Raw genomic sequence first — 60,948 nt, forward strand, 5'->3', positions numbered from 1 at the left:
ATTAATAAGAGCAGTAAATTCTTCATGCATGGCTTTTCCCCAAAGAGGGATTTGGAGAGCAAATTCTATATTAGTGGATTTGGTTGGAACAGAGGATGGTACATGACAAGATGGAAGTGGGTATTTACTATAGGAACAATATAACTCAGAAAATTTACAAAAATGTTTTGGAGGTGTTGAGGTAGGCGATGTTGCTTGACTTTAGGGTTAAGGTATGACTTCTTCTGATGGAGTAATATTGGGAGGTAAAGGCATTGTAGTGGGCGATTCAACTTCTAAAGGTTGAGGCTGATGGTTGCTTTAGTAGGATGGTTCTTCGACGGTGACTATTACGTTAACTGTTGGCGGATGCTGGACGATAGTGGTGGGATCTGGTTAACTATTGGAGAGTGGTGCTATAGAGGTGTTGGTAGAATAGAAGGGATATACATTTTCATCGAAGAAAATTTCTCTGGAAATGATAATATGATTTGTACGAAGGTTCAGACATCTGTACCCTTGATGATGAGAGCTTCAGCCAAGAAACACACTTTGTTCAGATGATAAGCTCAACTTGGAGGCAGCATATGACCTGAGATTAGGGACACACAAACATACAAAACATTTAAGGAAGGAGTAGTCTGGAGATCAAGAATGTAGTAGCTCAGAGGAGATTTGAAGTGTAGTTGTGCCATGGGAAGTCAATTGATGAGATATGCTATAGTTTCTGTGGCTTCATCCTAGTATCGCTGTGGAACTACTGCATGATGCATCATTGAGAGAGCTATTTCAATGATATGTTGATGCTTGCACTTAGAAACTCTATTTTGTTGATGAGTTTTTGGACATGATGTGATTCTAGATGCCTTCTGTTCACAAAACTTGATGAAGAGACCTGTATTCTCTGCCCCAATCCGATTGAAAGGATGTAATTTTGCAGTTGAGTTTTCTTTTAACTGACTTTTGAAATAACAAAGTGTTAACAATATCACTTTTCCTCTTTAAAGGAAACAACCAAGTATATTTGCTAAATGCATCAATAAATGTAACATAGTAGGAAAATCCCATATCAGAATAGATAAGTTCTAAAGGTTTTGTAAAGACACAATTAGAATGACCATATGGCAATTTTTTGACTTTCGGCATAGCACATGGTTCACACACTTGTGGTCAAGCCACACTATTTAGTGGAAATACAAAATGTACTCTAATGTTTTTCAAAATTTTAAAAGCAGGATGACCAAGCTGCTGGTGCCATAGCCCCGAGGATGCTTGTCTGACAAAAGATGATGGGTGAGCTGACGATATCTGATGGTACAGTCCATCACAAACATCACCCTTTAGTAGTATTGGTTCCTGTCCATCGATCATTGATAAAACAATGATATGGATAAAATTAAACACAAATTTCATTATCGAGTGTAACTTGGTGAACTGATAAGAGATTCTCGGTGATTTGAGGAACAATGAAGTATATTTCGTAGTGAGATATCACATGTTTTGGAGAATAATGCTGAACTACCAATAGTGGAGATAGAAAAACCTGAGCCATCACCGATAAAGATTCGTTTCGATCCCTAATAGGGAGTTGATTTACTGATCATTACAGGATCTGTCATGATGAGTTGCTCCATTGTCCAGTTACCCGTGTGTTTGAACTGGATTTGATGGAGTTGAAATAGCTCCCAAGGATAGAAAATATGCTTGAATGGGTAAATAGTTGTGCTTAGTAATGGGTGATGGAGATGCATTATGTGGTGGTCTTGGTCCGAATCTTGCATACATCAGCCAGATGGCCAATCTTTGAGCAGACTTGGCACTTGGGACCTATTCTAGTTTGTTGATTGAAGTTTTGTGAACCTTGACGCCCATGCCCTAGCACCTGTCCTCCACAACCTATGCTCAAACATGCTTGCTGATGCTGCTCAGATTGAGCTTTTTTTGCTTCCAGAGGTAGTTTTTCTCCCCCCTCTTCTGTATCACCAAAAGGTTAGCGTACTCTCTTCGGACCTCAACATAGCTACTGTGGTATCAAATGAATGGGTACTAGTATGTGCGTTCATACTGATACAAAATACCTGATACTTTGGACTGAGCCCCCGAAGAAGAAAAAATTTCAATGTACATTCATGAATGGAGCATCCGACATCACCAACAGCAGTGGTGATGTTTCGTAATTCTTGAACAAATTCGTCAATGGTTCACGTACCTCATCGAACTACAGTGATACCATGTTTAAAGTTGAACAAACAAATGACAGAGGTAGAAACCAAACTAAGAGAATGTTCTTCTGTGTGTTTATAAGTTAAACTATACATGCATTTATAAGTTAAACTGTATGGACTCGTCCAAACTAATGCGGTGATTTGAAGAAGTTTAAATGAAGTCCATGGCAGTCTTCAAGACAATCATAGTCACGCGATCAACACTTGATGTCAGGTTAAGGCCAGTGACGCTTGATGTCAGGCGCCGACTGGTCAGACAATGCCCTTATGGTCAGAGAAACATGTGTCTTTAACAAAAACACTCTCTCTATAGTTCTCTCTCTCTCTCTCTCTTTCACTCTCTCTCCTCTCTCTATATGGCTACCTCTCTTTTTCTTTTTCTCCCTCTTTCGCTCCCCTTCTGTTCCTCTCATTCTCTCCCTCTCTTTCTGTATTGGGCTTTCCCCCTCTCTTTCCCTATCTCTCACTCTCTCTCTCTCTCTTGCTCATTCTCTCTCATTCCTTCTTACTCTCTCTTTCTGTCTCTTTCTCTCTATAGCTAGTCATAAACATGCGATATATCCTAAGGAAATTTCACCCAAGGCAACTTTCCAAATTAATTCTCGGTATCTATAATGAATATATTAATTTAATTAAAAAAATAAAATCACAAAATTTTAATATATGTGATAAGGAATCTACTATTCAGCAAACAAATATCCACTCATTGTAAATATGATCAATATAGTGATAGGATCTAGAGGTCAGGATCAAAGCTAACGAGTGTGGAAGCAGTATCAAGAAGACTTTGGGCTCAACACTCAAATATAGGGCAATTAAATGAAGAGAGAAGAATAAATAAGTGGAGAGAGAAAAAAGACAAATAGATTCTACAGGGATCATTGTATATTTCCTCAAACCTGTAGATTGCATCTTGACGATATTTATAGGATAATTCTAGATCTAGTGTCATTGATATAGTAATGTTTACGTTTGATCATTAATAAATCTTAAATATTGATGCTATATTGAGCCTAAGTCCATGTTTAATCCTGAATACTAGATTTGATCATGTTACTACCTTTCATCATATTGCCTACATGTACGAATACATGCCAAATGTTTATTATCAAACTTCTATAAGAAGACTAGCTATCTTATATCTCATTGGCTGACGACACTGATGACTCTCAGTGGCTATATAATTAAAAGCCGTGATTTATCCTATTTATGAATAAATTTATTACCCATGTCAGGAAAATTTGATAGATAAGGAAAAGCTCACTCACCAACCATTCTAGAGCAAAAATCATAAACATCTGCTCCAAGTACCAATATATACTTCATGTAATTGTGAAGAATCAATATATGTAGAATAAGGAGATGACATACTGAGGAATGAAAAGGGCATATGGGTGAAGAATAATGAGAGAATGAATTATATTTAAGAATTTTCATTATTGTGATTACAGGTGTGTCTCTTATTATTTTGGGTGTACCATTCATTTTATGTTTTTATTTTTGTATTTACATGATTCCCTTTGTTTCATATTTGTAATCTTAGTAAAATTAATTTTAATTTTGTATTTTTTATTTAAAATTTAAAATAATTTATTTTGGGTTTAATGAGAAAGCACAAAAATTACCTATTTCATTTACGTTGAAGTTTCCCCTTCCCATTCTGGAGTTTAACATGGCCCTTTAAGCTGATGTTAGGCAAGAGATTGGGCATGAATGAGTCATAACCAATTAAACTTAATTTGATCATGATCTTGGTAAATGCATCTGAAGTTTGTCTCTCCTGGAGAAAACTGTAAATGATAAAATATTGTATAAGTGACTAACGTTGCACGAAGTTGTAGTGGAGTGTAGGGAATGCTGTGCTACTGATGTTCAGTTATTTGGGCAAGGAATGTATCAAAATAATTTCTGCAATAATTTTATGAGGGAGATGAAATTCTTAATGATATTTGCTATTGGTTGGCATCTTAAAATATCAGAGAACCTCAAACTGGACTCATGGCTGGGCATCAATAGGTGAGGATTATAGTTACAACCAAAGAGTCATGTCACGTAAAGTGAAAAAGTGCATAATTATATTAAGAGAGCATTAACTTATCCCATTAATTGGCATAATCAATACCAAGAAGTAAAACTGAATCCCACTCTATGGTTTATTTTAGTAATGAATTAAAATTTTCACTCAATGGTTTATTTTAGTAATGAATTAAAATTTTCATTCAATGGTTTATTTTAGTAATGAATTAAAATTTTCCCTCAATGGTTTATTTTCTCATGAAATTAAGATTGGCATTTGAAGCTTTAACGTCATCAATGGAGAATTCAGTTGGACTTGACAAAATACGCGTGTAGTCTCTAGTTGGATCATATATATCTCATTTGAATAGTCATTTTGTTCTAGGGCCTTGACTGAGACCAAGGATTAATGATTCATTTAATGGAAGCATCTGAATGGAATCATAATTACACTCTAAAATCATTCATCAAATTTCTTGTGCACAAATCAGATCCATGATTTGTTGGTACCTCAAGTATACGGGTTGAGCTTTTCATGTGTCTAGCGTCAACATGTTTCCGTGTGATCCCGGAAAGTCAAATATCCTCCATCTAGATGATCCCTCTTATTGCTCCACTGCTGTCATCATGTCATTTCTATCACATTAAGAATGGGGAGGATCTAGGGTGGGTCACCTGAATAATTTAGACCTGATGAATGTATCCCAGGATCTTTCTGTATTTATAATTAGCGCAAACTTATATAATATTCTATCAAGTATAATAAGAACCCCTTAACTTTAAGTATATCTTCATACATCAATAAGCCACTTACGTGCGACCCTCGATGCCCATACATCAGTCTAGTTAATGATTCCAATGTTCCCATAACCTTTATTGGACATCTAAGTTAATTATTTATATCATCAATAGGTTAATTAATTTTAGATTAATTTAACCCATTTGATAGGTTGAGTTTCCAGCTTGTGGGATGCCAAGCTGCACCTTGTGCTCTAGAAGATACAAATGAGTGTATAAACTCTTTCATGGAACCTTTCTGTCATTGGTTATCATATACAAATAGTCCTTCATCCACTTGATGATCCTAGGATGACTTAGAGTGTGGTTCACTATTAAACCTTAGTTCATCATCGGAGTTAGTATTTATGTGTTCAGAAATTATTGGAGAACTATTATCTGATATTCGTTTGCATTGGTCGAGGACTGGATCACATTTTTTCCATGAGCTGTTTCCTCTTTTATCAAGGATGGATGATCCCATCTTCATGAACTTCTTGATGTACCTAAGTAAAAATAATTTGGGATTCCATGAATAATAAATAGTAGGTTATATTCTTTGGTGTATGAGGCAAAGTAATACGTACACAACTGTGATGCAAGTCAACATTAATAACAACATGGTTTAATAGCATTAAGGGATTCATATAAATCAATTAGTAAACTCTTTACACTAAAGAGTACCTACTATCTATCCTTAGTGTTTCCACATTAGGGCTTCTAGATTGGCCATACTCATTAAATGAGTGGGGCTAAATTATAATATTCTATCAAGATACTCTGATGTCTTTCTTGAGTATCCAAAAAATATGACAATCTAGAACACATGCTTAAGGAAATTAATATCTCCATACTATGCTCTCATTATAAGTCACAAAGTGGGATCATGTATTCATGGACTTCATCATAAGCATCACACGTGCCTCATAATGAAGATATGGTATTAATAAACTTGGAATGAGATATGGAATAAGAGATTGGTAGGCTTGTTGTATGGATGTTGAACCATCATCTAATCTGTTGAAATTTGTTGTCCCTCATCGTTTGGAGCGATGAACGAGTGACTAAATGGTTTGTCTTCAGATTTCCATCACATATGACAAATGATTGATGATTAAAATAAAGGAATGGACGACGAGGATAACTGTGACACTCATGATGATAAAAGGTGAAGGAATATATAACAAATAAAAACATAATAAAAAGTATCACAGTAGATGGAAAAGATGGGGATGATCATCATCTATAATGATTTTGTACGAAGGGGATAGTGCCCATAAATGACGTGGATGGCGAAAAATTATGAAATGGAGGAGGATTGTTGATGACCAATAATCCCTGATAAAGATGGTAAGATAAGTGCTGATAGTGGGGATGATGATTGCTGACAACATGGATGACGACCGTAGTTGATGTGGACAAAGACTATCGATGATGCATAAAATGACAACCACAATGGGGGTGCCTAGCGTGGACAATGGGGATGAAGTGATGTCGGACATCGTCGAGGATGTCATCTGGTCGGTACTGAGGAAGATGGCTTGGTACCTCAATAGGGGTGTCGGGCGTTGACGGTGTCTTCGTCTGGCGGATTAATAAACCCTAATGGGTAGAGGTAACTACGATGCAATGTTAGGGCGTCCTATGTGTCGTACTTGCAGACTATAACTCGAGGGAGACACTGAGCTCCATGCTCCGAAGGGGTCATCGGGTGGCGGCGATGGTGGCATCGTGGACCTCGTTGGAGCATACGACAACATCTACGGGCCGAACAAAATCTATCCGTAGGGCTCGCACGCAACGGACGGACTCGTCCGTACCAGTAAGACGCTCACTTGCGTTTGTAGTTTTCTCTCAATTATTTCCTTTCTCACCTACCTAGCCTGAGCACGGTGAAGTCAAGACAAAAGTACACTGCAAAAGGTAAAATAACAAGCAGCGGAGAGAGGATGTACCTCGTCGTCGAGTGGCGTGCGGTGCAGATTATTTGTTGATACGGCGACCGGAGCGGGTGCAGTGGAGAGGAGCCGGAGATCATCGACAACTTGACTGGCGTACGACATAGGAGAAATTAGGAGGTCCGGAGTAGAGGGAGGATGAGCTAAGGAGGGCGTTAGCAGGGTGGCACAAGTTACGACGGCTACTCGGGGATGCGTCCAAATCGGGGAGATAGGACGCGGGTTGAGTGCGGTGGTAGTGCTGCCGACGCGTGCGAGCCAACAGGCAGCAGCGAAGGCCAGCCACGGGGTAGATTGGGGTGAACAACCCACACGCCTGCGCCAATCAAACTCGATGCGGCGGCGGCCGGGACGTCAGCCAGTGCAACCACGAACTGAGCTCGTGCACATTGGGGGTCCGTGAGCGGTAGTGACAACGCCCCTTGAGATGCGGGTGCCCGGTGATTCAGCAGCACGCGGGCAGGAGTCTGGTCATCCAACGACCTGGGCCCTGACTTGAGATGGTCGGTGCAGCAGGGCGTCCCACACTGTGATCACCCGGGGAACACCGAATTGACGCACCAACCCACGGGCAGGTTTCCCCCTTCACGCCGCGTTAGGGATGACAAATGTTTTCCCAATGGCTGAGGGGCCTGCTAGATTTACGTCGAACACTCAGAAACCAAAGGGGGGGTTTCGATTTCCCAATTCCACTTTTTAGGCGCACGTGTTGACCGAAATAGAACAATAGGATGACCGACGGATTGGAGATGCCGATGAAGTCATGGCGTCTGACCGTTGGGAAGATAGAATTCCCTGCAATGGCCATAACTGAGTAAACAGTCGACTCAGGGGCAAGACAATTCAAGGCGTGGACTAACCGGACTCCAACCAGAACGTGGCAGATCGTCCGGACAGCGTAGGCGCACTTCCACTACCGTAGATGGCAGGAATGTCAAATCTGTTGGGCCGAATTAGGATGATCTGGGATCGGCAGATCGGAACCGACGGGAATTTGGGGGAATGGAGGAAGGGTGGTCCTAGCGGGGAAGAGTCAACCAGCCATGCGTGCTCCCTTCCTCTGATCTCCGATCCCCCTCCTTTCCTTCCCGAAATTCCTCTTCTCAGCTTCTTTCTCCCTCGACCCCCTCTCCTTTATTTCTATCGAAGGGGTGAGACCTTCTCTCTTAACAAAATTTAATATGATTTCAATAAAACAAGTCTGAACTTCTCCTAGGGCGCCCCTCTTCCTTTATAAGGGGGAGATGCTAATTGGGCCCTAGGAGGACACAAGGGGGGTATTGGTCCAATAAGGGGAGGGGGGGGGGCCTTATATAATGGGCCCCCATCACAAAATAAAGGGGAAAAAAGGAACAAAAGATAAAACATAAAAAAGGAAAAAGGGGGAACAAGGGAGGGGAGACCAAATGACTAAGGACCCCCTCCCACATGACGACGACATGACAACAAACACATATGGACAGACGACGAACACATTGTGATGCGACGAAAACAAATTGACGAGTACGAAAAACACAAATTACAACTAACGAAGACAAGTGAAACCAAAATAAGATTAGACGAGCATGATTCACCGGGGCTATTGACGATGGTGGCGGCGGCTTGGATGACTTCTTCGACGGGTTACGATGGCGTGCACCATCATGAAGGCTGTTGACAATGTAGTCAATGACCACCACCAACGAGAGCATTTAGCATGGATGAGGAGAAAAATTACTGTCGATGATGTAGTCGATGACCTTTGAGGATGCCAATGACAACCATATATTATAGGGAAGATGATTGTGGATGATAAGGGAGACTATTGATGGCAGTCACAAAGTTTTGACGATGACATGATGACGACCAATGACAACGGGGACAACAACCATTGATGACAAGGAATACTACCAATGTTGACATGAATAATGACTAATGAACACACAGATGATGATGATGATGATGGGGATGACAATCGATGATGGAAAATGTGACTGAGGATGATAGGATGATGACCACCTATGATGTGGAGGATGATGACAATGATGTCAGAATGATTGAAGATGACACGATGATGAATGACTATGATGTGGAGGATAACGACAATGATGGGAAAGATGACAGGGTGATGACTGACTATGTCCTGGAGGATGATGAAAATAATTTGGGCTATGACTGAAGATGACACGCCCATGATCGATAACGACATGACAACCACTACCAATGATGTGATGGGGATGACAAGGACAATGGGGGACGATGACTATCAACAATGGGGATGACATCAAGTAACGATGGGCTAATGACCATTGATGAGGTGGATGATGACCCTCAAGGACATAGACGAAAACCATAGAGGCTTCGGTCGATGATTGTTAGACAAAACCTAGGATGGGAAAGACAATCAGTAATCATTAGGATGGCAACTACTACGATCACATTGGATGAGGATGACTACTACTGATAACCACGGAGGATGGGAATGGTGACTGCTGATGATGATTATTGATAACGATGGGGATAGCGAGAACAAAACAAAATGAGAACAATTGTGGGTGTGGTATTTGAATGTGTTTAATGGGGGATAAAATTTTCCCAAGAAAAATATTTTTCCCAATGTTCAACTTGTTATGGAAATCTTTAGGGCTCTCAACTGACACCTCAATCTATAATTTCATGATCAAACAAAGCACTTCAATATCAAAATTTTCACCTTGTTAGTGAATCGGTTTTCTGACAATGACAGATTACATGCCTTGAATGAGCCGATAAGAAAAGTCAGACCTGACAAGGTGTAGTCCTTGTTGTGACTAAGTTTTTAGAGGTATGTCAAATATGGAGCCTCAACTATTAAGAGGAGAAACATGTGATGGTCATCAAATAAACAATAAGAAACACCATAATGTACATACGATATGACAAGTTATCCATATGGCTCTTATTCTAATAAACTAAGATACAACCACATTAACACATGCAACATCATCCCATTATAGTAAGCAAGACACCCAACAACATTAATATACATAACCTTAGATTAATAATGTTCAGATTGAGATCCAACGACACAATTTTCTTGATGAAATATATTTGAATAATATCTTAATGCAAAGAAAAAACACATTTGGAATGCCATTAAAACAACATTGGACCGCTATGTCTCAATTTTCATCATTCTCTTCTTGATGTAATATTTCCTCCATCTCTTTACAAACATAATAAGAGATATAGTGAAAAGAGAAGAAAAGAGAGACTGAGAGAAAATAAGAGAATAATAGAGAAATAGAGGAGAGACTGAAGGTGACCACAACAATGACATAAAAAAGTTGAAATATATCAGGAAAAAAATTGGGGACAACGACAGGCATGTCCAAGGTGGTAAGCATGACAGGGAATGTCAATGGTAGGTGGCAAGCAGGGGCAGTAGAGGAGAGGCATAACGAGGCCCACATTTAAAGAAAAAAGTTGATTTCACTCTACTATGTTTATCTAGTATTTAAATTATTTATCATTCATCCGTCCATCATCCATTCCATTTTCCATCACATATGGACCATGATTGATGACATATTTGTGACTGAACAGATGGTCATTAAATCCCATTCCATCTGTCTGAAAATGTCATTCATCATTTTTCCAAGATGCAATGTGACTAGCTTGGTAACAACATATTCATGTGTTGGGTTCGGTGCTTTGGTTCGTCCATGGAAAATACGATTCCATGGATGCATAAGCGTGTTGATTGATTCATAATAAATCTATAAAATCATGCATTGAGTGTACCTTTTTGGGAACTCGTTCCACCCTTGACTTTATCGCTCTGAGATTGTTCTGAAGCCGTTCATGCGTCCAACCTCTAGAAGTATCCACACGATCACTCGTCACTTGGATCTCCACGTCTTCTTCTTCAACTCTTCTTGAAAATCTAGAAGATCTTCTCACCATGAAGACACTCTCCTTGGATGAGTTGAAATGAAGAAATGAAATGAAGGGGCTCTCAAATCTAGATTGCATGGGTGCTTGAAATGAGAGCCCTTTTCCTCTTTATATTTCACTTAAAATTTTTCTCAAAACCTCTAAAAGTAAAGTATATCCACCAATGCCATTATGACCTTATGCGTGTGACCCTCTAGGCCCATGTATCATTCTAGTTAACAAAGTTAGTGGCCCAATAACAAATATTGGCCAACCATATAAATTAACTATATTGACATATAGATTAATTAACTAAGGATTGATTTAACCCAATCGATAGGTTAAGTTTCCAGCCCGTGGGGTGCCAAGCTAAACCTCATGCTCCAGAAGATATCGAGTAGTGTTGAACTCTCTCATGGAACCTTTACCATCATCGATTACCTTTATATGTATAATCTAGTACCTGCGTGAGACACTCAAACAACTTAGGGTATAATTTATCATTAAAGCCTAATTTGTCATTCAATTAGTACTAATGCATAACGGGGATCATTGGAGAGCACCTTCTCCAATATCCTCACTACCCTAACCAAGGATTTTTTGCATCATTTTCCTTGAGTCAATCTCCTCTTATACCGAGGGCAGATGATCCCTTCTTTACCATTCAATCATCTATGTAGGCTTCTTACTACATCTGAGCTGTGACTTATTTGAATCCCATGATTAGAGTCTCATAAGTCATAGTCAAAATGTAGTCGTCCATTCACGAGATGGCCTCAGTGTCTCAAGTTAGTGGATCACTTATACAATCATGACTTGAATCAACTTGATTGACATTTAGGTATAATACCATTCAGGGATTCGTAGAGATCGATAACTAGGTTCATCTATAATTATTATAATTCGATGTCTGTCTCGACTATCCATCGAATAGGAATATTTAGAATACATGTTTAAAGACTAGTGATCACTGTATTGTGATCTCATCATAATTCACTATGTCATTGCATGTATTCATGAACTTCATTATAAACATCACATCGGAATAATAATGAACATAAATATTGTATTCAATGAACTAAAATAAACATGGTGACGTGATTGGCTTGATGACCACATAATATCCATTAGCATGTACATCCACCACTAATCACCATAGAGAAACCTATGCGTCCAAGTCACCAAGAGAAAAAAACATTAGATATATCAAGCTGGTAAAGGTACATATGTTGATTGAACAATAATGATAGAATTTGTATAAAATTCATCCTAACTAGGATAGGTCTTAATGTGGTCAAGGCTATTAGCACACATAAAGCTGCGAGAGACCAACTAGGCCTTATGTTTTGGTATTGAGCCATCCATGGTTTCCTTTAGCTCAAGATCATTTGTATGTCCCAAATTTTGGCATCTAGTTGATGCAATGCTAGTCCATAGGCACATGCTGGACTCAAAATAGGTCTTAGGAATAATCTTGAGGGACATTGAAAAATAAAAATATCCAATAGTAGGGTAATAGCATTATATCAAATAAATCTATGAAGGAGATGAATGGTATAGGCTTTAGATGGCTGTGTGATGTGGTGTGAAAATTTCCACCAAATGTACCGTACTTCAATTGGACCCAACCCCCTATGAGATGTGCAATACAGTTTTTGGGCAAACATTTGTGCTGCACACACAAAAAATCCACATTTATAAAATGAAAAGATAGGCAAAAAGCAGATAAGAGGGGAATAAAATATGAGGAAAAGAAGGAAAAAAGGGAAAAAGAAAATAAAAAAATAAAAAATCCATGGAATAAAAAAGGAACGAATGAACTAAAATTTTAAAGAATAAATGATTTAAAATACTAAAATAATAATAATAGTGGGAAAAGGGAGGAGAAGAGTAATAAAAGAATGAAACTGAAAATAAGAAAATATGAACATGTTGAAGAAAAATTCTAAGAAGAGAATACTAATAATACTAATACAAAAAATGGAATAGACGAACAAGAAAAAACAATAAAATGAAAAAAAGAGGGTAAAAAGGGGATAACAGAAGAAGAACATAGAGAGAAAAAGGGGGCTAGAAGAATATGAAATTTCAATAATTACAAAGAATAAAAGAGGAAGATATTGAAGAAAAAGGCGATGAAGAAAGAGGATATAAGAGGGAAGAGAAGAAAAAAAGAGGATAGAAGAGGGGGATAGAAGGAAGAAAAAAGGGATAAAAAGCAGAAAAAATAAAATAAAAGGGGGAAGAAAACAATAAATAAGGGGGAAAAAGGGGAAGAAAAGAAGACGAAAGAAGATAGGATGAGGGGAAGTGAAGGAGAACATAATTTGGAGATTAGGAAGAAAATGCCAAGAAGAAAAGAATATGAAATAAGAAGAAAACATGAAGAAAGAGGAACAAAAGAAGATTTTAAAAATAACAAAAAAGGAGAAAAGAATAAGGAAACAAGAAGGGAAGAGGGACAAAATGGGGAAGAAAAACAGAACAAAACAATAACAAAATATGAAAAGGAAGGATAAAATGGGTAAGAAAATAAGGAAAAATATTGCACCAATCGCCAGAGGTTCTGTCACCAGAATTGTAGTTTTTTAGAGGCGCTTTTGTTTAGTTTTTAAATATTGCACCAAACTACACAACCTTACTACACATAGTGATTCTGAATTTTAAATATGTTGTGATTGATGGCGGTTAAAGGTACCAGACTTGTGCCATGAGAGCATCTTGGAGAGAGGTAGGAGTTTTGGTATGTAATGGTTGAGATAAAACATGTTTACAAGGAGTAAGAAACTATCTGATATCCTCAAAGAAGATATCATTAATAGAGGTAATATAAGATACAAAGTGGGATAAATGTGATACACCTTTTAACTTTTAGAATAGAAGGTAGCCCTCCTGTAGTGACCTCTATTGGTCTGATGATAGTTATCAGTTACCTCAATAAAAAACATACAATATGTAGTATCTCATGGTTATTTTGGCTGATTCATTCTCAAATTTTCTTATTTCAACATACCGTACTCTTTACACTAGTTCCTAGCTTCTTGGCCTGTAATAGGTATTTTGGTTACTTCTTTAGGTGTTGGGTTCTAGAGGCCTTAATATGGATGAACTCAAAACAAGCCACAATGAAATATTTTAACGAACCATAACAACATTAATAAAATATGAAACGAAGAACCTATACATGGATTACATTCATGATTTCTTAGATCCTAGAGTGAGACGAGTCGAGTCATGTGTGCAGCATTAAGACATATCCATGCAACCCTCAGCACGCAAAATGTCCTTCTTCACCTTAATGAGCTCCATTCACCCTCTATCATCATTGCTGTGCCATCCTGATTGTGTCGAGAGTGGAGAGGAGCCATGATGAGCAGGGAGAAGAAGGGGACGGCCTCTTAACAATTATGGAGTAGGTGAATTTTCTTCAGGGCCCCTCTATTTGTGTTAAGTGTGTATTTTAATAAAGAACCCTAAACTTTTTTAATCTTTTTTTTTCTTATTGTTGGCAAAATATATGGTGTTGGGTACGCATAACCTTGGGGTTGTGCCGGTAGACCAATCCAGTCGTACTGTGGACGCCACCCAAGGGGGATTTTATATATGAAATGGATTGTTTATCAGCGTTTATAGGCGTGGAACGAGCATAAATATCCCAATTACACTCGGATCCTACTCGTCCACGCCCATAGTGTAGGAAAAGAAAAAATACATGAGTGTACCTAGGACATGCTCGGAGAAGGTTGCTCGTATCGGTGTTATGCAGGGTCCCCTGCAACGGTGATGATGCATGGAGTGTTCGCAGCTCTTCCCACCTTTAATAAGTGTCGTCCTTGAGGTGTGTAGCAGGTACATCGGTCAGGCAAGAGGGCAAGCACTCTTGCCTCTATTGCTCCATGCAATACGCCAATTGCGGGGGCCATCCTTCGATAGGGTGTGACACGTGTGAAGAGCTGGCAAGACAATGCACTCAAAATGGTGGCAACTTCAAACTTTCCAACGGAGTTCATGCCAAGGGCTCGAGTGCAAACCGCATGGTTGGCAAGGGCATCCGCAATCTGGTTTCCCTCGTGCAACTAATGAAGGATGCTAATCAAGCGGGGGTGACACCGCATGATGTCTTGCCATATTTGTTACAATCGTCACTAGGAGTAGGTACCTACACGGATCATGTTTACTAACACCTGTGAGTCCAATGCTAAGATGACATTGTGGAGGTTTCACGCCTTGTAGAGGAGCAAACCATCACAAATCACCATAGCCTCGGATGTTGTGTTAGTTTGGATACCATAACAAGACAAAAGGCAAAGAGAATACTCCATGTGTGATCGGGATCGATACCGCCCCTTCTAAATGGTCCGGGTTCCCTTTGGCTGCACCGTCCACATTCAACTTGAGGATGCCAATTGGCGGTGGGTGCAAGTGGACAATTTGTAGACAAATGGTGATGGGGGCGAGGGTCACCAAAATGCCCCAAGTGCGAAGGAGATTGCATGTGAGAGCTGAGTTGCGAGCGAGAGGCGGTATGAGATGGGGGGTATGTCACATCCACTACTGGACTCGTTGCGTGATATCCAATGCTCGCATGGGGGTCCCTGCAAAACGAGAAGAATTTTTCCCTTTCTGAATCTCCCGTAGTAAGTAAGTTATGGTGACGTGAAGGAATGGGCTCCGATTAAAGCGTGCTGGCAAGAGGAAAATTTTGCCAAAACACTCAAACAGTGTTAGAGTAGAAGGGGTACATAGTAGCGAACACCAATGATGTGTTATTTGGTGCCAAAAGGCTAGGGCTGTCTCACTATGGAAGAAAAAGTGCTCTATAGTCTTAGCCTGGGAAGATGGGGGACAACAATGACAATGCTAACTGAGGGAGTGACTGATACAAGTCACCCAATCATCTGTCAAGAGGCCACGATGTATGAGTCTCCAGAGGAAGAAGGAGGCGCGAGTGATGATCACCAGATGCCAGATGCAGTGATCTGGTGGTGGCATTCTCGCAGAAATGTTCCCAAGAAGATCGGTAGGAGAAGGACCCATCGAGGGTAAGCGTCCAAATAGGACGGTCATGAATGGTCCCGATGAGAGTACTCTAGTTTTGGGGTAACGTGTCTAAGGGAAGTCCATGCTGCTCCCAAAGGTGGTGCGTATTGCCCGTGAGTAGCTGTACCATGGTCAATCGAAGGTGATGAGGCTCGAAGAGGGGATGACAGGCTAAGAGGGTGTCAGCACGCCATGTATCATACCACGTGCTAATCTTGCCGCAGTTGACATGCAAACATGTGACCTTGGCTATCGCTAGCCAATGTCGTTGCCAATCGGGATTGTCCAACCAATATCTATATGATATTTGGTATCAAACAACTGATATTTGATATCCACAAAAAAATCGAGACGGTGTCTGATATCGGATATCGGTAGATATCCATCCTTTAGGTCTAGATGGATATTGAAGACGAATATCGGAGGGTAAGCACGAAATGGGTATCAAATATCAGATATCAGATTTTGATATCTGGATATCAAAACCGGTATCTGGATATCAATATCTGGTATCAATCGAAAAAAATAATTTTTATCATCACATTCAATGATTTATGTACATCAACGCCATATGCTTTTGATATATTTTCAACCTCGGTTAATATATTAACTGAGGTATAATATATATTAAATCATATAATAATATTTTAATAAATAGTCACTATATTTTAAGCCCGTTATATATGTAATATATTTAATATATTAATACTTCATCGAATAAATACAGCTGAAAATTTCTATTTTCTTTCATATGGGATAAATGGATTCGGAGTTTGATATTAAACTCTGAATTCTGTTATCCCATATGGAAGGAAAAAAAGATTCAGTTGTATATATTAAATGAGCCACTTAATAAATATATAAGCACTCCAATTACCCTCTTGCCCACCTTGATCCTTTGTAACAGCTGCACAATGATGGTTGAATTATATTTTTAAACAATATTTCTAAGTTGGATATAAAAATCTGATATCCACGTTTGATATCTGATATCGTCATCCTCCCTGAGATACAGAGGCGGATGACACCATCGACACGAATATCAATATTGAATATTAGTACTATAGCAATCGATATCCGATATCCATATCCGACATTTGGATATCAGAAAAAAATGGATACCAAAAACTTGATTTTTGGTATCCAGTACGACATCCATCTCGATACCGTAATCTGATACTGGTATCGGGACAAGCAATCCCTAGCTCTCAAGTCCGCCATCTGTGATGGCCCCGAATATCCATCTATTTACGAGCCCATGCACCGTACTTGACTGAGATGAAACTCCCCAATGGGAAGTGTGATGGAGCGTGCCAACCCATTCCACCAGAGACATCTTCAAAATCCCCATCTTCGTCATCGACGGCTCTGCCAAATCATGTCCAGCGCGACCGACACGCCAAGGCGCACGTGAAGACAGAAGGGTTCAAATACCCCACGTAGAGCACGTCTGCACATGTCCATTATGATCGTCGTTTTATCAAATTTGTATTCGTCGTGCTTGATTTATCGTGTTCGTGTGTTTTATTCTCATCGTGTGTGTCTCCATCCTATCGAGTGTTGTGTCATTTTCTTACCATATGGATTGCATATTGAGTCATTTTATTTTATTTTTTGTGTTTTAAAAAGGGGTCACTTTGTATAAGGGTCCCTTGTTGGACCCCTTGTTGGACCCTTTGTAAGGGCCCATCATGGCCCTTTGTAAGGGGCCATCATAGCCCTATATAAGGCCATGATGGGCACCAAACAGTTCCAGATCTGGTTTTCTTATTGTGTAAGTTATCATTCAAAACCTGGTCTCACGATAGTAGAGAGAAGAGGAGGGGAAGAAGAGGGAGAAGGAGAAGAAAATAGAGAAGGAAGAAGGACTAGGGAGAAAGGAGAGAAAGGAAACACCTTTGGGCCGACACTGATCTCGCTTACGAGGACGCCCTTTTCTCCTCCGACCCTGATCAGATCTGATCCGTGTGTTGTTTCTCCATCGCATCGGGTTTGCAGTCGCCTAGTCACCATCACCGCAGGGGCGCTCAACGACCCATTTGATCACCTGGCCGCCTTCACCGCAGGGTTTGCGACCCACGCGGCGTGAATATTCTACAGGTTGCTTGAGTGTCCGAGAGAGTTGCACCAGCCTGCTGGTGCACTGCCGCCAAGCAGACTGCCATTCAACGTGTATTCAATGGCGCCTAGCAAACGGCGAGTTGCACCAGTCTTGTTGTCCGACTGATTCCATCCTATCAACCAACGGACATTCCAGCCCAGAACTGTCGTGACGACGGTTCTCACGCTAGAGCGTTCCTCAGGAACGCTGCCATGGACTTCCCCCTACACCTGCGCTCGTGTCGCCCCCTGTGTCACCTACAGCAACTGTTGTTGCTGCCCATAGAGATTTTGACAACCACCTGGGGCTACATCCATGCAGCACCTATACCGTCCACGGCTGTTGTCGCCCCTATCCGCAGCCACTGACACTATCTCCGGCCTCACCACAGCTGGTGCTACCCACTATAGTTGGGCGCTGCTTTCATTGCTACTGCTACCCGTGCATGAGTTCTACGCTGCTCCGGCCATGCCAATTCGTCAGTTCGACCACGTCATCGACCCCCAACTGTTCGGGCCCTACACGTACATCTGCCTAGGTCACATTATCACGTAGTTACATTTATCCTTAGGGATTTACCTGTCAAATTACGTCACCGATGACGTCCGACATCAAAGTGCCTCGTACGCATACACCACACGAGCTTCTTCTAAAGCATGTTTTGGAAATCATGAAGGCGTCTGATCCCTAGACCCCCCTCGCCCGTCGACTGATAAGCTTTCTCCCAAGAAACCCAGTGGTGGCGACTCTCTCCCTCTCTTAGACTGCTATTAAAAACACTGTCGGATTTGAAAGTAGCACGATCAAATTCAAAATTTTCTCCCAATTGGGCGCGTCTAGCACAGTTTTTCACAATAGCAAGATCACTATAACTAACTTTATTAAGTTCACCACCATAGAATTCAATAGTTACACCTACTTGTTCAACACTATACTTGGATTTTGCCCTTCTAAAAGGAACATCAGCTCTTACAATTTCATCCCCATCTACTTAAACTACCGGAAAATTTTCAAAAAAATTAGGATACGACCAAACAATAAGAAATATCCGCACAATCGCTCCACCAAGCAGAGGACTGTGAGCAATAGTGAGTGGACCGCGAGGGTATACAATGGGATGCTCATGAGGACATGTCGAATAAGCTGGATGCACCCTCAAGGGGATAGAAAATGAAGTTTCCATCCATCTAGTTTCTTTCTCAACTTTACCAACAAACCATCAAAATAATGATGCCTCCCACGTTCGAGAAAGATAGGGCATTCAAGAATCAAAGGGAGGTATCCTCGTGAGTACCCAATATAGTATTGGATAATCTAATAGCACTTAACAGTGGTGGACGGACCCACCATAAAGCTGCTCTTTGAGGCATTGACAAGTTGGCCAGAAGCCCGCTCATACTTAGTGAGGACACTCATAAGTTCCTTGACGGATTTTTTAGATCCATTAAGGAAACGGATGACATCATCTACAAATAGAGAGTGTGAGAGCATCGAGCATCCCCTTTTCATAAAATATGGTTGGATGAGGCAGCGGACGATCGCTCGTGTGAGCGATCGGCTAAAGACCTCCTCCATCAATATAAAAAGGGTGGGTGAGATGAGATCACCTTGCCGTAGACCTCTTGCGGCCATGAAAAAGCCTGTGAAGTTTCCGTTTGCCAAAAAAGAGAAATGATTCGCTCTAATACAGACATCCAGACGAGCGATGAATGCATTGGTAAATCCAAATTGATGATGACATTCGAGCCCCAAATATTAGTGTCTCTAGTGACTAGGCTAACTCGTGAACGAGCATGATATTGTCTTGGATCTGTCGATCTTGACAGAACTGCGCTGTTCAGGTGATATAAGTCTATCAAGGAAGGTCTCGAGTTGATTTGTAATGATTTTGGATGCAACTTTATAGCATACATTACAAAGACTAATAGGGCAAAAATCTCTAAAAGAAGCTGGAGTGTCCAATTTTGGAATAAGCGCCAAAAAAGTGAATTTCCAACTTCTAGGTAGGACTTTATGCTTAAAATCTCCTTGATAGCAAGCACTAAGTCCGTGCCAACTATATCCCAACATCCTATCTAGAACTCCGCAAAAAACCCATTCGGTCTTGGGGCCTTGTTTTGAGAAAAGGAGAAGACCACCTCCTTGATCTCTGCTCGCTTAGGAAAGACCGTAAGTAGAGCAAGTGGGGGATGGAATCTAGTAAATTCTCACTCACAATGGCCGGCTGTGAAGCAAGGAGTGTACTATAGTATGCCATACCGGCTGTCGCTAGATGGGCGGAGTCCTGATTATGCATACCTAATGGGGTGGCATAATTAGGACGTGCTCTGTGATGAATCAAAGCATGAAAGAAACATGTGTTTTTGTTGCCTTCTCACAGTCATTGGATACAAAACTTTTGGAGGTACAAAATCTCCCATTGTTGCATGGCATCCTCAAGCTGTTCACTAGGCATAAGCTTGCCCTCCCCCGCTTCATTTGTCCAAGCATCTTGTAGTTGTTGCTCGATAGCAGCCAGCTCTGCCTTGAGCTCCTTGACCGGCGCATGCACATCCCCAAATACATGTCCATTCCGCCATTTCAGGTGGAGCTTGAGGTTCCTCAGTTTGAAACTGAGGTTCTCCATGGGTGATGTAGAGATCACGCCATGCCAGTGGTGACACACAAAGCTTTGAAAAGCTTCATGTTCTAGCCACATAGCTTGGAATGGGAAAGGTAGCCTGAGGACATGAACACACGCATCCGGGAGAAGAAGACTTGTGACTGATCACAGTGATATTGCGATAAAAGATTGATAATAATATTGCGCTGTAGTATTGCAATACTATTTGTGAAGCAACGATCAAGTCGTTCATACATACACGCGTCTGCTAGGCGTTCATTGCACCACATCCATATATCAAACTTAAATATATCTTATGATGTCCAAAGGCCATTTTGGTGTGACCCTCCAGGCCCATGTATCAGTTTTAATAACTTTAGCGGCCCAATAACATTTAATTCCCTTCTAATTTAATTAACTATATCACCTTATAGATTAATTAAAGTCAAATAGATTTAACCCAATCAAAGTACCAGTTGGTACCCACCCATCTAGAGGAACTGAGAAACTAACTTATCTTCAAGATTTACATTATTTTGGTCATTTAGAAGGCGACTGTGGAGTCACTAAATGAAGTCATCCATTTGTTTTGGAGGTGAAGCATTTGAATTGCAACTTCAATAGTATGTTATAGAAGGAGATGGTTGGTGGAGCCAATGACCCGCTAAGTCTTAAGTATCTACAACTACATCCCTCAGTGGTAGTAAAATAATGGGCGTGTGTGTGAAATGTTGGCACATTGGTGATAACTTCCAAGTTATCATACAAAATTGATGCATATTACATAAATATATGGGTTGGCCATATTTTCATGTTATCATAATTAAAAGACCTAAATAGCTTGCACTATGGTTTCATGATGATTAATTTTGTATTTTTTGAGTATTTTTACGTGACATCTTGACCTTAGTGCATTGAAAGATTAAATTTTTTTTTGGGGAAAAATTCTTGGCTAGAGGCTGTTAAAAAATTTTCTAACTTTTCTAAAAATTTTCCATATTTTTTTATAATTTTCTGACCAGTATTGAGCCAAGCAATATTTTTTGGAATTAATAGAATATATTTCATGAATTATTTGGCATCTAAAAATGCATTTTAGTGAATTTAAGTAATTTTCTACGTCAGCTCTCACGGGCTAATGATTGGCTGCACCAATCAATTGCCACAGGACAAATGTGGCATTGTGATTCATGATGCCATAATTACCCAATCATTGTCCTACATGACGCGGGTGGCTTAAGGTCTTTTTGTTTTTTTGTCTTTATACAATAAATGCAAGCGACTCTTCGTGACATGTACGCATTGAAATAAAAATGAAGCAGCTCTGACGCAGTTGGGTGACGTGGCACACTCCCAGCCGTGCAAAATTCTCTCTCTCCCTCCCTCTCTCTCTATGAGAACTGATTTAATTTTTTTTAGCTCACAATGATGTGGAGACACGTGATCTGATGGCATTGAAAAAAATAAGAAAAGTGCCTGGCAAATCAGAAAGCATGATTTTTACCTAGCTGGCGTTCTGCGGAAAAGAGATAAAATCAATCTGAGGGACGAGATTAAACGATACTAAAATGACGATATCTTGACATCTAACCGTCTGATTGCGTCCAAATTTTGAGGGTAGGTTGATCTTTTCACCCTCTATGATCTAGATGATTGGATTGTTCAATACAGGTCGGGAGAAAGGGGGAAATCAACGAGAAGCACTCCCCAATTAGTTTCGGCCGGGAAGGACACAAGAGCTGCTTCTGAAATTGACCTTTCTTGATTCAGCGATTGAAATTGTAAAGTTCCTCTCACTCTTTGAACACCTTCTAGAATTTTTTCAAAATGGCAAGCCATCGGCAAAATTTACATGCCCTCGGAGGTGAATTCAAATGAGATTAGAATTGCATTTTGGTTCTGATTCAATATCTGAGTTTAAATCTTCATTTATAAACTGTTTCTCATTTCATTTAATACCTTAGATCCATAGATCAAACTTGAATTTCACCTACAACTCTTTTTCCCCAAAATTTTCCACTTCTCTCTCTGGGTTATCTTGTCTACTTTCTCTCTATATATTTGGAATTTGACGGTTGAAAATTTCAATTCCATATCTAACATACCTAAATCTAAAAATTTCACGAAAAAATTCATCTATCTTAAAGTTCAATTTCTAAATCAATTTCTTTACTTAATAATTCCCAATCAAATACATAAAAAAATTTCTTGATAAATCACATTTCATTGCATTATAGTGTTTCAATTTTTTTGACCATAGATACAAAAATAATCATCTCTGCAGTCATCTCACGGAAAATATAAATACCAATGTAAAGAATCTAAATACCTTTTTAGTAATTACAAAACAAAATTAAATATAAAAGGGCTCACTAAGCACATAATTAATTCATTCTAGAATTTAATTCATAAAAAATAGAATGAAAAATTCTTAATATAGTGCCTTTGTGTGGTTCAACCCCTTTCCCATCCTATACATTCCAATTGTGATTAAGGGTAAATAGTAAAAATTATTGCATAAGCCTAATTCTAACAACATTATTAATTGAATTTGGTTACCCAATTTAGGCTTATCAATTGGCCAGCTAGATAGAGACTAGATTTTCTTCCCATCATGTTCTTCACTGTGTGTTAGAGATACAAAGCGAGTTCATTGGAAAATAACAAAAATTGTGTTGCCCATAGCAAAGCCTCCGACACATAACTGCACAATCACACCATCTTTTAAAGATACATGAGAATTTGGTAAAACCAGTGAACTACACTTTCTTCTGAACAGATGCTACCCGTCCTTCCTTTGTTTCCCCCACTTGCTTGTGAATGACACTTGCTTGTGATACCTTGCGCATGAACTACACTTACTTGAGGTACCTTGCTCGTGAACTACAATTGTTCCTAGATAGAACTACAGGTGAACTACACATGCTAGTGGTACCTGCTTCCTACCCTTCCTATGTATAAATAGATAAATGGAGAGTGAGTAGAGCAGAAGAGGAGGAGGTCCTCATATGGAGTCGCACACTTGGGCTGCGTGGGAGACTAGAGAATTGGTCAAATAAACTCCCATTGGGACGAAAATAACATGAGTTTAAGAGCAGGAGCAGAGAGAAGAAGGGACGAGCAAACGAGGCACTACTTTATGAGAAGAAGGGGTGAAGCTTAAAAAAAACCGTATGATCCATTCATACCTGAAAGCATGTAGGGGAAAACAAAGGTTCCTTATGAACGGCTCTTTCATTTTTGAAGAGGTTCCAAAACATTTATGAGCAGGTTTGACTTTAGGCATGAGGCATAAATTTATCAGATGCAGATGTTTTGATCGGGCAAACATTTTTATTTGTATGTATAAAAATATCCCACTCCTTTTTGGTCTTGGGTTTTAGACTCATTCATTAAGATTGTGTGAAACGTCTACCTTGGGTTTTAGAGTAATTTGTATTTTTAGATCCAGATGTCTCTTTTCATCATAACACAACACAGATTTATCAAACATTAAGAATAAATCACTTTAGGAACCAAAGTTTTTGCCATATGGATTTGAGATGACGCCACAAGTCTGACACGAAATAGGTCAATGTAAAAGGAAACCATGTTATCTAATGATAAGTCATTTGTTTGAGATGAATTCAAAGGCATAATTTATTTAGCTTATTAAATCAATCCCATAAACTCCATATTTTTTTCAAATGCCACATTTCCACGTTGTTCACAAAAAAGACTTTTTACACCCAATATACTTTTGTTTTGTTGTTTAGATCCCTATAAAAATTGTATTTGATTCTTTCTAACTAAGAGCAATCTTTAAAAAAAGAAAAGCAATTTTCAAAGCTTTAGAGGAACGATTTCATTTCACCAATGCAGAAATTACATATTTTAAGAGTGATTTTGGGTAAAAGAATTCAATCCAATTCTATACTGCATTGCAATTGAATGAATTCATTTCATGTTAATGCATGATATCTTTACATGTTATGAGATGTACTTTGCAATGTTTAGATACCAAATTCTTACATTGTTATGAGAACTATGGCATTTTTTCTTTCAGGGCATTACTTACATTCATCATAAATCTAATACTGCATGATATTTTTAACTCCTGTTCATTAAAAAATATAATGAGCATTTCAAATGAATTAAATTTTAGGCGATAATGTTGAATTTCATGAGAACAAAATTTCACAATTGAAAAAACAATAATGTGTAAATTATAGAAATATGATTATAGAAATATGATTACTATATAATTCAGATAAGATTCAGTACTTTGAAATAAAATGCCATAAACCTTACCTCTCCATCGCTTCAACAGATCCTTGTTTGGGCTTTATACGGGGCTTACTTTGGGCCTATGAGTCTTTGGTAGGCTAGTTGACGCTTCTGCTAGATGACAACACTCTTGATTGGTTGCGGGAAAGGTTTGCCATTTTTTATCGAATGTGGGTAAAACCGGACCAAACCGATACCAGCAGTTCGGGTTTCATGGTTTTACTGAAAGTTCAGTAAAGGTTTCGGTTCGCACCGCAATCCAGACCAAAAACTGACACGAAAATTAAATGAGCAAAATATTTATTTTTTTAGTTGGAACTAGGATTCGAACCCCAATCTCCTCCACCTCAGCACAAATACCCTTCAACCAACTCTGCCATAACACTTTTATAAAGATTTTAAATTAAGTTAAATATATCATCATATGAAAATAAATTTAATAAAATTACAGATCCGTGAGGAAACGGTTTCCCACCTTTCTGGCTTCTAAGTGAGAATCTTGTCGTCGCGTGCATTTTGAAGTAAAACATTCGGAAGAAGTCATCAAACTGGTTTACACCACAGGGACGGGCAAATGATATGCATGGAGAAGTGATGCCATTAGTTATAAAATTCAACGTATAGTTCTTAGAAGTTGTCAACTAGTTCAAAAGACCAAGTGTTGGACACATGAGGGACTAGGGCTGAGCAAGCTCCCAATGACCCGATGAATCGGCTATTGATAACAGCTATCACTGCCCGGACGTGTCCACAACCTCTGTTGATAACAGCTAACCCGAAACCAGACTACGATCCTACTCTCACAAGGATAGTGGCTATTCCTCTGTCATAGTAATCCGGCAATCAAGTGAAGAGATCGGTACTAATGTAGGCAATTAAGTTGAATGAACGGAGAGCTATGAGAGTGCCTAACCTGGGTAGGCAGCAGCCTAGGTGAGCGGCGACACGTAGAGTTGTTGGTGCAATAAGTGAGGTATCATAGGTTGTAAGGTTCGACCATCTGTGGAGACACCTTCGAAGTAGAACGAATGAAGCACCCGATTTCAAGAGAAGACCCAATATCACAGACCAGAGAGTCCACTAACCAACAAATAATTCCATGCAAGGTCAAAATGTTGATAATATCTCGACGATATTCGTCGTAATCAGCAGTCGAGAGAGAAGGGATTAAGCACTGTCATCGATGGTTGGCATTCATGATAGTTAGAGTGGTAACCGCCTGAGAAAATGAATCGGGAGTTTGATGATGGGAAACATTTTCTGGCGAAAGAAGAACCCGGCGACAACGATCAGTCGATCTCAACGAAGGTAGATATTTTCAGCTTGGGTGACGGCGAACGATGTTGTCATATATTTTTTGGGGGTTTTATTCGCCGTGACTGATTTTCGGGGCCAGATGTTGTTTCTGTGGAACTCGGCAGTCGGAGGCATTCACAACACTGATTTCTGCAACAATGATTCATTTTTGAGACGAGGCTATGGTGGACGTATAAGGATGAAATCACCAGTTGTTAGTGCGGTGCAATGCCCACGGTACAGACTCAAATAACAAGGAAGAGAAAATGAATAACCCGGCGTTGAGCTATACGATCGAGATGTTTCCAGTTGCAAAATCTTTGGAGAATGAGATCCGTTGGCGGCCATGACGTATTCTTCAACCAAGGCCCTAGCAATGATTCTTCCAGGTAGATCGTTTAACTATAACATACCAGAGGTAACGACTTTCACCTTCTGCTTCCACCATTGAACGATCGTGCAGAAGCTGCTCTCTCATAGCGGGAGGTAGTGGGTCCAAACACATTTCCTCTAATCTCAAAATGCAGTCTGTCCTTCCCCATTAGGGCATACCTCCTTTATATATAAGGATGGTTACCCTGATGGGCCATTAGAGGAATGATCCATAAAGAGACATTCCTCTAATGGACCAAATTATAAAAATCAAAATACAAAATAAAAACAAAGACTAGGCCCAAACAAGTGGCCCATTTACTGTTCTTAAACACAAAGAAATGCATAAATAAACATATTACCAGATCAATCATCAAGCTGCATACTTGAAGGTTGGGTCCTTTGCGTGGCTCGGGCATCACGTCGTGCATGCTATCGAGCTTGAGCAGGAGCTTCCCAATGGTCCTCCATCACATTTTGTGTTGCCGCCACCAGTTGCTGCCACTCTCAATAGTTCTGCCATCAACATCGACATCGTTATATCTCTTGTCACAGCCTATTGTTATCCATCCTTCAAAGTATAAACTTTTGTTTATGAATTTAAGTGGAGAAAAGGTATATCCCATATTTTTTATTTAATTTTATTGATATTTAATGCTGGTAGCATTTCTCATTACATAGGTCCCATCAAATGATACACAAATCGAAAGTAATTTGCCAACTGAAGATGTGAATTCTCACCGTAAGAGAGTTGCACCTGTCTTGAAATACTACATAAAAAGAGTAATGGAGATTATTGATGCAAGCTATGTAAGGCAAAGGAATTGATTGTGAAAAAAGGATAAGACATGCAGCATAATAAGGTTATGGACCCACCTGAAAATTTTCATGTTGTAGTTCAAAGGCAACTTAAGCCTTCATCTAGTCAGAAATCTGTATCAGAATATTTTTACACTACAACAGAATTTAAAGTTAGAACACCAGAGCAAAAAAAAAGCAAAACTATTAGATTTCATCATTAGTACGGATATGCCATTCTCAGTAACTGAACATCCAAATTCAAAAAAATGTGTGAATAATTTGCACAATGTAATTTTAAATTTCCATGTGCCAAGACAATACGACGTGCAGTGGATGAAAGATTTGAAGAAAAGAAATAACAGTTTAAAGAGGAGCTTAGCTGGGTTGATAAAGTCTCAATTACACTAGACACTTGGACTACCACCAACCGCCTAGCTATTTTTGGGATGACAGTTCATTGGATCGATGCGGAATGGAAGCTCCGTGAACGAGTTCTCAATGTAAAGCAATTAATTGGATCACATCAGAGCTCATACTTGGTAGAGATATTGCACTTAGTTTTGAAATACTACAATTTGAATCACAAGGTAATTGATGTTGTATTAGCTTTTTCCTCTTAATCACTAAATACTTAACAATATTTTCCTCCTTTCATAGGTATTTGCCAACACAACTGATAACGCTAGTAAAAATACTACAATGGTTGCAACCTTAGAAAGGCAATTGAAGGATACTGGCTCCAAGTTCAACAAGCAACACCATGCACCATGTATGGCCCATGATTTAAACTTACCTATGCAGCGAGGCTTGAAGGAACTAGGTATTTAATTGTAATAAAACTTTTATTTCATTGATTTTTTTAAAAGTTATTCTTTTAAAATGTGTAAAAGTAATTTTTTATTGATATGTAGGTTGCAAAAATATAATTGAAGAGGGTACTGAGAAACATAAAATTACAATTGAAGAAAACATTCCAAGATCATTCAAAGATATTCTCTATAGACTTTGAAAACTAGTCATTACAATTGGAGCTTCACCACAACGACTTCACCACTACCAAAATATATGTGAGAAATAGGCCATGGAAAACTGTAATTTTCTCATTGAAGATGTCCCTACAAGGTGGAACTCAACATATGATATGATTGAAGCAGCTTGGGAGAAAAGAAGAGTATTAGAGAAGATGGCAAGTGACTATCTCAACACGAACAAAGTGAACTTTTCCATCACTGATGAAGAGTGGGATCTTATAAAGCTTTTCTCAGGTGAACTTCAAGCTTTTCATGATATAACTAAAGTAATTTGAAAGTCCAAGTCTGTTACATCATCAAAAGATTTATGAGCTTATGAATTTCTATCAAGAAAATTGCAAGCATCAATTAAAGGTCTAGACAACCCTTTTAAAAGTGAAGTAAGGGTACCCCTAAGCTTTGAACAATCAAGGTCACTTAAAAGTGCATATGTTTCCATGAAGGATATATTATTAGAGTATGAGGTTCTCACAAAGACTAAGCCAATGTTGTATATTGCCACAATGCTCAACCAAAAATGAAGTTTGTATTTATTCCAGTAAGTTAGGAGAATTCTATCATTCAGTATGTACTTAGGTTGCTTGAAACTACTTTGTTCACTTCAAATCCACATTCAGTTATTGAAGATAGACTGGTTCCAATTGCCAAATGAACAAAGGTAATTACCGCATTGATGGAGACAGAGAAAACAAACTCTACAAATATCTATTAGACATCAAGTGTATGGTTATCTAAGTGAACCTTGCATTGGTTGTGAGGATGATTCATTTGAATGGTGGCATCATATTGGATCTAAAAAATATCCACTTCTTGCTATCCTTGTAAAACAATTCTTATCATTATGTGCATCAAATGCTCCATCAGAGCGTCTTTTGTGCAGGGCAAGAAATTGTGACATTAAAAGAGGAAGATTATCAGCAGAAATAATAACAATTCTTATGACCATGAAATGTTGGGCTCTTGATGACCATATGGATGATGAGGTAATAGAATTTGAAGCAGACGATGACGTAGAAGAACTCAGATGAGTCATATGTTTATTTGTTTAAGGCATTCTTATATTTTTTAAAAATATTATTTTGATTTGTGTCATCTTTGATAAATGGATTTATAGTAGTAAAAATATACACATTTTAGAGTCATTATATGCATCATTTTATTTATATCATCTCTATTTTAGACAAAATTGCTCTCTCTGCATTATTTCTTGAAAATCCTAAATATGGCCAATTTTATTACTAAAATAAATTATTTAGTGCATATAAGCCATTATTATAAAAAAATATTTTGACCTTCAAGATAAAAATATATATAATAGAGGGGTTTTAAGAGTGGTAGATCAGGGACAAGTCGGCAGCCCTCAAGCCGACTACCAATCCGACTACCAAGCCGGCTAGTGCAATGCGCCGAAGCCGGCCAAGCTGCCAGCAAAGCCAGTCGCACAAGGAGCCCAGAGCAGACCCACAACGAAACCACCAGACAGGCCCACGCAGACAATCAGTGAAGATGTGGATGCCCATTCAAGAGGTAGTGTATTTCAGTTCATTATGGAAACTTTAACGGGCTTTATATAGCACTTTATCTTTTTACTCATCACCATATGGTATTAAAAACCCACTAGCTTTTCCACTCGCGCATTGGGCTGGCTGATAAGTAACAAAGGGATCGCGTCCCAACGGGCCACGATCTGATGAAATTATAAAACAAACAATGATTGGGCTTCAATCCAACCTGACCCTAAGCCCATATCATTTTGGGTCATTTTAAGTAAACGCCTACGATGTGGGTATCCCGCTAGATTAGGGGATCTGTCCCACCTTCAACGTTAGCGATCTGGTCTGGTACCATCCTATGCCACCAATCATTGAGCCTCATAGCCCCTCGAGCCTTAGTAGTGGAGTGAGCAGGAAAAGCCATCTACCCCCTCCTGGCTTGTCCCTAGAGAGCCATGAGCATGTTGAGTCGGTACTAGAGGAGGTAATTAGCACTACAGGGGAGCGGATGGACTGCAAGTTCCTAGGGCATTAGCATGGTGGACCGTCTTCCGACGACACGAGGATCTTAGAGGCAGAACTTCTTTGGCTACGCCTAGAGCTCGTCCAACCCATTGAAGATATCATTGGCTCTAACTTGTCGGAGCCGAGTTGTTCCCCCCCCCGGGAGGATGATGGAGGACCAACCAATTGATCGCGTCCATATTCATCGCCAGCTCCTACGCGGAACCCAAGCCGATGTGAAGAATTGACAATTCCACTCTCAGGTTTGAAGCGGCATTCGCGTCATCTTTATGTTCTTTTCCTTTTTCTCGTTTCTTGGGATTGTCGGGAGGTCCCTCATGCTTCCCCCTCGTATGTATTTGTTATGTACCTGTTCTAAGTGTGCCTTTTAGGGGGAGAGAAGAGGAGTCCACATAAACTCTTATTTTCCCCTAAAAAACTCCTTTTAGGGGAGCCCAATAAGCTCCCTCTTAAAAAGGGGCCCATTAGCCTTCCCCTCCAACTGCCCCTACTTGATTATAAGTAGTGGGAGAAGGGTGAACGTGGAGGCAGGCCTTGTTTTTTGAACCAGTTGTGGAATTGTCAATTTTCTTTTGGAAAAAAAGTCATAAGTTATTATTTTACGGTTCTAGAAGAAGATCGTGTGATATTCTTGGGTTATCTTCCCGTAGTCCTCTGGATCCATGCTATTGTTCTCACTGAGATCTTGTTAGAAGTAGAAGTCATGGAATAAGATTGTCTTGTCATTTGATTCTCCATGTCTGAGTGCTAGCGACTCTTTCTCTAGTATGGACGACATCTCCAAAATCAGGACAAGTTCTTCGCAACTATCTAAAGGAAGCAAAAGTAATTGTCGCCAAACCAGACTAACGCCGACGTCCCCATACCTCATGCCATCTCTGACGAAGAACTGCCCGGAGTTGCTGTTTTTTTCTTTTCCTCCCAATTGTGTTCCGATATCGTCGTTCTATTGCAGTCAAACTTGCCCGGTCGACATTTGCCTGAGGAACTGTCATCCGTAGATCTGCACCAACGCTATTTTATTTAACAACCCCTGTTATATCCAAGTTTCATATGACGTCGTGCCTAGACTTATCCAAGACCGAGCCACGGGAATCTGTCAGATTTCGGCGACTCGGTACACCTATGATGTTGAAATTACGCCCTATTGCTGAAACCTGATCGTGGACTTTCCTCCGTCGCTGATTGAATCCATCGTATGTGCAATCTCGCTGAAGAAGAATAGATACTATCCTATTCAGACTCCAACGATTCGGTGCTCTCGCAGTGTTGAAATGTCACTCTATCGCTGCAACCCGATCGTGGACTTTTCTTCTCTTCTTATTATTATATCAAACTCGGAGGCCACCCATTCAAAACAATTTCAAATCTTATGCTCTTGGAGGCTCTAGACTCGACTTATTACCAGTCAGACCACGTTGACTCCGTTGATCATGTCTGATTGCTTATTTGGATTTAAGACGACTCTATATTATCTGCTTGGAGGCAGACCTTACTAGGTGATTACCAGAAGGTGGTTACTATTGGTATTCTTGTTCTATTATGATTGGGTCGCGTACAAGGATAATGGTTAAGGATTGTGCATCTCATTGCGAGCCCACTATTTGATCCGACGACGCTTGGAAGTCGTCAACAATCATTACATACTTGACACCGAGAACGTCCCCACCCTAGTCGTTTACCACAGTTCGTAGTGGTATTCTCGTCGTCATTGGATTCCAGGCCAAAATGCAGGACCACAGGGTCGAGAACCTCTCTCGACCCTTTAAAGGAGAGTTTTGGCATCTAAATTGCTATCCCTCATCGCAGGAAAGAAGGGGACGGTGGAAGACTATTGAAGGTGACCTAGGACCTTGTGGAGGTGCCGTGACATGTCTCGACAGCTTAAAGAACTCTCGAGAAGATCACCGAGGTCAAAGAATTATTGAGTCGCACCCAGACGGAGGAGGAGAGCTGGGACCAGCGCCGCCACCTTCAAATCAGGGCATTCGGTGAGATCTGAGCATCATAGATAGATCCCCCAACACATCATCTTTATTATTACCAGAAAATTCACCAAACATTTCAAAGCATAGTGCATTTTTGATAAAATTTCATTCATCGCTTTTTTTGGCATTCCGACGAACTCCTAGCGTGTTCGAGGAACACATGAATTTATATAAGTTTCTCATTATCTACCTTATAAAATCAACGTATATAAACTTACTTTGACCTCTCAGAGGCATTCGGTTGACTACCTCCCAGGTTTCAACGGAATTACCTCTATTATTTTCTATTTTCTAATTTTAAAAAATATAGATATAAACACATCTATGTAACATGATCTTTCGGGCATTCTGTCGAACACCTCATGAACAATCGTTCTTTACACTGGTTTCTACAATAAAAAATATATGTATATAATATATAAAACAGATAAAAAGTATATAAACCTAGATATCTTCCGTAATTTGACCTACTCTCAAGCATTTGGTCAAACACCTCTCGGGTGTTCGACTAAATCAACTATTACCTCTAAAAATTGACCCTAAAAATCTATAAAATATATAATGAAAATATAAATACATGTATATATATATATATATATCACTATATAGTTGCTTCTAAATCTCTCTTTTAACTCACTTAATGATAATATTCATCTTTACAATTCTTACTAGCATTAAGGCTTGCTCTTAAATTTCTTCCATTTTCTTATTACTATCCTTTCACTTAAGCTTTTCCAAACTGAACCAGAAATTCAATTATAATACCTACAGATTCTCCTAACATTTCCAAACAGTTCTTTAAATGAGTAAATAAACTTTATACTTCATTAATCTTCTTACTCTTTCTAGTCTTACAAAGAAACATATAATATCATCTGAGATTCTCTTCTATCTATTCACCTATTATTCTCTGTACTCCATCCACTTATTTCTTCCTAAACTTTCCACCCTTGTTTTTACTGCTATTGCTTATTAACTAGTAGCCCAATTATTAAATACATCTCTAAAGGCCAGACCCTTAGAGTACAACCTTTCTCTACTATACAGTTCAAGAAGCTTTATACTTTTATGAATTTTATTTGATAGTAGGTAAATTAAATTCACAACGACGTTTGAAATTTATTACCCAATTTTCCTTAGTCAATCTTACTCCTATATTATGAAGCTTTTGTATGATTTCTACAGGTTGAGAAGATAGATCATGATGCATGGTTCGAAGCGATGTAATGTCACATTGGAGTCAAAGCAAGAAAAGTTTGGAGCAAGCAAATATAAGGAGCCATGTGTTGTAGGATCTCTTAGAAAAACTTATCTTTCTATAGTACTTTTTTCCTTGTGAAGTTTTGAAATAGAAAACTATTACATGAAACTTCTTTGATCATGTGGTGAATCAATAGTGAAAATATTTTTAGTTACATTCTAAAATTGATTGATCCACTTTTAATTAATCATTTTACCTAAGTTTTGATTTTAATTTTAACTTTGATCTTGATTTTCACTTGGTATTCATGACCGAACTATAAGTTTTACCGAACCAAACCAATCTTCGACCGAACCGACACCATACCGAAGTTTAGGTTTTTGCAAAGACTGGTACTAAGACCGACACCATCATTCCCTAGCTACAGGTGTGCTTGAGCATCGTGTATTCGCTCGCCCATGGCTGACTCAGGAGCTGCTGCACTTTCACTCAGCATTACTGCCCACCTAAGTCAATTTTTTATTTATTAATTTTCTATGTGTTTCTTTATCTTTCCCCCTTTTATTTCCTTCTTCAACTTTAAGTTCTTCCCTATAAAATTTTAGACTGAGATACTAAAGGGAGACTTGATCTCATTAAAACTAAAAATGTTTTAGATATATTTTACTAAAAAAATATACATAGGCTTGTAAAATATTTAAAAAATGACATTAATAATGCATCGTTTTATCACTTGCCCTATTTAGTGCATGAAATGATTTTTTAAAAAAATTTATAGATAATAAACATAAAATTACCACAAAATGACTTTAAAATGTGTATGATTGCATGTCATATTTTGGGTTTATCATCCAGCATAGACGTGCTGCCTCTATGCCGCTGCGCTGCCCCTGCGTTGCTACACCACCTCAATGCCTCCATGTCGCCACGCTGCCTCAATGTCACTACTTTATCCTGCACCTTCCCTGTCCCACGCTGGTGTGCCACCTTTGCATCGCCATGTTGCCCCACGTTGTTGCACCACCTCTAAGCTGTCGTACTACCTCCATGTTGTCGTGTCATCCTCACGACGCTGCGCTACTTCTATGTTGCATGCACTAAAATTGTCGCACCACCTGCGCCGCTCTGCTATCAACTGCACTAGGGTGCTGCCGCTGCACACTGCCACTGCCACTGCCATGTTGTGCCACCACCTCGCCACGCCACTGCCATGTCATGCCACCATTTTTGTCACGTCGCGCCACCATTATGTCGCGCCGTGCCATCGCTATGTCCTACCTTCGCGCCTCTTCTATGCCTTGCCGCCACTACCATTGCTGCACTGCTACCACCATGCTGCATTGTGTCAACCACTCTAATACCCATGTCATCGTCTACGCCATCAACATCAGCTCTGCTTGTGCCAGGCGCGCTCTTGATGCACGCCGTCCACATCACAGACAGGTTGCCCATCGCCTCCCATTATTGCTGACACAAACGATAGGGTAGAGACTAATCTGGTATGCTCAAACCTCTCCCCATTTACGAGACATTATTTCTTTCAGTACCTCCTGATCACGTCTCCAACGCTAGGGTTATGATAGGTATAGATAGGATTAATATACTAAGGGATAGAATGTATATCGGTACGTTCCTGGTTGGATCCGTCAAGGACGTGCACTCTAGCTCTAGTAGTCATGCTCTGGCCTTCAGTCTTCAACCTGATGTCCAGGTCATTAGGAGCCTACTAGCATACCTAGGACCCTCTTACCGTGATTTATTGGTTGCCAGTGTCTTTTCGACGTCGAGCGTATACTTCTCATTGAATTTTAGCATTGCATGAGCATTTATTTCCACTTGCATTTTGTTGCCCAATTGACGTTGGAACAAATGATCAATCCCATCCTCTGGTTTTGCATCAGTAAACCCCCAAAGTATGGTTAAAATGACAAAATTGATTGAATATTAGCGCATGTTGTCATAGGGCATTGATGTAATTCCTTATGAGGACTTGAAACTATTCTATGGAATCTGAAGATCAGAATACTTTAATAAGCGATGCAATAATCCTTTCACCATTTCATGAAACAACTTCATATGTATACATGTCACATCAAACAATCATGTTATTTTCTCTTGAAGAATGCATTAACGAGACACCTTGAAAAGGTGAATAGAAGTTTCAATGTGAGAATTCATCATTGCAGGGGAGATGCAACAACTAGAACAACAAAATACAATCAAAGATGCATGTGAAACACTTCAATTGAAACTCTCCTACTACATAATGCAAGTAGTCATTAACTGATCTTTAATCGCGGGACATCTAAAACTTTATTGAAGATGTCAATAATTCACAGCAGTGCTCAAAGATCTCTTATCACATTTATGTGTGAATTCTTGGAATCGCCCAAGGTTGATGACAATGAAAAAGCTTGCATCAATAGAGATACAAGTGTTGAGCAGCCAGACCTCGTCACAGAATTTTTTGTGCCGATATCCAAGGTTGGCACTTGCTGAAAAACATGCCATTTAAGAAATTCTATATAAAAACCTATTTTCGTTTACTAGAGGGTTACACTTAATCCACATTTTTTTAATGGCAAAATACACGGCGTGGGGTACATCCAACCCTGTGATTGTGCCTATAGACTGATCCAACCGTGCCCTGGATGCCACCCAAGGTGATTTTATATATGAAGTGGATTATTTATCAGCATTTTTAGGTGTAGAACAAGCATAAATATCCCAATTACACTCGAATCCTACTCGTCCACGCCATGTGCAGAAAAAGAAAAAGGTACATGAGTGATACATGGCAAGTGCTTGAAGAAGGGGCTCTTTTTGACGTCTCGCCTGGTTCACCCGCAATAGTGATGATGCATAGTGGGACATCTGTCAAGCAGGAGGGCGAGTGCTCCACCTCTAGTGCTCAATGCAATACGCCAATCGCAGGGTCCATCGTTTGACAGAGTGCGATATGTGCGGAGAGCCCGCTAGCCGAGGAGCTCAACGCGGTGGCAACCGAGAGCTTCGGAGGGAGTTCCTGCCTAGGGGAGTAAATAGTAGAAGGGGCTTGAGTGCATATCGCATGGTTGGCAAGGGCATCCGCAGTTTGGTTGCCCTCACGCAACTGGTGTCGGATGCTAATCAAGTGGGGACGGCATCGTATGATGTCTTGCCATACTTGTTGTAGCCGCCATTAAGAGCAGGTACCTGCACGGAGTATGTTTACTAACAACTGTGAGTCCGATTCTACGACGACATTGTGAAGATTTCGTGCCGCGCAAAGGAGCAAACCATCATGAATCACCATAGCCTCGGTTGTAACATTAGTTTGTATACCATAAAAGGATGAAAAGGCAAAGAGAATACTCCATGTCTGGTCACGAAGGATACCGCCCCTTCATGTGAGTCTCGGGTTCCCTTTGGCCACACTATCGACATTCAACTTGAGGATGCCAATTGGCAGTGGGTGCCAACGGACATGCTGTAGCCGAATGGTGATGGGGGCGAGGTTCACATATATGCCCCAAGTGCGAAGAAGATCCATGTGAGGGTTGAGCTGTGGGCGAGGGTGGAATAAAATGTTGAGTGTGTCGTATCTACTGCTAGACTCGTCGCATGATATCGAGTGCTCACATAGGTCTCCCTACAAAGTGAGAAAATTTTCTCTCTTTCCAAATCTCCCATAGTAAGTAAGCTATGGTGACGTGAAGGAATGGGCTTCACTTAGAGTCTGTTGGCAAGAGAAAAATCTTGCTAAAACACTCTAACAATGTTAGAGTAGAAGGGGTACGTAGTAGTGGTTGCAAATGATGTGTAATTTGGCTCCAACAGTTTAGGGTTGTCTCACTATGGAAGAAAAGGTGCTCCATAGTCTTAGCTTGGGGAGATGCGGGACAACACTAACAACGCAAACTGGGGGAGTGACCGATATGAGTCACCTGATCATCTGTTGGAAGGCCACGATGCATGAGTCTCCAAAGGAAGAAGGAGACTCGAGTGATGATCGTTGGATGCCAGATACGACAACCCTAGTGTGGCATGGGAAATTTCTCGCGGAAATGCTCCCAAGAGGATTGGTAGGAGAAGGACCCATCGAGGGTAAGCGTCCAAATAGGACAATCGTGAGTGGCCCTAATGAGATTACTCCGGGCCTTGGATAACATGTCAAAGGGGAGCCATGTTGTTCCCAAAGGTGGCACGTGTTGCCCGTGAGCAGCTGTGCCACGGTCAATCATGGTTGATGCATTGCAAAGTGGGGCTCGTGTCCTAAAGACTCATCGGCAAGCCATATATCATACCACACACTAATTCCACCCTGACCAACATGCTTACGGGTGACATTGGCTATCTCTAGCTAGTGGCACTATCAAACCTGCCACCTACGAGGGGCTCGGATGTCCAACTGTCTACCATAAGAAATGTGCACACAATCATTCCACAGAGTGTAGGACTATGAGTGATAATGAGTGGACCGCTAGGGTGTGCAGTAGGATGCTCATGAGGACATGTCGAATAAGCTAGTTGCGGTCACCAGAAGATAAAAAATGAAGTTTACATCAGTCTAGTTTCTTTCTTAGCTTGGCCACCAAGGCACAAAATAATGATGTCTAGCCGGTCCAAGAAAGATATGGCATCCCAGATAATCAAAAGGGAGGCATCCTCGCGAGTATTGGGTATTTTGTTGGATAATCTGAGACCCCTTTGCAGTGGTGGATGGACCGACCATAAAGTTGCATTTCGAGGCATTGACAAGCTGGCCAGAAGCCCACTTGTACGCAGTGAGGACACTCATAAGTTCCGAAATGGATTTATTAGATCCATTGAGGAAAAGGATGGCATCATCAACAAATAGAGAGTGCGAGAGGATTGGGCATCCCCTTTTCGTAAAATATGGTTGCACGAAGCCATGTAGCATTAATGTTTTTTCGATTTTGAAGCATTAGCTGCCCACAGAAAATACAAAGTTTATGATGCCCAAATCTAAGCTCTAGGAGGATGCTTTAATGTTGATGTGTGGTGATGATAAAATTCAATAGTATTTTTCCTAAATAATTCAATCTAACTAATTATTTTTTAGCAAAAAAAGAGGAAAGAAGAAGCTTATGTTGTGATGGTGTTGGCTATGCAAATGTCCCTTGATGAAAATACTCTATTTTTTGTCTTAATAAATGTAATACTCCATCTAAATATTTTAATTTTCACTTTTTTATTTGGATTATGTTTGGAGTTCCATGACCAGTATAAATTATGTAATGTTGGTTTCTAAATATTATCATTTTGAAGGAAAATTCTCTACCCGCCCCATATCTCTCAGCCATCTGATATCATCTTTCTCTAGAAGAATTTCCACCTCCGTATATAGATTTCTCTCTCTCTCTCTCTCAATATAATCCATTGTGGCATGAAATACAACTAAAGTTGCAATTTTATTAGGGGAAGAAGGCTGGCCCATAGACCAATAATTAGACAAATTTTTAATATGTTAAGCACTACATATCCCAAAAATAATTCTAACTGTTCTTAATTCTTTTGCTATTAATGAAAAAGGCTTTAAGTTCAAGTATTTTTTGAGATAATGCAACAAAGAGCAATGCTTGAGAGGAACTGCAGCCTTGTTCACAAGAAATGGATGTCATATATGTTGTCATTTATTTTTGGTTTTAAAAATTTTAAACGCATTTATTTCATTTAAATTAGGGCCTTATTATTCCCAATACACCAACGATATTTCAAATGTAATTAAATGAAACATAGGAAAACTTATTAACTTAAGAAGTTAACAAAAATTAATGAAATATCTTTGTGATGACCTCAAACTGAACAAGAGTTAGTGATAACAATGTGGTTGGTCTATTTGGTGGAGATATGCAAGGTTTATAAACTATTTTGTTGCAATTCATCACCTACAAGTGGACATGTTGGATGAGCCTTTTAGCTATCTTGGTGACAAGCAACGGCTCAAAGCCATTTCAGTTTTTGCACTCCTCTCACTGATAAAAAAGATTCTTCTGATTCCATTGGATAATAGATAATTATGTTTATTTTATAATACATTATTATGTTTATTTATCTTCACTTATGTTATAATTTTGGATCAGGACATCAGAGATAGCTAAAAGGCTCATCCAACCTTTCTAAGTGACTAGAAGTTTTTTAGTAACTATTTTAACGGAGATCCCTTCATTTACACTAGAGATGCATCATAGATATGACAATCTCTAAATAGTCCCGACTCTTTATTTTTAATGATGGGTTATAAATTCTTTAACAAAGTGTGGATATGTTGTGACAATATATTAGAGAATGTTTGTTTCTATCTTTTATGGGTGTTTTTATATATGAAGTACTAGTATTAGAGGCTACTGAATTTTTGAGTAGGAAGTGTACCTATACTACACTATGACATCCATAAATCCTTTAAAAAAATATTTTTGAGACACAAAAAATATATTTTTATAGAGAAAAGAAAGTATTCCAAAGTGATAACGTGAACTGTCACTATTATGTTAATAAAATAACTAATCAGTTTTCTCCATGCATGCTAGTACTTCTTCATGTGTGTACATGAGAGAAATATATTTAATTGCATACATGAATTACATGACTTGGAGGGAGATTTGCCAAGCTACTTTGATCTTAATCTCACTCATTTGTATTTTACATGGTATAATTGATGCCAGACATCGTCAGGGACGTCGTCTGGTCGGGTATCAAGATGATGCTCGGATACCTAGATGATGTCGTACGTCGTTTGTGACATCGTCCGATGGATAAATCCCTAAGGGGATGTGACTACGTGATGCGATGAACCATAGGCGGATGTACGTGCAGGCCTCGACTCGTGGGGTTCGCCTAGTTCCAAGCTCCGGTTGGGTGACCGGTGACTGATGACGGTGACGGTGACGGTGACCTTCTGACCATCATCGGAGTGACGACAATGCCTACGGTGCCAAAAGAAATATCTGCGTCGGTGCTCACACGTAATGGACGGGCTCGACCCGTACCTCAGAATTCACTCGGGACGTAGTTTTCTTGATGTATAAACTCTCACCTAATTCTAACCTGAGCGCAGCGGAGTGCAGCCAAAAATATACTAAAAGACATAATATAACTGACGAGCGAGGGAAATGGCATACCTCATTGGTGGTAGCATCCATCGTCGGCGTCTTCATCGGTGCAAAGACCGGGGCGGGCAGGTGCAATAGAGGCGTGCCAAGGACAAGCACGGTTTGCTCAACAGGCAGTAGTGGTGTGGCGTGGGAGTGGGACGGTGCGAAGGCCAAGAGGATGGAGGGGTTGGCCAGGGGACTCTGGCGCAGCGTAAGCGCATGCGCGAGGGGTGAGGGCTGAACATTGGTCGCCAGCACTGCGCAAGATGCACTTGGGCTAATAGCAATGATGAGTTGCGCAGTGTGGTTGTTTGCGTCAGCGGCGGCGTGTGTAACAAGGCTTGGTGCAACACTAAAAGGGCATGGGCATCGCGCTTGTTGCCGTAACACGTGCAGACAAGGACCTCAGCCGAAATAGGATTGTGCTGAACATGTGGGGTTTGAGCACTGGACAGGGAGCTTGACAGTCCCAAGCGGTCAAGTCATGATATTGGAGCGGTGTACAGTTACACCAGCTTGGCAGGTCGCGTCGCGGGTGAGTGGGAACTCGGCAGATGGTGCGGTCAAAGCAGTTTGTCACCGAGTTGAGACCGTCATTCCTTTTGTGAGCTGGATTAGGGGGGCTGCAATCATAAGCGCAGGCGCACGTGATCGGTCAGCAATTTGCATCGACTAGGTGCGATCATGGCAATGCCATGCAACACGGCAGCGCCGTGCAACTCGGCCAACTGAACGGCGCGCACCTTCATGATCAGCGAGTTGCAAATCCCCACGCACCGGATGGGAAGGAAATACGATACGCGAGTGAGAGTCTACTCGCGCGCGACGATCTGCCGACCACGGGTTGACATAGCGATGCCACACCAGAGTGGGAACCAGTCACGGTAGGGCACAGGTGTACCCGTAGCACGAAATAGCTCAACGGTAGTGCACAAGTACGGACGTGGCCGAACTGCCATCCAGTGTATGCAAGCTGACGACGAGGTGGTGTGAGCAATCAAAATCATGGCAGATCCACTGGTGTTTCCCTTCCTCTCCTTCCTCCTCCCCTCTTCTCCTTTCTTCTTCCTCTCGTAAGACCAGAAATACTTAGACCTGAACTGGTCTAAGGATTTAGGGCTCCATCGTGTCCCCTTTTATAGGGGCACGATGGCCCTTACTAAGGGCAGGGGAACCCTTAGTAAGGGCACAAGTGCCCTTACTAGGGGGGTGGGGTCTTATGCATAGGATCCCCCCATTTAACAAAATAAAAGGAAACATATTGACGAGTACGTTGACGACACGGGATGACACAACATGCGAAGATATGAATACGTATGCGACAAGATGAGTACCGACACGTTGAGAGCAAAAACACAAACACGAATAAATGACGAAGGCCACACAAAATCAAAACTCGAGAAAGATACGGATGTGCTTTCACTGGGTATACTTGAACCCGGATGTTTCCTCTTCGCCTCGGCGTGCCGGTCCAGCTGGACGTGAACCGGCGGGCTGTCGATGATGATGATGGCGGCTCTGATGATGTCTCCGATGGAGCAAGCTGGTGCGCTCCATCAATAATTTATCCATTTGAGAATATACAAAGTGTAGATATATAATAGGTGAAATATTTCCTGAGAGAAAAATCAGGATGTTAGTGATATCAAAAGATGATAGAGATGAGAATCCCTTTTAATCAAATTTAACCCCTTACTTATCTTATTATGTCCTGAAAATTATTATCCTAAGGATTTCTAGTCAATGCACCGGAGCTTTAATTAGTTATCACCTGTAATTTATTTTTAAAACTCTGAAAATAAATGTCCCAAATCATCAATTATTTTGCACTCACCATCTTCATAAATTTTGAAACACCATGATCCTTCTACTGATGGACTGTCCTAGAGGTTGGATCTCCCTCATATGCTTCTCCATCCAAAGAATTATTTACCTTCCATGGTTTCAATTTTGGAAACCCATAAATCTGTTGAAAATGGATGTGGCATTCAAGCCAATATCATTTTATATATCTCATGTAATAGTCATTGATATAACATATTCATTATAATGCATGTGTGATGCTTATTATTATACATTCAATAACAAAGTGAGTTATGATGATATTATTTTAAAATGATTTTTGGTCTTTAAATATTCCTATTCTAAAGATATTCAAGACTGACCTCAAATAAATGGAAGGAATATCATAGTCTAGTCGTACCCATATGATGAGTATTGAAGATCATGTATCCATTAGGGTGGAGACACTAATAACATATATTGGCTAAATTTAACAATAAAATTAGGTTGATTCATCCCATAACTATGTAAGTGGTCCTTAGACTTGTGGCACAAAAGGTACCTTATGGATGGTAGATCAAATTTTGAGTTGGATTTGTGAGTCTCTAACCATGAGATTACGAAACGTCATAGCTCAGATGAACCAACAAGTCCATGAAGGTAATAATGTGGTCAAGATGGAATAGTTTGCCATCAATTTAAGCCTAGATTAACTCAAGGAAGCTTTAATTAAATCCCTAGCCAGAGTAGTGTACCATAGCAAATGTTCAATGTTTCACTATACGTCATTACTTACCAGATAGCTTAGGGTTTTTTTATCAACCATACCCTAATTTATGCTTGATTCATGTGTGGATGAAGGATCCTTTGTAGCTTAGCACCCCATGAGCTTGCAACTCATTCAATTAATTAAATTAACCTGATCCTTGATTAACTAGATTATATGTTGATATAGCTAATTAATATGGTTTGCAATTAAAGATTATTTGACCATTCAAATTACTAATTAGACTAGTTAATGGCCATTAAGGGACATGCATAATGTTTAGGCATTGTTAAATTGGAAAACCATACTTTGAGGTCAATAAGTCCATTTAAGACCCAGATGTGTGCAAAAATATTTATCGACTTTTTCTAACTCAGTACACGGGTAAGGGTCCAATCCGCAACGAGCAGATAATGAGACTGAATTAATGGTGGTTAAATATATATTTTGGCATTTTTTTTAGGTTACTTTATATCCCTTGTATTTTTAACCTCTCTTTATAATGAAAAATCAATAAAATGAAGGAAAACTAGTCAAAAATATTGTAAAAATATGAAATAAATATTTTTAATGAATTTTATTAGGTTATAATGATTTATTATGATTTTTAAGAATTTTCTAGAGCAGGAAATAATTAAAATACTACTAGATATCTTTGGCTGCCATTGCTGCTGTAAAGCATGTGGCTAGCTGCCACTCGCACGGTGAAATTTTCAGGTGGCTGCCTTGGCCGGCACACAATTTGCAGGTGGTGGCATGCCTTGGGGTAGTAGAATGGGGCAGCGATGGGTAGTGGACCAAAAATATTGTAACATTTGATACATTAGAACTTTTTAGGATGGTTTGATGCTTTGAAAAGCTTATTGTCTAGGCTATCCAGTAGAACTACCTAGAGAAACAGGTGATAAAATTCAAATCAAACATACCAGGGACCACAAAAATCTCGTTGCCACTTCCCCCAAGTGGTGTTTGAAATCTCTCTCCCACATGAAATCTTGATCAAACTTGAACTCTCTCCAACATTCTTGTTAAACAAGAATGGATTAAATAATTATGAGGCACTGTGTTTCCAACAATCCAAGGTGGGATATAAAGAGAGGAGAGGTGAGTTTAAATAAGAGTGCCCTAACTCTCCCAGGCATTATAAATGCCAGGGGTTTGTAGAGCTAGGATGACTTGATATCCAGCCTAGATCGATGTTTATTCCTTTACATATTTGAGAATAAACCTTTCAAGAGGAAATTGATGGTTAGTTCTACTATTCTTGCCTTTAGTTGACCTGATTTTTAAAAAGAGCTTGAATTGGATAAACCGAAGTCCTGTATTTGAAATAAGGATTTTTGTAAGACTGAACAGTGAGAAAAAATGGATCTATAGAAGCATAGCTCAATGAAATAAGAGTAGATTCAATTCCCTAAGGATCGTGAAATTTATGGATGCAAGACATTTGAATGGCTTTAAGATGCTGACTTGAGGAACCAAGAAGCCACAGATTCGATCTGCGCAAAGGACATGTTTTTTAATATCTCTATGCTTTCCATTTTCAGATCTTTTTTTCATATATATTCCATAATGTGATAAAGATCAAATCGAGTTAATTGAAGCCATGATTACAAACAGAAAATTGTAATAGATTTCCTCGGTATGCCTGTGTTTATTTAACAAGTGTAAACTAAATCATCTTTGATGACATTTTAGGAACTAAGGTGTCACATGGTTGGGTTTTGAAACTTTATCCTTCTGCTCATCATCCCCCTAGCAAAATATTTATAAGGTGCTCCAATCTTCTCAAAAACAAGGCGGACGATTCACGTGGTCATTGGGTGACATGGTATGGATGAGTCAAAGACAATTGATGTGACATCATGATGGTCTAAGTAGATTTGATCAATCTTACAAAACTTCACTGCATTTTTTATTTTCTCCATCTGATTAAATATTGGGATGAAGAAGGGAGAACATGAGCATCATCTTCTTCCTATGAGTTCTTCTTCCCCCCTCTCCTCCTCTCTATCTAGCAAATTTTTCGCTCATTGCTCGATGATGCTTGACCATCTTGAAAGTGGAGTGTAGCATGCGTTGCTCGATAGTAATACCTCTACGGTTAGATAACTGTGGTTTTATCGGCGTCTCAACACACTCTGATCTATGCAAGTTTGTACTTTGGTAAATCTGTCCTTGCCTTTCAGCACTATGGCTTGGGTTTTATATGTAAATCAAATACCCCTGTTGTTAGTCAGAATCTCGCCTCAACCTAGCATCACAAGTTGGGAACTTTTAAGCTGGGAGTTTCTCCTCACTTGGGGTGTGGACCTTGAGTCTGCTTTCCTCCATAAACATGCAGATAATCTAATACTATGGTACATTTTCTCAATGAATAGCCTACTTTCCTACAAGTTCATATTATGGGTTAGTCTTTTCTAAGCTCCACATTGTCGCTTTTTCCCATGCTCCCTATATTTCGAACATGCTAATTTGTCTCCTTCCCTCTATGTGGCTTTGAACTCAAAGACATACTACATAATAGACTTACTCCCTTGAATAATATTAGGTGCCTTATAATATGTACTCGCAGGGGTATATATATACCAATTGATGCTTTTCCACGAGAATTTTTTTGGATTTGACCCCACAATTTCTTGAAGGAATCATGTGGATAAAATTTCCATACATCTCTTTCAGCCATCCAATATGGCCTTGAGGGCCAATATAACAAATTTGTGCTATTTATACAAATTATGTGAAGTATCTTCATTTAGATGGGCTTCTCCACAATATCTTTGTTAGATGGATACACATCCTAGCCATTATGTCCTTATTTATTGATAGAATTGTATTAATAATTTTTGAAAATATCACAAAAAATATAAAAAAGGACATCAACAAAGATTGTTGACAGAGTGAAGTAATCTCAGACCCTAAAAGGAGGAATTATTGATGCCGCGGATGTATAGCCACAAGGCTGTAAGACCTCAAAGTGCCAATATCATGATAGTGCCATGACTGATATGAGTAATGTGATTGCCACAAAGATCATGAGACACAAAGTGCCATGAGACCTCAAAGTACCAACATCATGATAGTGCCATAACTTATGGGAGTAATGTGAGTGCCAAAAAGATCATGAAACACAAAGTGCCAAGAGACCACAAGATCCCAAAACATTAGCAGTTGCAAATTGCAAATTGAGAGATCAAGTACCATGAGATTGCCTACAGTAAACATCAAAGCCACTGCCACTAGTGAATATCGTCTGAGCTCTAACATCCTGGTAGGGTTTTTAAAATGTAATATTTTTATGTAAAATAAGGGCTGGTTTAAATACTATCTACAATTGATGATGAATATTTAAGGTAATAAGAGCCCATTAGAGATTACCCCTAGTCCAGTAACATAATAGCGTGAATAACAATGATGTTTTAGAATATAATAACATCTTCAAGAAATTATTAAGTTACTATAAAGTAGTTATTCATCACTCTACCTAGATGATATATTCACTGAATATAGAAATATAACCATTTAAAGTCCCATACGAGTGTAATACCTAAGTCAGAACAACTTGACCCTATTTTAATTCAAAAAATTCAAGAATACCCTATAAGAGTTAGTCTTAGCCCAAGTGCATAATGACTCTCAACACTTTTTTTCAGCAACAAAATAAAGCGTTGTTCCATTAGAATAGAGATCAATCACCACACGACCTATATCTGTAATACGATATCTACTGGAGATCCCTCCTAGGGGGGACAACTTCCTATTAAATGTAGGGTATCTAATTTTAAAGAATACTTAAAATATGCTTACTTTTTTCATGCAATAACTACACATTTTTTATTCCAAAACGGTCTTAAGACGTAGACATTTAAGTCAACGAAGATTACTTGAAACTTTGCCAACACATATTTCTCCATAGTTTATCCCCTTAATTATAAAAAGATGGCACCAGATCTGAACTCAAACTTTAAGTATATGAGAATGTTTTAATCATCCTCATATACTACCAAACTCATCAAACTTCAAGCCTCCCAGCATGCATAATGAATAACTACTTGTTTTTTTCAGCTAGATTCAAATCACAGGATTGTTGGATCAATAAATAAGCTTGATAATCACTAGCTTCAATGCTAAGACTCAACGTGGAAGCATTCGGACCATTCATCTGCTTTTATTTCATGCCTTTGGCAAGCTTTTAATTAAGAGGACGGCATAGTCTACCCTCGTATAATTGAAAAAAAACTTTAAGATCTTCTTTCTGGGCTGATAAAGCTACACCCGAGAGCTTAAAGTCACCCCCGTCCCCATCAAATTAAAAATCCAATCTTTATTACATTAGAGTCGTCTTCTTCCTCGCGCTCGCTCAGAGGGAGAGATCGAGCCCGTGATCTCTCCATTCTCTCCCCATCCGAGCTCAAATCGCCCGACCCATCTCCCCAGACCTCCTCTACATGCATCTGGTCCCCTTCAAACTCTCGATTCGGTGATGCCGACGGTAGCGGTGAAGCTCTACAGCGTCTTCTTCAAGCTCCTCCTCAAGCACCGGCTGCAGACTTGGACCCAGATCCTCAACGAAGAACCCAGTTCCTTCGGAGTATCCTGCAGATCCGACGAGTCAGTAGCCGCCCCCAATCCCACCTTCTCCTCTTCCGACGGCATCGCCACCAAGGACATCCACATCGACCCTTTAACCTCTCTCTCGATTCGCATCTTCCTGCCCGACACCGTAATCGCGCCCAATCCCCAGCGCCGCGCTGCTCGAAATCCCCTTCCTCGGGCTCCAATTGGGCTCAAACCCATCTCAGATCCCGAGGAGAACGGCCTCCCCAAGATCAAAAACTCCCCCAGAAGGTTCAGCTATGGCGGGAACGGAGCCGCGACGGAAAACCCACCTCGCCGGAGGAGCTATGACGGGGCTGGAACGCAGCTGGATGAAGCGGGGGTTTACAGAGGGTACCTGCCGTCGGCGAACGGACGGAAGCTGCCATTGATGCTTCAATTTCATGGTGGGGCCTTTGTCTGCGGGAGTAGTGATTCGGTGGCTAATGACTTGTTCTGTAGGAGGATTGCGAAGCTTTGTGATGTGATTGTGATTGCGGTGGGGTATAGATTGGCGCCGGAGAGCAAGTATCCGGCGGCGTTTGATGATGGGTTTAAGGTGCTTGCTTGGTTGGCCAAGCAGGCCAATCTGGCGGAGTGTAGAAAGTCGATGGGGCACGGTAGAGGTGGTGGCGTGGAGATGAGGAAATTGGAGGCGAGTACGAGGATTGTTGATGCGTTTGGGACGTCTCAGCTGGAGCCTTGGCTTGCTTCTCATGGAGACCCCTCAAGGTTATTCCTTTCCCTTTCTCTATTTCTCTCTCTATCTCACTCTCTATCTCTTTCTATTTTTTTGTTTCTCTGTCTCATAGATAATCTGTACCTCTCTCTCTAAGTCTCATAGATTGCTTCCACTACTTCTCTCTCTTTGTTCCATGGGCAATCTGAATCTCCTCTGCGGCTTTCTCTTTATATGTATAATAGATAGCATGAACCTCCATTATTCCTCTATTTCTCTCTCTCTATCTCTTTCTATTTTTTTGTCTGTCTCTGTCTCTGCTCTCCGCATCTATGTCTCATAGATAATCTGTACCTCTCTCTCTAAGTCTCATAGATAGCTTCCACTACTTCTCTCTCTTTGTTCCATGGACAATCTGAATCTCCTCTGCGGCTTTCTCTTTATTTGTATAATTGATAGCATGAACCTCCACTATTTCTCTGGCTATCTCGTTATTGCTCCATGTCTCATTGATGAGCCGAACATCCTCTAGTTCTCTCTGTCTCATTGATAATTTGAACCTCTGTATTTCTCTTTATATACCTTATGAATAACCTGAACCTCCGCTGTTTCTTTCTCTCTATTACTCTCAATAAATTTAAATTAGTTTAGCTCTTTTTATGGATTCTTTATTCAAATTAGTTTAGCTCTTTTTTCCTGTCACATTGTGTGACTTTGATTTGATATAAAACTGAAACTTAATGCAAGAAAAATTATAGGATTTGAAAGAACGCAGCTGATTGAAAAACCTCAATAGGAGATTGCCTGAGGAGTTTCTCCATTTGGGTTATGGGCACTCTGAAGATGGGATAAAATTACATCAAAATAAAAACTGAAATAAGAACAGGCAAGAGATCTTCAACACTTCCCTGCAAGGTGGTACATGGTTATTATCGAGGCTCAGATTGCTGCATAATTCCTGAAAACATGAGGCTGATAGTCCCTTGTAAAGATATGGGCATGTGATGATGATGAGGGAATATATGGCCCGCAAAAACTGGCCACTTTCAAGCTTCTCTTTTGATTAAAATGGTGATATGCTTCAATATATTTTCTATGATCATTTTGTACTGGACTTCTAAAAAAAAAAGTGATCATTTTGAACTGGATCATGGGAAGATCTCGAGAAGCCTTGCCAACGTCTTGAGCAAATGCCATGAACTTCCCCCACACTTCGGCGAGTCACCACCTCTTGTTTCTTGAGTTGTCACCAAAGGAAGTGCGGTAACCCATAGCCGAACAACTATGAATTTGTGAGCGGCATAATTAGCATCTGAGCAGAGTTCCAAGTGTAGTTCATTTTGGCATTTAAACTGAAGAGGATGATCTTTTATTCCTTTAAGATGTGTGATGGTAGGCTTTTGGAGAAGTCATGAACTGTCTGAGAACACCCATTGAGTAAGAAATGTTCGAGTGAGTTTGTGTGAGATATATAAGTTTATTAACCAGTATGATAGCTTGACTGATCAACTGAGTCTTCCCCTTTTACTCAAGAAAGCTGATGTTTGGCTTCAGTCGTCGTAGTGACCAATTGGCAGTCTTCTTTCCCAAGTTCATGAAGAAGGTCAAGAGTATATTTTCACTGAAACAGAAATATATTGGTAGAAGAGTGTGTCACTTCTATGCCAAGAAAGCATCGTAGTAGTCCAAGGTGGTTGATATCAAACTCAATCACACAAGATACTTGGCCATGAGAGAAGTCTCTGCCAAATCAGCCCTTGATGATTAAACCGTCCTCATGTGCAGGAGAACAGACACCCCCCAAATGGTAATGTCCATAAAGTAGAGTGTGATCTTCATTACCATGCCAAGGATCGAGTGTCTTCATACTGTTACCAAAACGTCCAAATCAAGAGTGGGGTGACTATTTCAAGCCTGACGAAAAGAAGTACTTGCCGGTGTCTAACCGGGAAGCAGATACACAGTCCACACAAAGATCGTATCAAACTGTTTCATATCCCAGCCGTGATATGCTGCTAGAGCTATAATGAGGCATACTCTACCATGTTAGCCTTGGTGCAAACAACTCCAAATAATTGATCCCAAACTGTTGACAATAACCTTTGGCCATAAGATGAGTCCTTCAATATTTGAAAGAACCATCAGAATTATACTTGACAATACAAACCCCGCAGCACAAACTAGATGTTTCCCAGGGGTAAGAGGGACAAGATTCTATTTCTGATTTTTCGCAAGCACCTGGAGCTTGTCACCCTAGGTTTGGTGTCAGTTGAGAAAGGTCAAGGCTTCTCCATTCACAGTCGTATGCAGAGTAATGGAATCAAGATGCAAGGAAAGTTCAGTAGGAGGACAGATAGTGGGTGGAAAGGCAATTACCTAACGATATAAAAGCCGAGAGGTACAAGCTTGAGAGACCTTGCAAAGGGCAATGGGTTTGTCAAGATCGTCAGTAATAGGGTTTGTACTGATCGTTTTTCTTGAAGAAATTCTGACTGCTGATCATAAAGGGAGTTAATAGACAGCAATCCATCTTCAAGAATGTGCTTCGACTGTTGACCTTTAAAAGTAATCTGAGTATATTGATGCCACTCGAGAGATTCTGACCCGTGAAGAGAAAAGGTAATTCATTGATAGTAATGTAAGCCAGTGGGAATTTGGTAATTCATTGATACAGAAGGGTGGAGTGGAATGTAAGCCAGTGGGCCAATTGAAAAAAGACATGGACAACGAGCTGGAATAATCTGTATCAGATAAGTAATGGGGTATAGCCCAACACAGTTGACCACAGAGTCAACCACAGTCAGTCAATCGAGCTATCTGGCCGAGCACAAGGATCGAAGATGTAGATCACTTGGATGTAATCAAGATTGCTGGAAGGGAGTGTGATCAACTAAGTTGGCAAACTGCGGCTGAAGAAATGAGCAATACCAGACTGAAGACTGAAGTTGACTCTGTCTAAAATCTGAGTAATAATGAACCCAAGCTGGAAGGAAAAAACCCAAGTCATAGACTGGGGCAGAAGCAGGCAGCAGAAGCCCAAGCCTGAGTAGTTTGTATTTTGTATGTTCTCCATTAGGATTTTGTATGTCATTAGAGAAGAAGGAGAGGGAGATGGTTAATGGACCACACTGAAGATGAGCCAAACACAAAAAATAAAGAAGGCAATTAAAGTTAAAGATGAGAGATCTTCAATAATGATCATTTGTGTTTCTTTCTGTTCTTGCTCATCTTTTAAAGCTGCCTAGTTGGTTAGTCTGTAAGAAGATTGATGGGAGAATGCTCCTGCCAAAGTATGTCGGATGGTTATATGGATAGCTAAAACCAAAAAATATTTTAATACAGCTAACACACAACAGGTCCAAAAAGTTTATTTCTGAAGTTCATATTCGACATAAAATTGATTGAATTATATTGATATGAGCAAAAATCATTATTTTTGTCATTGTCACCCAGCATTATAGTGAGTGTTTAGTATAATCCAGATGAACCTCTAGATATTTACCGACATTTTTATGGAAGCATATGCATCAAAGATCATGGAATCAGTTGCTTTAATGTAATGCTTTCGATGACAGCGTCCTGAGTTTTTCAATTATTTTTGCTTTGGTCTCACCTACTATCATAGTTATGGTCAGCATCTGTCCATGTGTTGCATTTCAATGTCCATCTTTTTCACTGGGTCTTACATAGGATTTGAAAACAGGTGTGTTCTCTTGGGAGTAAGCTGTGGCGCTAATATTGCCGACTTCGTGGCACGAAAGGCCGTTGAAGCCGGTCAGCTTCTTGCCCCCCTGAAGGTCGTCGCCCAGGTTCTCATGTACCCATTCTTCATCGGCAGTGTGCCCACGCACTCGGAGATCAAGCTGGCAAACTCCTACTTCTTCGACAAGTCGATGTGCATGCTTGCCTGGAAACTGTTCCTACCGAAAGAAGAGTTTAGCTTAGATCACCCCGCTGCCAACCCACTCATCCCGGGACGGGGGCCACCTCTTAAACGCATGCCTCCAACACTCACAGTTGTCGCTGAGCACGATTGGATGCGAGACCGGGCCATCGCTTACTCGGAGGAGCTTCGCAAGGTCAATGTTGATGCACCAGTCCTTGACTACAAAGATGCTGTCCATGAGTTTGCCACTCTTGATATGCTCCTTAAGTCGCCGCAGGCGCAGGCCTGCGCTGAGGACATTGCCATATGGGTCAAGAAGTACATATCAATCCGGGGTCATGAGTTCTCCTACTGAGGTATTCTTTTTTCTTTTTCTCCCCTTTCTTTTTCATCCGAGAAGATAAATTAGCTTATTCTTGTGTATGCTGTAGAGAGCCATCATCTTTCAAATGAGTATTCGAATAGTCTTCTGTTGATTTGTGATTTTTTATCCATGTTCTTGATTCTGTATATTTCGGCTGCATTTTTTCCCCATTTTTATGCTCTCAATGTACCTTTCCTGGTGGGAATGTGTGGGTATGAACTTTTGATCTCTATTTCCATCGTGACGGGGGAGCAAAACTACCCCTGGGATATTTGGCATGCAAGCCTAAATAAAACTATTGGGTTTTCAAAAAAGAAAATCATTTGGCATGCAAGCCGTCCTGAATCATAGCTTAAATATTAAGGGTGAACAGAGAGATCAAACTCCTACCTTTTGCTTGAGTTATGTGAACTTTCTTTCACAAAAACTTTTGAGTTATATGAACTGAAATCTTGATAGAGCAGATCCCTTTAATTTGAAACCAGAGGGTTTATTTAACTGCAGAAAATTCTTGAAATGAGAACCCTTTTGAAAGAATTAAAAAGGAAATGATGAAATATCTCCTGGAAATCGTTCAAACTATGATTAGAAAATTTTGAAAAAGCATTGGCATGCCGAGTCAGGAAGCTTTTCACCTCTTGCGATCTCTGGTAGAGATCTTGTACGTGACAAAGAAACTGGAAGACCAAAGATTTCAAGGAATATTTTACTTGACACAGCCTATAAAAGTTGTACTTGGTATTTTTTTCTCTCAGCCGCTGATATCTTGCATGTTCTTCCTGGAGACGTCCTAAAAAAAGTACATGTCCATTTGATAATGGAGATTTATAATAATGGACCGATACTGAAGGTTTGCCTGTTCTCCTTAGGACGGATTCCGTAATTAATGCATATGTTACCACTTTAGAACTGCCTGAATTTGAACTTGGTTTTCCTCATGTTGCATCCGCATTTTTTTTGTTGTCATTGCAATCTCATGTATTTCTGAGTCTTCATTTATGTTCTCCATTTCATATATTTATGATAGTGTCCCTTCTCATATTCTCAATCTATCTTCCTTTTAACTCTGGCATGAGTTCTGAAAATCAATCTCCAATTCCTTAGCAACGTGATGATGGTCCGAATCATGGGGGTTTGAATACTAATATGTTCTTACGGCGAAGATAAAACTAATTCTTCAATTTTTCTCTTGGGTTAGTTGATGAAATGGAAGAGGAAGTACCGATCATTTATTGAGGAGAATTTCTTCAAAAAAATCATTTATTCAGGAGAAGAACCACACCCATAAAACGTACAAAGATATTCGAATGAAAAACATACTAGGAAGATAACTTTTTAACTGACTTGCATTATATATTTTTAGGGCTCTAATAAGAACTCGTTTTCTAGGAAAATTTTCATCACGACACTGGTTTGATACTTGAGTCCCTTTTGTATTTGTGCACTTCCTTGTGGAGCATTTGTTTGCAGGCTGCTTCAGTTAACATAATATAATAGTTGTCTTGACATATAGATTCTGTGAATATAAAATAAAAACTTGGTGTCTTGAGGCCTATACTACATGATTCATGGATGAAGTTATTCTTCAGAATTTCCCAGGTGAGATGCTAATAAAAATGTATTAAACAAATGTGGAAGCATTTGACACGCAAAACAAAAATCTAAAAGAACGAAAATTACAAAGTCAATTTTTCGGAATTAGTTTCTCAAGTAGGAAATATGATTCACATAAGTCTAATGAATGACAAAAGGACGTTCAAATTTTGATCCTCCAAGAGCAGTATAGTTTGAGATTATTAGTATAGGATTTGCCTTTGCATGACTCATTAACATTCATATAGAATCAGAAGATACTAATGTTCTCATTTCATAGTTCCAGGGACTCACTTAAGGCATACGAATATGCTATATATTGTATAGTCGAACCTAGTATGTGATCCAATGAAGGCAACCATATTAAAGTTTGACTGATTTTCTATATCATGAGATATTGAGAAAGAGGAATTTGAGAGAGAATGAGACTGCCGCATAGAAATTTGAGAGAGATGTTGAAATTGAGACTTGTGATGGTGTGAGGGAGAGAGATAAAGATGGCTTTTCACAGAAAATTCAGTCCAATACAATATTTTGGTCTACATCATTGAGTTCAAATATCTCCTAGAAATATTCATTTTCCCATTAATGATAATAAATCTGTGTAATTCCAAAAGATCCACCATATGAGATTATTATACTCTTGAAGTAGGCCAACAATCTACATGAAGTATGGTCCCACTTATTCTAAAAGAATACCCTCTTAATACATATTATGTTATTAATAAAAGGGTTAATAGCACGGTATGTCCCAAATTTTTTCAAAAATCTGAGATATAACCCAAACTTTTTTTTTGGCACGGTATGTCCCAAACTCTCTGTGGATTTCGACATATCCCGTTTATGACGTGGAATCCACTGTGGCTACCAGGTGGATTTCCAGCGGAATCCACCTGGGCGGAATCCACCTGGCAGCCATGGTGGATTCCACGTCATAAACGGGAAATGTCGAGAGAGAAATACGTTCTATTAACCCGTCGGAATTGAATCACCCGGGAGAGAGAGGAGGCACAGAACCGAGACATAGACAGAGAGAGAGGGGAAGGTGGAGAGAGAGAAAGAGAGTGAGAGGGGGGAGGGAGAGAGAGAGAGAGAGAGAGAGAGAGAGAAAGGGCGTCGGATTGGTGCTGTTTGCGGTGGAATCCTTGGCGGTTTCTTCTTCGCTGCGGGAGTTCCGCGATCTAGGGTTCGTTATGGTCGTCAGGGGCTGCCTTTTGGATACTGTTTATCGGAGAGGCTTGCTCGTCTGGGGCATCTGATTATGTCGTAGTGGATTCCTTTTGGTTAGATCTAAATTTCTCTTTTTCTCTACCCCACTCTCTTTCTCTCTGTCCCTCTTAATCTTCTTATTTTGCACCTCGATTTTGTTTTATTCTATGTCTTATTGTTTTAATTCTTTAAATGTGATTCTGTCTTCCTTCTTTTACATTCTAATTGAAACTTAGAGAAGGAGAGGGGAAGAGAGTCAAAGAGAGAGCAGGAGAGGAAGACGGAGACAGAGAAAGGGCGAGAGAGGAAGAACGACAGAGAGTGAGAGTGGAAGAGAGAGACAAAGAGAAAAGGAGAGGGGAAGAGAGTCAAAGAGAGAGAGGGAGAGGAAGACGGAGACAGAGAGAGGGCGAGAGAGGGCGAGAGAGGAAGAACGACAGAAAGTGAGAGTGGAAGAGAGAGACAAAGAGAGAAGGAGAGGGGAAGAGAGTCAAAGAGAGAGCGGGAGAGGAAGACGGAGACAGAGAGAGGGCGAGAGAGGAAGAACGACAAGGAGTGAGAGTGGAAGAGGGAGACAAAGAGAGAAGGATAGGGGAAGAGAGACAATCATTGACAATGGGATGTCTGTGTTATAATTTTGGCAATTTGATTGTACATGTCAATCATTGGCTGATATGCGTCATCTACTTAAACACATGGAGGTTCTGTAGCTCCCTGGGATCCCTGAAGGTTTAATCAATGCATGTTCATTCTTTTACGTTGAATAAAATCCAAGAAGCCTGTAAACAAATTTTAACAAAAAATTCAAACCGTACTTGGGCGGCAGCTTGTATCCTTGTTTAGGTGCATGTCTTCTGATTATGGCCAACTTGGTGGCAGAGAGAGCACTTCATCTGCACGCCTTTCCTGGATAATCTTTGACCCTTAGGTTCTTTCTCACTGATGTCAATTCTTCTCTTTTGCTTGGGCCTTCCAGGTTGTTTCTTCACATAAGGAGGGAATACATAGTTCCCTTCAACTTCGCTCCACAAGTTTTTTCCATTCATTGGTGAGATACCATGACTATAAGCTAGCTGGTATACATCTTTCTTCAACCAGTCAGTGAAAAAATTGACAGGGTCCTGCTTGATCCATTGAATGCAAGTAATAGCATGGGAGCATGGAATGCCCCTTATATCCCAATATCTGCAACTACAAGCTCTGGTAAGTAAATCAATCACAAATCTGTTTCCCAAGTTTGTAACCTCAAATTGATACTGGCCTGCATGTCTAAGAGTGCATGTCCTAGACTTAAACTTGTTATCTTCGAGCAACTCCCTTATCCGAGGACATAATTGATCAGTTCTATCAGAAAATAACTCCCTTTTCTTAACTATACTCTGCATGACTACACCTCTAATATCTTCCAGCATGTCTATGATAGGTTTAGACCTAGACTATATGATGTAATTGTTGAAGCACTCACAAATATTGTTATCAATCACCTCACATTTTGGCCGCTCACTAATGTAAGCCCTGCAAAACTTCTTTATGCCTATATCTCCAAAGTCATGTGCGGCTTGTGATTTCAATGTGTTCATCTGTCTCATGATCCTCTAGAAATCTTCATGAGTTGTGCACTTCACAGCTTTCCAAAATAAGTTCTTCAGAATCTCAGTGGAATTTCCCTTTTTCTTCCAATTATCATAAATATGTCTAGCACAATTCCTATGCTCCACGTGGTAACAGATATGCCAATGCATTTTCTAGTCCCTGCACAATGTTAGAGAGTAGCAAGCTATTAGTGCAATAAAGTAGTTCCACATTAAGCAATAAGACTTCAAACAATTAAATATTATGAACGAATTAGTTAAGTACCTTCTGTTGATCGCTTATAATAGTCCAAGCATGCCCATCAGAAATTCCTAAATCTTCCATCAGCAGTTGAATAAACCAAGTCCAAGAAGCTTGATTTTCCCCTTCGACCACTACACAGGCAATAGGGAACATTTGATTATTCCCATCCTTGCCCACAGCACTCAACAATTGGCCTTTCATTTCGGTCTTCAAAAAACATCCATCCAACCCAATGACTCTTCTACAACCTTCAAGAAAATCTCTTGCTAGTGAATCAAAGCATATATAGAGTCTCTTAAAACTAAGCAAAGAATCAGGAGTGTCTCTATCAAGCACCAACTCGAAAGTACCATTCCTATTGACCTTCTTTAACTCAGCAACATAAGCAAGAATCAAGTGATAATGGTCATCCAAAGATCCTTGAAGCTTCTTGCGCGCCGCAGATCTAGCTCAATAACAGGTATGCTTTGAAACTGTGATTCCAAACTATTCGTTTATTTCCCACATCATATCTACCACCTTCCAATTCATATTCATTCGAATTTTCTCTAAGATGTGGTTTGCAATCCAATGATAATCGGCTTGTCTATTCCTCGGAGCCCTACTTCACCTATGAGTATCATTTAGTGTTTTCACAACAAAAGCCTCCTTCATACCATCCCAACTAGCATATATCCTCCATGGGCAATCTCCCTTGCAAAAAACTTCAACTTTTTGGTCACCAGACTTTAAAAACTTGATGTTCAACCCACTCCATATAGCATGGTCCTTCACAGCTGTCCTAAATTGAGAAGGCGATTCAAATTTCATGCCTACTTGAAATATAATCCTCTCAATGGGGCATCTCGGATCATAACTTTTGCCCCTGTATATGTTCCTTCTATTTTCACCCTCATCATCAGTATCATTGGGAGTTAATATCTCATCATCCGAATCAGCATAATCACTATGATATCCATCAACAGATACTTGTTGTTGAACTTGTTCTTTTCTATTTCTCTGGCCATCAACAAATTCATCATTCCATTCTTCATTTGAATATCCGTCGGGATCACTTGTATACACATCACTTTCCTCATTTTCTTCACGTAGACTATATTCAGAATCAACATCACTATCATAATCAGAACCAAACACTCTTCTCTCATCATCAGCCCTATTTAAGAAACAAATGGAAAATAGTAACTGATGATGCGTGTAATATATTTAAATTATCAAGGGAAGACTTACATTCTTTTACACTGTGACTTGTGAGACAATCTAATAGGAGCACGGTGGGGGAAAGCACCACTGCACGATGAAGAACCAGACCTTAAATTCAGTCTGGTTTTAGGCACTCCTTACGATTTGAACCTTAAATTCAAACTGGTTGGCTCACGGTCCACCTCTGTCTGGTTCGATCAGACCTTAATTTCTGAATGTAAAGATGATTTGGAATGTGAAGTTGAAAAAGTATAAAAAAACATAAAAATAAGTGAATTTAATATTCTAAGTTTGAAATACAATGTAACAGAAGGAAAACTGAATTACATTTTAAAGAATTATAATAAAAATAAATAGAAAAAATTAACGAATATCAAATATCCGAAGAGGACAATGCCAACATCGATCACAAGATATGGAGAACTAATAGCAATATCAAATATTTTCATTTTACAAGATGAAAAGCTGTAAAAAACATAAAAAAGTAAACTTCATAATCTAAGTTTCAATTAGAATGTAAAAGAAGAAAAACAGAATTACATTTTACAGAATTAAAACAAAGTGAGAGAGTGATTCATCATCATCATTAAAACAAAGTGAGAGAACTAAATCGGGGCCATTCACTGGTTAAACCAATCAACTTCCAGCTAAAAGCTGGGAACACATACATTCTCGTATGGGGATAAACATTATCAAATGGGAACACATAACAATACACCCTCACATACCAGCATAAGAAGATGATTCTCCCCGAGGTAAGGAGAAAGCAGCAGCCAATATGATTTCTGAGATCCTTCTTTCCCTGAACAGATTACTGCACACTATACATTCTTATGACACTTTGTCATCAACTATTTCCAGATTTGGGGACCGTCTTTCAGACGAAATTACTGAGACTGCATTTTAGGTGCAAGAACCAAAAACAAGTCTCAGCTGAAGTTCCGAATGCTGCGTCTTGTGACTTGATCTGGTATGCAAAATATTATTCTTCAACATTTACCAAGGGTATTTTAGTCATTTTATTTACTCATTGGTGGTAGCCCTCCTGAATCAAACATTTGTGAGGTTTTTCTGCACTGGGTACTGTCAACATACGTTGTAGATAAACTTCACAATTATATGAGTAGAAAATGAAAAAAAGATGACTCCACTTCATCATCTAGTTTATTATGTTTTTTCTCCTGCAGGTTCCAGTGGCGACACGCTGTTAAGGGATTGAGTTAAATTACCCTCTTTGATGAGATGTACTGGGGGGATTCTTGGTCACGTTGTAGACATCTGTCCCTAAAGGAGAAAGAATCTTGATTTAACTTCAAGGAAAAATTTCCAGAATTTAGTATCCTTCTTAATCTTTTTCATTTACAACGTCTAATAATTTCCTTACGTCATCAATCATTGGTCCTGGCCTTCATCCCGTCATCCATTCTATCATTTGGTCAGTCGAGCCGTCAGATGGAAACATAACAAAACTGCCCTCTGTGTTGGATGACTGACGGAACTGTCTCCCAGTTTCGTCCTCCTCCATCCACTAACATCACAGTTTAGGTTCGGATACGAAATCCGTCATCCATTCCACCCCTTACCCTCAACTCCAGAAATTTATATCCATCCTCCATCTGTTTTCTCATCCATCCCTTCCTGACATTTTCTTTTAGACGAAATTACTGAGACTGCATTGTAGGTGCAAGAACCAAAAACAAGTCTCAGCTGAAGTTCCGGATGCTATGTCTTGTGACTTGATCTGGTATGTCAAATATTATTCTTCAAAATATTATTCTTCAACATGGTATGTCAAATGTCAAATCTGAAGTTTCAGATTTGGCTGCACGAAGCTTGCAGCGTTGGGGAAAGGTGTCAGTGGTAGCAGATCAGGAATTGACAGAGGAGGTGGTCGCGGGTGGAGTGGACTTGTCTTTCCATTGTATTTGTCCTTCTGTCGTCTTCTGTAAGATGACAAGGATGATGATCAACCTCGTCCTCCTAGTGGCAAACAAGTGACAATGAAAAGGATGCTGATGATTCATCATCATCCTCTCATCATCATCACTGAGAACAGCAAACCTTAGATTAGAATGTAAAAGAAGAAAACCAGAATCACATTTTAAAGAATTAAAAAATAAGACATAGAATAAAACAAAATCGAGGTGCAGAATAAGAATATTAAGAGGGACAGAGAGAAAGAGAGTGGGGGAGAGAAAAAGAGAAATTTAGATCTAACCAAAAGGAATCCACTACGACATAATCAGATGCCCCAGACGAGCAAGCCTCTCTGATAAACAAGATCCAAAAGGCAGCCCCTGACGACCATAACGAACCCTAGATCGCGGAACTCCCGCAGCGAAGAAGAAACCGCCAAGGATTCCACCGCAAAC

General features: G+C 39.8%; 1 protein-coding gene across 1 annotated transcript; it reads left to right on the top strand.

Moving 5' to 3' along the window:
* Window positions 1-47,547: 47,547 nt before the first annotated feature.
* On the top strand, window positions 47,548-52,881 carry LOC144704388 (putative carboxylesterase 16). The gene is made up of 2 exons (XM_078576805.1): window positions 47,548-48,538; window positions 52,189-52,881. Exons 1-2 carry the CDS (start codon window positions 47,694-47,696, stop codon window positions 52,724-52,726), a joined length of 1,383 nt encoding a protein of 460 aa, XP_078432931.1. The 5' UTR covers window positions 47,548-47,693; the 3' UTR covers window positions 52,727-52,881.
* Window positions 52,882-60,948: the final 8,067 nt, after the last annotated feature.

This window comes from Wolffia australiana, chromosome 6, assembly GCF_029677425.1.
Source record: "Wolffia australiana isolate 7733 chromosome 6, ASM2967742v1".
Taxonomy (NCBI): Eukaryota; Viridiplantae; Streptophyta; class Magnoliopsida; order Alismatales; family Araceae; genus Wolffia; species Wolffia australiana.

Excerpts from the sequence above, each read along its gene's own strand:
- LOC144704388 (XM_078576805.1), top strand. The coding sequence starts at position 47,694 with ATGCCGACGGTAGCGGTGAAGCTCTACAGCGTCTTCTTCAAGCTCCTC. Across the intron at positions 48,539-52,188 it reads TCTCATGGAGACCCCTCAAG|GTGTGTTCTCTTGGGAGTAA; the intron begins GTTATTCCTTTC and ends ATTTGAAAACAG.